At 32.4% G+C, this 72,089-nt stretch overlaps 6 protein-coding genes across 9 annotated transcripts; 3 read left to right on the plus strand and 3 right to left on the minus strand.

Annotated features, from left to right (window-relative positions):
* Positions 1 to 1,700: 1,700 nt before the first annotated feature.
* Positions 1,701 to 4,253, minus strand: LOC132283660 (protein RGF1 INDUCIBLE TRANSCRIPTION FACTOR 1-like). Its single transcript, XM_059785656.1, has 4 exons — positions 4,041 to 4,253; positions 3,705 to 3,902; positions 3,067 to 3,282; positions 1,701 to 2,312 (listed from the first exon to the last, which is right to left on the minus strand). The coding sequence occupies exons 1-4, from the start codon at positions 4,041 to 4,043 to the stop codon at positions 2,043 to 2,045; spliced, it is 687 nt and encodes a 228-aa protein (XP_059641639.1). The 5' UTR covers positions 4,044 to 4,253; the 3' UTR covers positions 1,701 to 2,042.
* Positions 4,254 to 15,373: 11,120 nt separating this feature from the next.
* LOC132285870 (glycine-rich cell wall structural protein 1.8-like) lies at positions 15,374 to 16,508 on the plus strand. The gene has a single exon (XM_059788105.1). It carries the CDS (start codon positions 15,423 to 15,425, stop codon positions 16,308 to 16,310), a length of 888 nt encoding a protein of 295 aa, XP_059644088.1. The 5' UTR covers positions 15,374 to 15,422; the 3' UTR covers positions 16,311 to 16,508.
* A 4,655-nt stretch (positions 16,509 to 21,163) lies between these two features.
* On the minus strand, positions 21,164 to 28,751 carry LOC132283236 (probable ADP-ribosylation factor GTPase-activating protein AGD8). The gene is made up of 7 exons (XM_059785160.1): positions 28,518 to 28,751; positions 28,224 to 28,342; positions 24,926 to 25,364; positions 24,492 to 24,752; positions 23,002 to 23,127; positions 21,790 to 21,891; positions 21,164 to 21,592 (listed from the first exon to the last, which is right to left on the minus strand). Exons 1-7 carry the CDS (start codon positions 28,584 to 28,586, stop codon positions 21,485 to 21,487), a joined length of 1,224 nt encoding a protein of 407 aa, XP_059641143.1. The 5' UTR covers positions 28,587 to 28,751; the 3' UTR covers positions 21,164 to 21,484.
* A 14,798-nt stretch (positions 28,752 to 43,549) lies between these two features.
* LOC132282792 (transcription factor MYC2) lies at positions 43,550 to 46,944 on the plus strand. The gene is made up of 2 exons (XM_059784580.1): positions 43,550 to 45,847; positions 46,773 to 46,944. Exon 1 carries the CDS (start codon positions 43,814 to 43,816, stop codon positions 45,782 to 45,784), a length of 1,971 nt encoding a protein of 656 aa, XP_059640563.1. The 5' UTR covers positions 43,550 to 43,813; the 3' UTR covers positions 45,785 to 45,847; positions 46,773 to 46,944.
* Positions 46,945 to 50,362: 3,418 nt separating this feature from the next.
* LOC132281475 (uncharacterized) lies at positions 50,363 to 50,704 on the plus strand. The gene has a single exon (XM_059783174.1). The coding sequence runs from the start codon at positions 50,363 to 50,365 to the stop codon at positions 50,702 to 50,704; it is 342 nt and encodes a 113-aa protein (XP_059639157.1).
* A 13,397-nt stretch (positions 50,705 to 64,101) lies between these two features.
* On the minus strand, positions 64,102 to 70,245 carry LOC132283152 (uncharacterized). 4 transcript variants are annotated; one of them, XM_059785067.1, is made up of 4 exons: positions 69,794 to 70,245; positions 66,128 to 66,271; positions 65,127 to 65,215; positions 64,102 to 64,761 (listed from the first exon to the last, which is right to left on the minus strand). In XM_059785067.1, the coding sequence occupies exon 4, from the start codon at positions 64,692 to 64,694 to the stop codon at positions 64,179 to 64,181; it is 516 nt and encodes a 171-aa protein (XP_059641050.1). In that variant the 5' UTR covers positions 64,695 to 64,761; positions 65,127 to 65,215; positions 66,128 to 66,271; positions 69,794 to 70,245; the 3' UTR covers positions 64,102 to 64,178. The 4 variants fall into 4 exon arrangements, with proteins under 4 accessions (XP_059641050.1, XP_059641049.1, XP_059641048.1 ...); XM_059785066.1 differs by having other exon boundaries at positions 65,143 to 65,215; positions 69,794 to 70,244; XM_059785065.1 differs by lacking the exon at positions 65,127 to 65,215 and having other exon boundaries at positions 69,794 to 70,242.
* Positions 70,246 to 72,089: the final 1,844 nt, after the last annotated feature.

A 72,089-nucleotide genomic window follows, 5' to 3' on the forward strand; every position in this document is an offset into this window, starting at 1 on the left:
TAAACATATTGCTATGGCTTTTTTTTTTGGTTCACTTAATAAAAAATGAACCATATTAATTTATAGCCCTTATTTCTTATAAATAAAAGGAACCAATTTTATTGGGTAATAATTTTTTATTAAAACGCATCCAAAACTTAAATACTGCATTATAACAAGGTAAAATTTTTTTTACAAATCATAGATGCTTCTATAACAGTAGTATCCATGTCATATTTGTGTTAGACATGACATTTTCATGTATCACATGATATAAAAATAAATTTAATTATTTTTAATAATTAACCGATCCATACACGTCGCCAATAATTGATTAACACAAGTTTTATATAACATATCTACAATAATCATATTTGATGATCTTAAATTAATATCCAACTTTTTATTAAAAAAAAATTGATTATACACACAATTACAAGCATACAATAAAAATATAATTGTAATGCCAAAGTAAATTTAATAAAATTATAATTGTAATGTAGTAAAAATATAATTTCATGTTTTGAATTTGTCTATAGAAATCAGGAACGAATTAAATTTCTATAATAAATTTAGTCAATAAATATATACAAATTTATATTTATATGTAATCAAGTTTACAGTACACATTAGTCTTATATCGTCCCTGTATATTTCTTTTCTCATGTGTAAATGGTGTTCCCATGATCACGTAGTAAGATGATTTATAAATTTTTGTCGGCCTTAAATTTTACATTTGTGATTAAGACAGTTTTCATTTTTCCATATAATTAAGACAGTTTTTTTTTTTTTTTTTTTTTTTTTTGGGTAAAAATTAAGACATGGTTTGCTAACATCAAAGTTCAAATTTGATTCACATGCTATTTGATGTAGTCACGCGCCTCTGTGTGAGAGAGAGAGAGAGAGAGAGAGAGAGTAACAAGAGTCTCTTATGCAATTTAACAGCGACACATTTGACTACTGTTGATGACCGGATAAATAACAAGAAATGTATCACATTTTCTAATAAAAATAAAAACCTATCTACTTACCTACTCGTTTAATATAAAATTTGTATTTGCCTAAAAAAGGGAATTATTTCTTTAAGGACTCCAGTATCCATAAACATAAAATTCATATGCTATGTAGCATGTCATAATATTTGGAGATGTATATAATTTAAGCTGAGTCCACAATATTTTGCCCAACTTGTTACATAATTTATGTACAAAGACCAAGTTTTTTAGAAGTTTATATAAATTTGAAGTCCAACAATCCACCACCCCCAACTCAAAACATTAGGAAATTACCATGAAATAAACAAACTCTCTTTTTGATAAAATTAATGTGACTTGAAGGTCGTAAGAGTCCCAAGTTACCCAACACACAATATTAACATTTTTCTTTTACCTTACCTAAGACATGAATAAATTAGTTACTATCTATAACTGTGACAACAGCCTAGGACAAACTTATCTCACAATAACACCACCCAAAACATACCATATCCGAGAAAGGCATACCTAGAATCTAGACAACACCTTGTCTTCATTAACCAATCACCACCCACTTGCATTAAGTGTGACATTACCAGGATATCAACCCATTCACATACCATCCATAGTGGGACCCAATATTTGGAGGTTTTCTACTTCCCAATAATTTCTAAAAGTAGAAATATGTGCCTAAAGCCACAGAATATACAAACATCTCTTATTTCATTATATATATAATATATAATATAGACAAAGGAGTAGAACATTGCCATCCCATACCAAAGATAACAAACATAGTACAAAAGCATATTTACATTTCCACCCACCAGTAGAAGAGGAAAACTTAACATAAACATTGCTATGCTTTGTATATTCTAAAACCCAAACACTGCCTTCAACTATTAGTCCTTCCACATTATATTAATTTCACTCTAGCCCTTTGTATATACGATAAAGATAGAGACAGATAAAGATATAAACTAGGGTTATTTCCAGCGCTATTCTTTGAAAGGGGACTAGGGGTGGGGATCACTATAATATCAGTTTGTATATGTGGGGCACAAGCGTCATTAAGCAGAAGTAGTGGGGCTAATATTCTATGATGAATCCTCCCCCCATTGGGGCTCTGTGGGGAATACCCTTTCTTCTCTTGGCCGTTCTGTTATTAACCACAGTTGGAGGTGGTGTTGACGGACTGAAGCTCTGGACTTTGTTGTGGTGGTCATTGCCCTCCTGCAGGCGGAGGCGGCGGCTGCTGCTACCGTATGATCCATCCGAGTCCGATGCTGCTAATGCTGCTATCCGTGACCGCTTTTTCTCCGGCAACCGTGGCTGGAAATTACCGGATGTTCCCACAATCTGCAATTCCATTTATTACAAAGATTAGTCACAAAATCATATATCATAATTAACTCAAACCAGTGACAAATTTCTCTTGACATGTACTTTTGAATGACCAAAACAACTTCCAAAGTCAGACCAATTGAGGATTTAGAGGCATACCCAATTTCAAAATTTTCATATTAAAGTCCAAATCTGAATGTCCAAATCAACTACCAAAGTTTCTCAATTCATTTAATGCCATTCAATTGAGCAATATGAGATGAGATATACCCAATTCAACATCTCCATATATCAAAGTAAAATTTTGAATATCCCAAACAACTACCAAAGATGGACAACAATGTGTACAATGCAATTTAATTGTGAGGATTCAGAGATATACCCAATTCAACTTCCTCATTTTTGGAACCAAAATTTCAATGTTTAAAACAACTAAGAAAAATGGGCAATTTATTCAATGCCATTTAATTGAAAATTCAGAGAAATACCCAATTCAACTTCCTCATTTTTGGAATCAAAATTGGAATGTCCAACACAAGTAAGAAAGGTGGGCAACTTATTCAATGCCATTCAATTGAAAATTCAGAGAAATACCCAATTCAACTTCCCCATTTTTGGAATCAAAATTGGAATGTGTCCAACACAAGCAAGAAAGGTGGGCAATTTGCTCCATGCCAGTCAGTTGAAAAATCAGATAAATACCCAATTCAAGTTGTTCATATTGGAATCAAATCAACAGCAATAATTCAATTTATGGACATTGTATTACCTTGCAACCAAGAGAGCAGAAACGGAAGGAGTCGAGGAGGCTCCGCTCGCAGACTTCACATGTGTTGGTGACACCTTTGCCAGGCCTTGGCTGTGGCCTCTCATTCAAAAACACAACCTTTGCACTGTTGATAACATAGGTCTGCACTGCACCGATGTCCAGGTACTTTTGAATCTCAGACACTCTAATCACATCATGGTACGATGACCTCCGTATCTGCCAAACACAAGAAGAAAAAACCCCAATTAAAATCTAATGAACAACTATACAAACTACATCAATTCATCAACAATGACAGACGGAGCAAGCCCAGTAGACAATCAATAACCATAAATGTATATATAACAGCAATGAAAAACAGAGCAAACCCATTGAAAAACCATGATTTTATACATACATAATCTAATAATTCAAAATTAATAGAAAACCCATGATGAATAAATTTAATATTGAGAAGAGAGTGTCCATAGGACCATATTGCCCCCCCCAAAAAAAAAAAAAAAAATTTACAGATTCCATTGGAGGACAGTGGGAGGAACTGATATGGGAATGGATTAATTGACAAATATAGTAAGAACACAGAAGCTAAAATTGAATGAAAATTGAGGAATCAAAAGATTTAGTAAAGATTATCAAACCTGAATGGCACGGTGGTCCTTGTGGTGCTGGAGACAGAGAGAACAGAGAGGACCGTTCATACAGTCCAAACAATACATATTACATTCGCTCTTGTGTGAATAGGAATGTGATTTGCACTGAACGAAAAATGTCTGCTGGAGAAGAGGCTGCAACCAAGGAGGCCATCTGTTATCTTCATCGACAGGACCTCCAGCTCCCTACCAAAAAAAAAATGAATCCACCCACCAAAACAGAAAAGTTAGATCAATATACCCAAACCCATGCCAGAAAAGACGAGAATCAGAAAGAAAATGAGCGAATGTGAGAGGAAAACAAAGAAAGCATCTCTTCCTTACCATGATTCGCCTGTTCTTGGGCTTGATTTCTCGGACACTCGATTCTTGGTTATCGATCGCCAGTTTGAAGAACACGAAAGTACTGCTCTGTGTTTCTTTTTATCAATGGAGTTAGAGAGAGAAAGAGAGTGTGTGTATGTATAGAGAGAGAGGAATTGTTGTAGAGAGAGAGAGAGAGAGAGAGAGAGAGATTATATGAAGTGGAGGCGGTGAAGAGCGAAAGAGGGGTTCTTGTAGGGATGGCGGCTGAGTTGGGTCGTTCTTATCTGCTCAAAGTCTGGAGCCGAACCTAGCTCCGAACCCGAACCGAAAGATACGTTGGGTGCAAGGAACTGACCTCCTACTTTCCTCTTAATTTCCTTTCATTTTCATGTTTTCATATTCTTAGGTCTTATCATTTTTTTATTATTTTTGTATTCAATATTTTTTTAAGCTTTTATTGCCATTCAGTCACTATTAAATCTTTTTATTCCATTACTATTTCAATAGTGATTCGTCTATTATTGCCATTTTAGAGTAATAGTAATTAAAAAATTAACTACAATATTTCAATAATGATTAGTCACATTATTGGGGGTACCATATCTCTCCATAAAAATATCTTAATAGGGTTATTTTTATTGTATTTTTTAAGAGTGTTATTTGATGTAATAGTAAAGTAGCATGAGTACATAGTTTTATATTAAATAATTCTTTAGTAAAAATAAAGTCAATTCATATTAATTATTTTTCCTTTTTGACATTTAATTTATGGGGGATCAACACTAAATTGTGAGATTGTATTTTGACATATCATCATAATTGATTTTATCTGACTTTAATTTAAATTTTAGTTTGTGAATATGATATTAACATTCTACCAAAAGAATTAAACAAAGTACTCCACTTCTGTAAATAATACTCCATATATCATCATTTTATTAAATGAGAATGTAAACCGTTGAGGGTGAAACTAGGGTTTTGAGCTGGCATAACTTACTCACCAAGTTCGGATAACTTAGTCACCAAGTTCAACAAAACAGACTGACAGTCCTCAAAACAGACTGACAGTCCTCTTTTTTTTTACTTGGCCAATAGTCGTACACTCATTTGATTATATGGAAACTTAAACTTTATCATTTACTAAAATTACAACTATTTTTGGTAGTTAGTATTGCCAATTCAAAAATTCTCAAGCGGGTTAATATTTTTTTTTGAGTGGGTAATATCAATAATATATATATATATATATATATATATATATATATATATATTTGGATGGATTAAATTTAATTATAGTAAAAAATAAAATTGGGATCCGCCTTGCTCAATTAGTTTTTAACGGAGGTGATACTACTACTCGGATAAATTTCCTTGGACTTCAGTGAGGGGTGATTGGTCAAAATCGTATCGTATGAATTTAAGAATATTTTTTTATTAAAGAAATCAACTTGAACATGATCCATTTAATAATCATGTTAAAAATTTCTACACTAACTTTGCCTATTTATTAAAAAAAATTACATGGGTTATTGTGTTAACCTGTTAATGACCTATCTACCAAAACCAAATATTATATTATTTAGATTATTTCTAATACTCAGTCAAACAATAAAAAGTACCCAAAAAAATATATACATTAGCTATATTTATTTTAGAATTTGTATTGAAATGACCTAATTGTCTATAATAATCGGGTTTAAATAAGGAAAGAATTACATGAGTGAAATATTAACACGATAATGAAACTTTTAGTTAAACGGGTTACAAATGTTGAACCCCTCAACCCTAACACGATTAATTAAACGAATTAATTATATCGACCCGTTTATTACCCAAATTCAATTAAGATAAATCCAAAGCCGTTTATATTATATCGTATTGACGGATAGTGTCAAATTTGTCGCCTCCAACTCAAATCTGCTGATCCACCTAAGCATATGCTTTGTAACTCTCCAATATGTTGTTTAATAATCTTAGCATTAAATCAAGATGTTTGATTAGGTAGTGTCCAGTGCAATATAAAATTATTTATACAACTTTGTGCCCTATTATAAAATCAATGATCTAGAACAATATGAAATAACACGATAGATTAGTTTGGTAATCCACTCCAATTTGTCATATATGGTGCCTCAGCCCACCCCCAATCTGCCAACACACACACACACAGTATAAAGCATGCTGTTCCATGCGAATAAAGTGGTGAGAGAAGATCCCATTTTGTGAAATTATTTTTATAAAACCATCCAACGCGGATGATATAAGAGGTGATGCAATATCACAAGGTCGACAACACAACACCTATCTCTAACAGATTCTTAACAATTTGGTCACACACACACACACACACACACAACACCATGTCACATATAAGACACTAAAGATCATCAATTAATGTTTTACATTGGCATTTTATTGAAGTTAAAGCAATACGTCAAACAAGGATTTATAGAGCGTAGGGTTGGTGAACTAGGTTATGTGGGATGGATGGACCTCAATTATGGTCCAATAAACAATTTGATCATTTGGGTAATGAACCACTACATTCTATTCCCATGTAAAACAATTGGCATATCTTATTTTGATATATCAATACAGTCTTGTGATTTTAAATACCATATTATTTTTTTTTTAATTTCATGGAGATCAGTGAAGTGGTCCAAACACTCCATGCTGCTTAAAAATGAACCAAAATGACAATCAATGGACAAATTCAACTAAGGTTTTAAATGCTAGGAAGAAAAGAAAAAAAAAATGGGGGTTGACTTCAATATTCATGCCATTAATCACGATACAGGTACATATTAAAATATTAGCAAATTAAATGTTGGCGTGATTAAAGTATGTCATGTCTAGTAAAAATTTAATTTTTTTGAAAATTTCGGATACATACCACTTATGAAGCACGGATACGGATACGGGACACAGGTACGACACGATACAGATACGACGACACGACAAATTTCAAAAAAATAGGACACGGACACGGTGGGGATACCCCTATATATATATATATATATATATATAGATATATATAATTATATATTCAAAATGTAATTACTAGAATCTTGTACAGATAAATAAAATAACAACAAATAACATAATCAATTTCAATAATTTCATCTCTATTATAAGAAAAATATAGACAAGACAAAATAGAAAATAAATGAAAAATAAAGCTGATCCAAATTCCAAACGAAGATGTGCAGAAGAGACATAGTTATAATGAACTAAATATGTATATGAATAAATATGTATACTTTTAGTCTTTCACAAAGTTTTAAATATATATATATATATATATATATATATATATATCTTGTTCATGAAGAGAGATAATTAAAGAAGAGGAGAGACTGAGAGAAGTGAGAAAATAAATTTTGTCTCACAAAAGTGTCGGACCGTGTGTCTGAGCCTCGGACACGCATGTCCAATAAAAAATAATATTTGGACACTTTATAGAAGTGTCGGACACGTGTTCGAGCCTTGGACACGGGTGTCGGTGTCCGAAAAGTATCCAACACGGGTACGAGACCCCTGGAAGGAGTGTCCGTGCTTCATAGCATACCACCGTAAGCATTAGATTTCATGGATTCTTAGAGACCTACCCGAAGATCTCTTGATTATATAGTATTAACAATTTAACACCCATTAATTTTCTTGAAATCTTTTGAATAATTATGTTTGACCAATGCCAATTAACTTCAATATTTTAAAATAAATAGAGATAGAAATACATGGGAAGATATAGATTGCGTTAAGTTCAAAGTTGCGAATCACTTGGCTTCTTCCTTAGTGAGGATATTATCTCACATATGCCAAGAATACGGGACCCCAATAATTGATGAGGCTTAACTTGATTCTCAGTATATTGGAGAAGGTTCAATAACATCAACAAGAAGGGCATTTGGATAATGACATGTATAATATTTTTAGGTTGTATTTTGTGGCATGAAATTAAAGTTTAATATTTGGATATAGAATTAATAAAATTGAAGAAAATTTTAATTTATTTTAAATTTTTTTTTTTTTAATTTCATCAATTCTAATTACAAAATTCTAACTCCACGAGGCTGAAGATAATTTTAGATATAAACACCTTTAACCAAATTTTCTACTAGCATAAATATGTATGTATGCATAAACGTATGTGTATATATTCAGATCCTTTGTTATGTACAAAACAGTGTTGTAAGATTTTTAAGCACATTATTACCTATTTCAGTCAGATTTAATATATTAAAAAATAAAATTAATATATTAACAAAAGTAAATATTTTTAAAACCAGAATTACTGGCACCATTGTACATAGAGATCGTTGCTGTCAAGAGTGGATCCAACATTTCTAAATGGAGAAGGCTAATTTTGGATTGGGCTAATTTGGAGTAAGTTATCATTAATAATTTTTTTTTTTTTTTGGATTGGGCTTAAAGTAGTGTGGTAAAAAAAAATGCTAAAGTCCACCTTCGCCTACCTCTAGATCCGTCTCTGATTACAGCAATAGATCCGAGCACGTGTGCATATATAAAAGGGGGGGTAAAAATATATATATATATATATATATATATATAGAAAGGAGGTGGATCATTAGATTTGACTATGCTTGCTTCGAGGGTCATCATGATAAATGAATTTTGAGTAACCAGTTTGAGAATGTTAGGATGATGTGATTGCAACATGATCAAGTACAAAATGGAAAAATATATCTATATATATATATATATATATGTATGTATATTTATGATAGGCTTAGTAGGGAATTTAATTACTTCTGTCTGTTGTATATTTATGACAGGCTTAGTAGGGATTTTAATTACTTCTGTCCGTACCTCTAATATGAGACAACCCCCATTATTCATATAGTAAAAAATGAAATGATAAGGGAAGCTAGGATGAATTTTCCAGAGGAAATTGCTACTTTTTGGGGAGTTCAAAACAACTTTCTTTTTGTGCTCTTGTTGTAGTCTATGTCCACAACATGCTTCCACATATGAGTCACAATTCAATATGGATTCTTTTTTATTCTTTGTTTTTCTTTAAGATTTTCTCTCGCTTTTCACATTGTCTCAATGTTATTAGTATCATAAATATTTTAGTTATCCAAAACGAAGAACTGAATCAATTTTTGTAAATTTTTTTAATTGGCTGGTTATTTCCGATCTTCTCATTCCATTTAAGTTATAAATAGTTAAAATATATGTTTTTTATTAGTCACTTTATGCTTATTATATATGTATGTATTTTGTAAATAACTTTAGCTATTGTATTACTCATAAAGTGTGACAAAAGTGAATAGTGACTTTTATTTTTTTTAAATAAAAGAGATAATAAATAAATAAATAAAAATTGAGGGTAAGAAAGGAAAGCGTGTGGTGTGGGCTTGAGTTTGACTGGTACCAGTAGTGTGTTTATATATTTGTCAGAAGAGACGCTTTAACACCACGGTCACGGCACACCACCAATGACCAAACGACCAAACAAAACTATTCATGATGTTACTGTGCGTTTCACACACGCACGCGGTTGACTCTCTCTCTCTCTCTCTATACATACTACTATATATATATACATACTCGGTATATATTTTTCTCTCTCTCCCCTATTATTGCCGGCCAGGGCCCTCCCTCTCCGTCTCCGCAGCCGCCACGAAAATGCTTTTCACCGCCGTCCAAAAAGTGCATTTACATTTTACACACACATGTTTGTGTATATATATTTCTATGTTGTTATATAGTGAGGAGAGTCAACTATATTTTGTTTTCATTCGAGTGTTACATTTTTTTTTTTTTTAACAGGTTATGTTATATTTTTTGAACTATATAACAATGCAGAATAAATTAATAAGCTAATTGTGAGGAGAGATAGAATAATAATAATAGAGAATATATGATGGATTAAGAACCACTTAATTTAAAATTAGGATTAACTAAATTATTTGTTAATAATTGGATTATTAGGATAATTTTTAACATCTTATAAATATTTTAATATATCTCTCAATCCAACTCTCAACAAGCAAAGATAATTATGAAGTTAACTTGCTCAATGTCAAAATTAACTTTGAGATGGTTACTAGATCAGAAATGAAGTTACAAATGTGGTGACAAATAAAAAATGTGTTAATTATGTAATTCTCATATTCCTTTATGTTGCTATATGTGTGACACACACACATACAAAGACACACCCTTGGTTAGCATACTTTAAATTAACTCGGTGATATAATTTTACCCTACTAAAATTATATATTACTACTTTTTCTTTCCATATAATGAACTTAATTATAAAGTAATTCCATGTTTAGAAAATGTGCCCACATGCATGTAACTTTTTCAAAAGGAAAATGTCAAAAAGGCTGATTTTTTAAGAGGCAAAATGACAAACCGACTTAAGTAGTAATTAATGATTTTTTTTTTTTTTTTAGTTGGGACTCACACATATTGTCTTTACTGAAATTCGAATTCTTAACCTCCTTTTAAAAAATAAGAGCCTTGTACCGCTAGGCCACAAGTATGATGGTCCAATTAATAATTTTTCTATCAAAATGACTTCCTATCTAATGACGTAGCTTTTAGAAATTTTGACTAATTTAGTTGAATAAATATTTGAGATTGCGTGGCACTATACGAAACATTGAGAATCATTTTCTTATCTTGACTTAGTGATCACCGTTTTATGGGAGATGTTTATTTATTAATTTCTTAGGATTCTAATGCTAGATAGCATTGTACTACCACCAAAGCAATTAAAGTTAGAGAGCTCTAGTAGGTCATTTTTTATTTTGATCACATTTTTTTTACCTAAAAAGCCTAATCTATTCCCAAAAGCCTAATCTATTCCCTAAGATTAACCCACCTCGAACACAATAAAGCTAAGTTTGTGGTTTAACAAGTAGCTATCACCCCATATAAAATATAATAATTCGAAATGGTAGAGTGTACACAAAAGGTTTAAATGAGAATCAAAAAGGATTAGAAAATGTGAAAGATAAGAATGAAAACATGCAAGAGGGTATAAAAATATTTTATTTGTTTATAATTTATAAAATTATGCATTACTACTTTTTATTTCTATAAAATAAACTTAATTATAAAGTAATTGGATGGGTAGAAAATGCGCACTTGTATGCTACTTTTTCAAAAGGAAAATGTCAAATTGATTGATTTTTTAGGGACGAAATGACAAACTCACTTAAGTGACAACCAATGATTTTTCTATCAAAATCACTTTCTATTGCATGACAACTGCCGTTAGGTTGCATGACTTTTAGATATTTTGACTAATTTAGTCAGAGAATGATTTGAGATTGCGTAGCACTACTCTTATGAAAATTGAGGAGACCTTGCTTTTGTAGGAGATGTTTGTTTATTTAATTTCTTGGGATTTTAATGATACATATCATTGTACCATCAAAGCAACTAAAGTTAGAGAGCTCTCTCATAGGTCATTTCATTGTTGATTTTGATCACATTTTTTTTTACTTCTAATCTATTCCCTTCAAGCACAATAAAGTTAAGTATGTGGTTTAAGAAGTTATTATCACCTTTATATAAATGACTCAATTTTAAATAAGCTCTCTCCACCTACAATTTTAAAAAATAAAAGGCCCATATATGTTTTGGTCCTTCCACATCTTAATTCCATCAGAGCCACCCAAACTCAAACCTTTAAGAGAAATTTAAAAAAAAAAAAACACACAAACACACACACACATTTGGGCCACATCCTGGACTCATTCAGGTAAAAATGGGGCCTGGAAGCCCAAAAATATGCAGGTAAAGTATATATATATGTGTGTGTCTCTCTCTCTCACACGCGCGCGGGCACAAATGACACGAATCTAAAGAAAACCATTTTTCCTTTTCCATTTCCATTTACCCAAATTTGCAAACCAAACAAAAGTTGAATATTTTATGGGCCCAAGTGCTGGGTGGTATTGGGGTGGGCTCATAATATAAAACCTCTTACAAAAGCCTGTTCAATCTGGATCTTAATCTAGAGTGGAAAATTTTGTAAAACCAGAGATTTATTTTTTTAAAAAAATTAATATTATCATATAAATTTCAAAAGAGAACTTTTATAAAATTTGGGAAAACCATGTAAACGCTGATTTGGATATAGCATGAAAATAAGAACCAAAACCCAAAATTTCACCATATGAGGTTAAAAAACCATAATGCTAATTATAAAATTGAGATTAACTATTCGACAATTCTGACAAAATTGGATCCAAGCCAATAATTCAATTCAAACAATTCCAACGTATGTTTATATTTTCAAGTGGATGGTTGAAGGTTCAAGTCTCTTAGGACACGTGGGTGTTCAATTATTATTAGAAAAATAAAAACCAAACCAAAACAATATAGAGACCTAACCGTAACTGGCCAAATTGGTCCAGTTCTTGTTCAAGAAATCGCAAACAGGCTATGTACATTTCAAAGTTGGGTTGAGCCCAACATTACCATACCTAATGTTAAGCGTGCCATGATCTCTCAAGTCTCCATCACTGTAACTTTTATTTTTTCAAGTTCGGTTCTGATTTGACCTATTGAATTACAGAGACCAACTTAGGTCAAACTGATTCTCGATTTAACACTAATCCAAATCCTTCTACATCCTTACAGGGTCACTTATATGTCCTAAACCACTTTTGGTTTGCATATATAATTAAATTAATAACAGTTTAATTCTTGTTACATTGATACGGTTTTATGGGATATATGTAACATAAACAACTAGTTCACAAATGTGGATGCAGCTCATCGAAAGTCAAATCAAGCTGATCCCCCATCAGTACCAGCTTCGAACAAGAAGACAAAATGACAAACACTTGGTCGATGTTGGGAACCTAATCTAGCAAAAGCAGCTGTCGATCGACGGGTCTTGAACGTCGATCCGACCTAGCCACAAACTGTTGATCGACGAACCTTGAACCTTGATTTGACCCAGCCACAAACTGTTGATCGACGGGCCTTGAACCCTGATTCAACTAAACCACATTCTCCCAAATAAAATAAATAGCGAAAAGTAATGGTAGGACTCTTCGAGACCAGGGGGAATGCAAAGGGGACTTTGAAATGGAGGATAGAAAATTAACTGAGTCTTGTTAAGGCAAGACCCAATTTGAAGATAAGAGCTAAAAACAGACTGAAGTAAATACAAAAACCTTCACATCTAACCCCATGTAGGTCATTCAAGGAAAAGCGTACACTTGGCAACAGAACTAAAGGAACAGGGATTAGAGCATCATGATCCATAAAGAGACATGGGCCCCGACTCATCTAAGGGTGGAGGTCCAACAAATACCACCTGAATGACTTAAGGACTATAAAAAGGAGGTGGAAAGGCAAAGGAGAACAAGATTTTCACAGCTATGAGATTACTCTAGACTTCTTCTCTACCACCTCTTCAATTCTCATATTGGACTGGTTTTCTCTCCCTCAATCCACTCTTCTATATTCTTAGTATTATTTTAGTGGTATATTCGCTATCAGCTAAAAACAGGTACATACAACAAAAAAAGAAACAAAAATAATTAAATAAATAACAGAAAAGAGAACGCACACTTATTCATGCAAACAATGTACAATTGAGGAGGACGTCAGAAATGATGTAGTTGGAGAAGAAGTTGGTTATGAACTTATGAACATAGCGTGGTGGAAAAAAGAAGGCACTATCCCCAGCAAAGTGAGATGGACTGGTCCCACTCTCTGAAAGAGAATCACAATGTGCTCTACCTATACCTATACCATGTGATCTTTTGTCCACCACCTACACCTAGCAATTCATACAATTGTTTCCCAATTTTGTAACCTTTTATAATTTCATTTTGTTTATTTTCTTTCGGGTTGATATGGTTTGGTTGTTCTAAGTGAAAACGTTAATATATATATATATATATATATATATATATTGAACATTAGACACATTCTGATCTCAAATCACCTCATGCATGCCAATCTCTGTAAATGGAGACTAGATTTTACAAATGTTGTTTAGTTTTGTACGTGTGTGTATATATATATAGATATGTATATTGTTGGGTAAAAAGATGGCTTTGTATTGCAATCTTGCTCCTTAAGCTTCTGGCCTGTTTTTGTAAGGCCCCTATTAGGAATTAGAATATGCCCTGCCTTGTATAGTTGTATATTTGATTTTGGTTCAAAATTACTTTAGTTAAATATTGAAAAAAAAAAAAAAAACAGAAAAGAAAAATGAAAAAAGAAAAAGATATTGAAAATGTATTAGGTGTAGATAAGAGCGATATATACTCGATCATATGCTTATGTATAGCTATCTACTAGAGCAATAACTACTACTCTATGCTTGGCTGGACAGCACAAGTTTCACCAATACTAGCCCTAATGAGTAAATCACATGCAGATATGGAGGAATGAACAACCCACATTGAAGGGTGTTAAGTGTATTCAGATCTACATTCATTTTAATTTCCCTTTTTTTTTTTTTTTAATGCATTTTAAGAGCTCCTTTAATTTGACTATCGAAAATGGACCTGCCGACTCCGAAAATGACACTGGTTGGCGGTTGTTGTCTGATTGGATTTGAGAATATTTTTGAAGAACACTTTAATTTGGTGTTATTTAACTTATTAATTTGGACACAAATTTTCGTTAGCTTTTTTCACCCCAAACTCTTATCCTTTGATTACAAAAACCATGGTTTTAGTGATGGTACAATCGAAGTTATACAAATTGTACGTAACTTCTTCTGTCGCTAATTTCAAAGAATCTGATTATAATTGATTTTAAATAACAAAAGAAATGGAATAATTGATTTTTTTTGTTTTTTTGAAACTTCCATCTGAAAAAAATAAATTGTTTGATAGTAATTACAAAGAATCTGATTATAACAATTTTATAATGTAAATTCAACAAGATGCAGTGTTCTCCATGAGTTTCCAAACTTGAGTGAAAACCCTTAATTTTCATTACCATTATCAACCAATCCCTTCAAGTGCATAATAATATGGAAGAGGTTTAATTCTCATTATTGAATATAATTACTATTTTATTTTTTAACAACATTTTTTACATCACATTCCGTCCTAAGTCGTCACTATACTTTGTTTGTTAGAGAATTTCTTGCTTATCAGTGTGAAAGAGATCAATTCTGAACATATATGTGTGTATATAATGATCAAATGTGGACGACAGCAAAAGCACATTATAAATAGTAGGTCGATGATCTACTAGTGTAAGTGAGAGCATACTGCGGTGTGTCCATGAATTGGACCAAAAAGTGGGGACTACCAATTTCTCTTTTCATGTGCTTCAACCACTCTATGTCCTCAGAGGCTTTTGTAACCCCCTTCCAATCCCTATAAATACCCACCATCTCTTCCATTTCTAAACCATTGCTGTGGGATTTCAACACATTCCATGGCTACCCACAAAATTCTTAGTATTGCTTTCTTTGTGTTATTGGGATTAGGCTTATGTTCTGCAACTAGAGCCCTTCTCACTCTTGAAGGAGGTCTTGGCTATGGTGAAGGCCATGGCATTGGTGGCGGTGGTGCTGGCGGTGGTGGAGGTGTTGCTGCTGGAGGCTATGGTGGTGGAGGAGGCTCAGGTGGTGGTGCTGGTTATGGAGGTGTAGGAGAACATGGAGGTCCTGGATATGGAAGTGGCGGTGGAGGTGGTAGTGGTGGTGGTGCCGGATATGGTGGTGAACATGGTGCAGTATACGGTGGTGGTGGCGGTGGCGGCAATGGTGGTGGAGCTGGTTATGGTGCTGGTGGAGAGCATGGTGCTGGATATGGAAGTGGGGGTGGTACAGGAGGTGGTGGTGGGTACGGCGCTGGAGGGGAACATGGTGGTGGTGGTGGAAGTGGTGGTGGAAGTGGCGGTGGAGCTGGTTATGGTGCAGGTGGAGCGCATGGTGGCGGTTATGGCGGTGGTGAAGGAGGTGGCAGTGGTGGTGGCTATGGTGCTGGTGGAGGACACGGTGCCGGATATGGTGGAGGAGGTGGCAGTGGTGGTGGCTATGGTGCTGGTGGAGAACACGGTGCCGGATATGGTGGAGGAGGTGGCAGTGGTGGAGGCGGTGGTGGAGGTTATGGTGCTGGAGGAGCAGGCGGTGGCGGGTATGGGAGTGGTGGAGGAGCCGGTGGGGGTGCAGGAGGGGAGCATGGTGGTGGATATGGTGGAGGTGGTGGCGGTGGCTCTGGCGGTGGAGTTGGTTATGGTGCTGGAGGTGAACATGGAGGTGGATATGGTGGGGGTAGCGGCGGTGGCGCGGGCGGTGGTCATGGTGGCTACATCCCTTGAGAATACATCCTTACTTCCTCATTGTCCTAAAAAGATGTCTCCCTTCTTACTATATTATTAAGAACAAAATAAGATATAATCAAGTTGAGAGTATGTTTTTAAGTACTACTTATGAAGGATGCAGGCTAAAGGGTGGCATCAACTTGTAATGTTGTTCTCGAACGATTAATTAAATTAAGATTTGGTGCATGCTCATAACCCTAATGGCTCCTAGCTGCTCTTACATGCATGCATGATGTATATACGTATATGTGTGTGTGTATATATATATAGTATAAAAAATGTCTAGAATGTAAGGTTACTCTAACAAAGAGGTCACGGTTCCTATTAGATGCAAACATAGAATTCTTTGAAAGGGGTGTGATCGATCATGTGAGCACCAATTAAAAAAAATAAAATAAAATAACAAGAAAGAGAGGTCACGGTTTCAAAATTAAAAATAACATTTTCATTCCATACGAATATAAAAAGGCTGCATGCATTTAACACTCTCAAATCCTCTTGACAACAAATGCAACGTGCACTGGATTAGAAAATGTATATGATTAACTATGTGTACTTGGTGCATGCTTTGGAGGAAATTAATGGACCTAAAATGCCATGTAGAGTATAGCCTCCTATAGAAAGTGGTGCTGCAATGCTCATAATTTGAAATTGTATATTCCAAACTAATCAGAACTTAATTAATGTGTGATACATATTGTGCTTATGATTGATAATATAATAGTCCCATTGTAGATGAGGGCTAAATTATCCAAGTGCTACATACATAAAATAAAAAAGAATTTTATTCAAATATTTGGACATTGAAACACATCCTAAATGGAGTTTGGCGCGCAGAGGTTTTCCTTTTCATATTGATCCTCGACTAATGAGAGATTATTTTGTTGATCGATAGATCGACGCCGATCATTGCTTGAGAATTTTTTTCATCCAATCTTCAGAGATTATCAACTTGGGAGTAGGTGCCCGTGACGACGATTCTCCGGGAGTGCTCTCTAGATCTCCATTATCGATGAGGTGTGATCGCCCTCTGATCATGTCCACATTTCCATCATCGTTCATCATAACAATGTTGCATGGAACTCTTTCTGCATAGTATTCTCTGTACTTCCTATGATGCCTGTCACCAAAACACATATATCCCAAATCATTTTATATGGTTCATGCATGACAACAACAAAGATATGATGACGATGATGATATTTTTTATGCATGATACATATACCTAATATATTTCATTTACGCAATATATATATATATATATATATATACCTGTCAAACACTACTAGTGTGGCATGAAGGCTTGTGACATTCTCTAAAACAACTAGCTGTAAAGGGTACCCCATTGCTGATCTCATTTGCAGCTTAACCTAATTACAGAATACACAAAAAAAAAAAAATATTAGGATCGAGAGATGATATATATATATATATAAGTAGGATATTGTTAAGCATACAGCACCATGTATTGAGAAATTAATTTGTTAGATTGAAGAGCTTAATTGGATAGTTTATAATTAATACCCCATATCGTTTGCAAATGTCTACTAATCGATGAACTTTTTGATACTTGACATCTTTCTTCAACTCCATTCTCTCTGTTATGGCCGTCAAATCTTCAATATCCATCGTCCAAATATCAGACCATGTCTTGGACGAGACTGCAAACAACACAATTAACAACATGCATGATTCCAAACCTCCAAAAAAAAATTAATGCGGCCCAGAGCTAGCACAGATGATATGGTATGGTATGACCCATTAGTTAAACAATAACATGCATCGATAGGATCCACTTATTAATTATGTGACAAAATATAAATAATTGATGACACTAATAATATAATAATCCCGATATAATCATGACTTCCTAGGGTACTATTTGGACAGTACTGTTGAAAAGAAATCAATCGCTATTCTGTTTTACTTTTTTTTAATATATATTGGCTGTGAAGGCAAAATCCCATCATAAAAAGTCATCGTCAACTCATATGGACTTGGTCACACATGCACACACATGTACACCAAGAACTTCACATAGTTGGGAAAAGATTTTATTGAGTCGACAAATGTATATATATATATGTGTGTGTGTGTGTGTGTGTGTGTATACTTACGTGGCATGTTAAGCCAGGGAGTAACACCAAGGAGAGTAATGTTGCAACGAGCGTCAAAGGCTATGTACTTGAGAACCCATTCGACAGCCTTCATAGAAAACTCCCTCAAACCATCCATAACAATGACAACATTTTTGGGAATGTCTGATGAACTTGGCGACGCTCGCGGTATCAGATCTTGTGCTAGTGACCTCTTGCCAATTGGGAAGGGTCTTGGCATCTCCATGGGACTATCTTCTTTCGTAATGAAACCAACCATTTGAACAAGAAGATGACTCTAGCTTGTGTTAAGCTAATTAAGTGCTAAACACCTAACTAATCAGAGAGATGAGAGAGAGACAAGGGATTTGTTGCAGGGACTTTTAGTCCTTCTATAGAGAGAGCAATATTTGGTGTTATAGGAAGAAACAAAATAGGGTTCGATTGTAACAAGAGGAACCTAGTGTGTAATTTTATATAAACTATGCTCTAATTGCAAACTAAGTACGATCGATAATCCCAAACCCACAATTGAATTATGCAATTAATTCATATCTCTTAAGACATTTATTATCTTGTTAATCTTTTGTCTCAAAGCAAAATTGGTGTGTGACAAGGTAGGGTATATTCTGAATTGGATGGAATAAATATCCATATCTGAGGACTTAAAATTAGTCTTTATGGCAAGTAGCCAAACGATTTTTTTTTTCTTTTTTTCTTTTTTTCTAACCCCAAAAAAAAAAAAAAAAAAAAAAAAAAAAAAAAAAACAACTAATTTTTTATGTCAAAGCTTAGTACCGAATGAAATAACCTCGCTGTAAACGAAGAAAAACATACAAATATACGTTTCCCAGACTCGGCAATGACAATACCCTAACGCACAAGTTTGACTTCTTTCTTGGTTTTTTTCTTTTATACTACATAATGATACACAAAAAGAAGCCATTAATTTGATTAATTGGATCAGCTAAGGGTTCGTTTGGTTAGCGTGAAGTAGGTAGAAAGGAAAATAAATGAAAAACAAAAAAAAAATAAAAAAAAATTAGGAGTTTGGTTACCTGGAAAGGAAAATTTTTTGAGAAAGTGGGATTTCTCGCACCAAATTATCATTTTATTTCCAAAATTCCTATTATGCCCAGTTGTTTCTCCATTTTTTTTTTCACTGGTTATTAAATTCACACTTAGAAAATATAGAAAATATTCCAACCATTATTATACATTGGGACACATAATTTGATTATATCCAATACGTCGTTACCTAAAATTTTTTGAAATAAATTAAGAGTGGAATGGTAGAATATTAAATAATATAACTTTTAATTTTTATCAATATCTCAATATATATATGGGAAGAGATAAATTTGAGTCGTCATACTATTTATATGACATAAAAATTTCACATGGATGGAAATCCATATAATATTTATTTTTTACTATCTATACAGCTTTGAACTGAATTGAATTTTATACTGTGTGATTTTTGCAAAGAAAAATTTACATAGAAGTGGCTCATTCATAAAAAATATGAAAGGGGACTGATAAATTATGCATGAACCATAAAATTATTATGCGTGAATTATAAACTATGTTACTTCTGCATGACAATTTTTATCCTAGAGTTGCATTTAATGTTTCTTCGAGAGGGCTTAAAAAAAGATATATTTAATAATTCAATAAAATATGAGTATGTGCTATCATAAATGAACTATATTATACATATAAATATAAATAATTATTATTGAAAACACAAAATAAAAAAATCTGGCAACTAAAATGCAGTCCTCCTAGTTTTTCTAATTTAAATGTGAATAATAATAATTATTATTATTATTATTATTAATCCACTATTTTATGATAAAACATGAGTATGTTATGATAAATGAATTATATTCTACATATAAATATAAATAATTATTATTGAAAACAGAAAATAAAAAGAATTTGATAACTAAAATGTAATCCTCCTTAGTTTGTCTAATTTAAATATGAATATAAATAATTATTATTATTATTATTAATCCATTATTTTACTATTTAATTGTTAAAAATTAATATAAATAATTGGGTATAAAGATGATTCATCCAACACAAAATTAATTTATTTTTCAATATTTGAAATCATGAAAGTAATTTTGGTAAGTAAATCATTTTCTTTTCCCTTTCATGCCATCCGAACTAATAAAATAATATTTTCCCACAACTTTCTTGAAAAATTTTCTTGCTAACCAAATACATGTAGGAAACTTGATTTTCCTTTTTTTCACTTCACTTTCATTCACTTTTACTTTCCATCATAAATTTTCGTCTAACCAAACAGACCCTAAAAATTTCAAACATCATCTACTCCCCATGCCATGAGGAGAGGAGATAAAAGGAATGAAGTACTAAATAAGACTCACAACATAGCTTCAATTCTGGTCACGTTCATGTGGAATAGCATATCTTAACCTTCTTACCACTGTGTTAAAAATCAACATAAGTGGAGAGAAGAAATCTGCTTAATTATTTCAACAAAATTGAATTACAAAGTAACCGTTGAATTATTGTATTTTACATAGAGACATTAATTGAGCAAATCCCATTTAGTATCTGTTCTTCATGTTTTGTTTTCAACCCAAATATCTTGCAAGAATCAGAAATTGCAAATCAGAGTAGTAGAAACAAAGCTAGGAACCAAAAACTACCTATTTTAGGCCTTGTTTGGTAAACCCTATATTTGGACTTCTTGAAAAGTATATTCATCACACCAATAGATTTATAATTGCACAAGTCAGGTAAGCTCTTCCATATGATTTCACCCCAATAAGGCCACAAGACCCAGAATGATAAAATAAAAACTTTACAATCAAAGGTTTCCTAATTTCGACTTCTTCCTCACTTCAAGTTTCATACAGAACAAACAAACCAATCTTAACAGAGAATTCCTCAGCTACACGATAAAATAATACCAGCTTGTCATAAGCCTAGAGAGTGTTCAAAATTTTTGTCTACTGAAAGAATTTTATGAATTACTGGACAAAATATGGGCTACTATTGTAACAAATTCCTGATGATTTCGAATGTAACATGACTATATCAGAGGACCCTGTCCTGAAAATCGGACATTAAAGTGGACGCAAGGGAACTTAATTTTTTCCCCGTCTCCCCTGCGATATTCTTAAGAGAAGAGATGTCCTGTTGTGCCTGAAAATAATAATACAAGTTAAAATAAAACTCAAGATCAACCCCAGTACAGCAACAACGAAAGATTAAAAGACTAAAACCGAGAAGGAAAAGGACACTAATCTTTTAGTAGACTGAAATATGACCGTCAATCATCACAAGGACAAGATTCAATTCAAATGTTCCACGAGGGGGAAATGCTAAATTGCAAAGCATACCTGGAAAGATAGTCGGTTAATGAGGTCACTTGCAGCGAGATCAAGAGTAGAATTATCTGCATCATGTCCAAAGAGATCGGCACTAGAGATGGCAGCCGAACCCTTGGAAGCAAGAAAAGGAAAAATAATATCTGGATAAGTGAACTTCGAAATCAATTATGAACAATAAACTTATCTATGTAGTGCAGGGGACTTTTGAGTACAGAAACTGTAATCGCATTTATAGATGCACATCAATTGTCAACCTGAAAAGAGGGAGAGGGGACTGGGTACTCTGCAAAGACAGGACTACCACTTGGTAACGGATTATACCACATGCTTTACAGGATGATGGTGGGATGCAGTGCAACAAGTCTACTTGTCCCTTCCCAGTGGTACCCTAATTCCAGAAGTCATAATTTCTGGTAAATGTAAAACTGTGACCTAAAGACCGAATGAAATCATTTTCTTTGGTTTCCAAGTAACCTAAAATCAGGTGGCAACTCCAAAAGCAGACCTTTTGGAATTGAAAAAAATTTGGTGTCAACAAACTTATTTTTTTAAAATATAAGCGATTTGGTTAAAATCAAGAGGTACCCAAATCAGGGGGGAAATAAGTGTGTATCTTTTGTCCAAACAAAAATAAATTTGTTGATCTAGAAAATTGGGCTAAAACTAGGAGAGACCATATCAGAAAAAATAACTAATCATCATAGCATGCATTTCTTGTCCAATCAAAAATAATTTGAAGGTGGATATTACTGTCATTTGCAAGTGTAAAAAACTTACAGTGGGGGGAAAGAACTCGAGGGATCCATAGTATAAATATAAATATATAACCTTGAAGATGTCTAAACTTTACGTGAGATAACCAATTCAATAACCTCTAATCTTGCAACCATGAAAAGTTTTTACTTCTTGGAAGTTGTCAGTCGTATGACCAAACATTGTATCAATGATATAACCCATTAGCTGAACATAAAAGAAATAAAGTATGCTCTCTTACCATCAACTAAATTTCTTTTTAGTGACAATTTTATTCTTCACATAAATTGCATGCAAAACTTGACTAATTCTGCATCTCATTAATTTACCACGAATAGACAGGAAGAGAGAGCAGCACAACAAATTATAGAATTCCATCTATGAATGCCCTTTGGGATGCAATTTGAGAAATTCAAGAAAATGAATATGATTCTAAATTTTCTAACAAGTAATGGTAAGATCACATACTGAGAACTTTTGCAAGGAAACTTGAGAATCTACATTCCCACCATTGTTCTGGTCACCAAAAAATTGGGCAGACGAAATAGATTTTGCGTTGGAGAACTTCTTCCGTGCTTCATCAGTTTCCTGAATCTGATAGCGAGTAAAGAAAAAATCTTAGAGAAAGACAAGCATTGCAGATCCAAATAGACTAGTAACACTGAATTGAAACCAAAATGGATATCTACAATATGACAAGATTACAATCAAACCGGAATCTGTGGAGATATGTGATATAGCACAACTACAATAGACCTTGTTATCATAAATTCAGAATATCCTAAGAGGGGGGAAAGAGGGAAAAGAAATTATAAAAAAAAAATACCAAGAAGAAATCAAAAGAACAAAAAATATTGTTATGAAGACAATGTTCAAAGCTTCTCAATCAATCTTAAGAAGGTTGTCGACAATTTTTCGAAAGCATGAACAATTACAGCCAATGCCCTGAGTTGACATGTATCAGTGGTCTCTTTTACTATTACGAGAAATAACATCATCACTAGGAAAGCAGAGTAGACAATAGCCCTTAATGACAGTAAGCATAGATGCTTAAATTCCCAAAAACATATTTAGGAAATAATAAATATCAAACAAGCAAACAAGGAAGACATTAATTCCTGACATATCGGAAAATCCCAAACTCAAGTTCCACATCAATTCCTGACATATTGGATGACTTCCGCAAAGCATAAAAATATAGACACAGGCGACCAATATGTTGGCACAATAACTCTTTAGAGAGAGAAGAAAAAAAAAAAAAAAAACAATATACCATGAATACAGCAATAAAATGTATATTTTATATAAAAAAATTCCTAATATACAAAAAATAAATATTATATGACTGTAATATTGGATTTATCATAAGATGATGACGATATCCTTTTTTTTTATACAAGTAATGATGATGATGATGATATCCTTGCCTCCCTAAACTGAGAAACCGCTAGAACCTCCAAGAAAATGGTCAATAAATGAAAATACTACAAGCAATTGGAAGGAAAAAACAAAAGGAAAAAAAATAATAATAATAAAGGAAAGGAAAATAAAGGTTAAGAAATATAAAAAATTCTGCAAAAATAAGTGCGCGCTTTTTTAAAAAAAAAACTTGAACCAAAGAGTTCCATGATGATGCACATTACACAGGTTATATTGAGTAAGATAGCAAGTCATAGCTAAATTCAACAAACCAATTGCAGTAATCTTTTGTTTGGTGGGTGGGGGGGTGTGTTTAATGCTAGAAACCCAAGCCCACGTGTCCTAGGAAGTTTACATCCAATCAGATGAACCAATTTAGATACCTGGTGTAAATATGCTTAGCCATTTCTAGGTTTAGAGCGTTGCAGTTTATAAGAAGATATGCATATAAAGTTGGTGATATGTATGTATCAGTACAGTTCCATTAATCTAGTTTTGATCGGACACTGAAAAGGAAAATTATAAATCATGTAGCTTACTTGCACTTTTGACAAATTGGAGCTTGTTTTCTTTGGAAAACCACTCTCCATTCCATAGTCTGCGAAGAAACCTGACGACTTTGGGGGAGATACGTGGCTAATCATATGTGTGCCTCCAGAACTCACATCAGTAGCTTGGACATTATCTATGTACTCAAAACGTGATGTAAAAGATGAACCAGCTGTCGATGTGTTATTAGTGGATGTGGAAACTTGTACAGGTGGTTCTTCAGGCTTTTGGTCATAGAGACTTTCACTTGGCTGCATCGAACAAATTTTTAGTGCAAAGGAAACGTACTTAAATTTACAACAAAGAATCAAGCAGCAAATAGTAAATTTAAGAAACAGAACTTCCAAAAATTTATAATTCATTTCATGATATGTATGTTTCCAAATAACCGATTTGTCATAGAGGTGTAAAAAGAAGAAATTACCTTAGAAGTAAGCTTTCGGGCACCAAGCCCCCGCCCCCCAGTCTTTCCTGTTTTCTTTGCACCAAGAGGCTTCTTGACAGAAGTGGTGACAACTGTATGTGCAGCTCTAGGTGAAGCGGGGGCATCAGAAGTTTCATGCTTTCCTGAAGAACTTTCTTTTGGAAATTCGTCGATCTTGAAATCAAGAAATCCATTAGCAGCTTGTGCAGACTGAGATACAACTGGTGACGACGGCAAACCAGCCTCTTCTTTAGAACTTTTAGCAACTTCTTTTGAAAGTAGTTGCCTATATAATTCAGCAGCTCTTGAGGTATACTTGGCCTCAATCTTGCCTCCATCAGTCCATCCATGCTGCTTGAAGAAAACTTGAGCTCGGTTATTTCCCCCAAAGCTCATCACCTTTAACTGCTCTGGGGTCCATGAGTCCAAATTGGTAGACCTGCAATGACAAACAGGGAAAAGAGAGAGAGAGAGAGAGGTTTGAAGCAGAAACCATTATTAGAAGGGATGTAAAAAGAAAGATGTCTCAAGCATCAGTATCAATCCAGTAACAAAGATTCAAATCAACTTTCATTGTAAACAGTAATCTAGTTTAATACTTCCCAGCAGGTAAATGAGAAGATCACAAACGGCCAACATTTGAGTCCCTCACTTTCCTAGATAGAACTAAGCAGGAAAGAATGCCCAAGAAATTAGCTTTCCTCTGACGCCTTAAACAAAGTAATACAGGAAAAAAGATATTACATGTGATAACAACTCTGAATAGAATTTGTACTTACAGGGAGTGGGAAAAAAAGTACATTGTCCTGAAACTATAATAAATAAAGATTTCTTAGAATTCGAGCAACTTACAAACTTTGTATGATTGTCTCTGAGCATAATCTAACATTTTTACATAGATAAAGCCTCAAACATTCTTTTTCACCATAGCAATTGTTCTAGAATTTAGACAGAGAAACTAATAAACTGTACATAACTTTTAGTCCACCATATAACCAATTAATCTAATTTCTAATATACTGCTCCACCAATCCTTCCTTAAGCCTTCACAGGTATGTAGAGGGAATTCCTTATTAAACTAATTTGCTGTTTGAATCAACTATATGCAATATATGGTGTGTAATTCCTACTTGCACAAAGCAATTGCAGAACCGATAACCATCATTTTATATATCTTAGTAGATTTATAGCATTGTTTTGCATAATTTTTTGTAACATTGAACCGAGTTAGGTTTTAATGCCATCGGCTGAGATTGACCAAGAACACAGTTTAAGACTTATAAATCTCTCTACAAAAGTCCAAAGGTGGCATCCTTTTGTTTTTACTTTTTATTAGTTCTATTAGAAGGAATAAATTTGAGGAACCTTTGAAGGCTTTAAGCTGTCCATTTTAGTTTTAAATACAATCCTTTTGAGATCATGGTTCTCTTAGGTTTCAGCTTCACGAGAAGCTGATATTGGTTTTTTGTGTTTGTGTAGGTACAGGATCATTAGTAGGGTTGAGGTGGTTCCTTCTAGGTGAGTCACTGGTTTCTTGTTGTATACATCCTGGACTTGGACATGTGAAATACCCTTCTTTTTTATAGATATATAAATAAACATTCAGATAGGGGGACACACTTGAATCAATTTGAGAATCCTAATCATTAAAGGAAGAAGAAGAAGGCAAAGCAGTTGTGTAATGCAGTAGGCATAGCGTAAACAAGGTAGGTCGAGAATTTGATTCTTAAGGCTCACTAATTAAGAGAAGGGGGGAAACCACCTATTGGTTTAAGCAACCGTATTTTAGAGAATTAACTGAATAGTAATCTTGAAGCACCCATGTTGATAAAAAAAAAAAAACTGTCTAATACCACTGTCGGCCATTTCTAACATGACTGAACCACATTACATCAATCAATAAACAAACATTCACTACTAAGTAGTTACTCATAAAATTATGTTATATGTGGAAATGACTTTTTGAGTATTCCTAAATAATCAAATTTTAAATTTTAATCAGTAATGCAAAGTTCGTTAAGGTTCAGAGTAGGAGGAAAAAATAAAAAAGCGGAGGAAACGGGGAGTTCCCATCGCTTGCAATAAGAAAAGGAGGAAAACAAAAAGAGGAAATAGAGGACTTCTTTGCTCTAGGCCCACCACCATTCCTTTTTCGCACAAAAGTGTAACAGGAAGTACAGAAAGTAACATTATCTTAGAGTTTTTCTCCTCTAAGCAACAATATTATATTGGCATGTAAAGGTATAATGGTGAAATTAATTCTAACTCCTTTTTCTTCCTCCTTATTTTCTTCCCTCTTTTGTTCACTTCCTCCAAAATCTTTATCCCTTTTATAAGATTAAGTACAGCTCCAGATTTCTAACCTCCTGTCCTATAGGGGAAAAGCAGCATACTGAATCCAACAACATAACAGCACACTATAAAGGATACTGACACCAACACAATCAAGTATAACCTCATCAAAAAGAATCAATTATAATTAAGCTATAAACTTCTTCAAATGAACTATATCCGCAAAAGCATTTTAGAATATATAAGACCTAAGGGAAATTTTTAAATACTTTCAATAGGAACCTCGTTGATTATAAAGTCTACGTGGCAAAAACGTCAAAGTGCACTCTATTCAAAACGAGCTTCAACTCTTCTCCAACAACATACGCCAACAGACAAACATCAACAGAAATAAACCAATTATGGGCAATGCATTGAGAGATTAGACCTGTAACATCTACAACCTTCTTAGGGGCAAACCTTTAAGAACCTAAGATACCAAAAGATAATGAGAGTTCACCCACAAGTAAAAACTGACCCTCTGAGAAAAGAAAAACCATCCAAATGCACGTCTCCGATGATTACCAAAATAGATCCTTAATTTTATTTTCTTTTCATTTTTCTATTAATAAAACGAATCATTCCGACTATGCACTTCTCTCATACGCAATATGAACTTCATTATATTGGTGATTTTGCTTCCAAAAGGAAAGCTTGAACTTTCACACTCTAGACCCGACATCGCAAAACCGAACCTTTTTATTCCATACAATGAGGCCTAAGGAAAAAAATTATAGCATTATGTGTGAATCCTAAGAAATGATATATAAGAAATTTTGGGGTGGATATGTAGCAGCACAGCCATGTATACAAAAATAGATAAAAACCGGCATGATAAATCAGATTATTGAATACAAAATTCTACATAAATCAACTTACTGAATACAAAATTCTACATAAAGCTTATCAAAAAAAACAAAAATTCAACATAAATGTTCAGCTAATATTGAATTACAATTCAAATCACCTCACAAAGCTGACATGAACACCGAGACTGCGATGAACAGCCGAGCAATCGATACAGAGGAAGATCCCGTACGTAACAGACGCCCAAGTTGGATTCTTCGCATTGCAATCGAAACACATCTGAGAGTAGAATCAAAAAACAAAAACAAAAAAATCAAATCAAAATCGAGATCTGCATAAGAAATGCCAGATCTGAATAAGATCTCCAGGACACCAACCAAATTAACCTATGAATCACACAAATAACAGATAAAATGAAGAAATTGAACAAAAAACAATTCAAACACATAAGAACCTTGTTTTCTGGCTTCGATTTCAGCTTCCTGAAAATGGCATTTTTGTCGGTGAAGGCATCGGAAGCCATGGTAGAGAGAGAAAGTAAAGAGAGAAGTTCCGAGAGGAGGAAAGGGGTTTTAGAAGTAAACACGACCTCACCTCACCTCCTGAGCACTCACAAAAATGGAAGAGCGAGAAATATATGTAAAACCGCAAATTGTGATTTTTTTTTTTTTTTTTTTTTGAATTGAGAAGCTTTAAATGAAGTTTTTGCAGTTGGTGGTGCGTTATTGTATTTGTAGTCAAAATGACGTAAACGTCCCCTCTCTCAGTGCTTTTGTGGTCGAGGTGACACGTGTACCCACAACCAGATCTATTGAGATTCAGGAGTTTTTTTGAGTTTAGTCCTTTCTAATGTATTTACATTCACACAGTCACATTCATACAATAATGTAACAAGTAACGACAACATTAAAAATTAAATATGAAGATTCCATGTAAATCCGTGGTTTGAGTGTTACAAGGATGTTGAATGGACGTTACATCCTCTAAATGCGTCACGTTGGCTTTTTATTAGTTATCTTAAGAGAGAGATATAAGCACATGTCTCAAATTTTTTTTTTTTTAAATGCTCTATTTAGTTAAAAATATATATATAACAAAGAAATTAAAAGAAAGTAAAGTAGAATTAAAGAAATATTTATTTTATTTGTATGCATTCTATGAGATGAAAATTTTACTATAAAATTATAGAATAGTACTATTTTACAATTTATAAAACACAAAAAATGTCTCGGTCTTGCTTTTTGCGATAGGAGGTGACAAATGACTTAAAAGTACCATAAGCAATGAATTTATTGAGATTGCTAAGGCATTAGACGTACATTTTCTTGAGCGTCCATTAAAAAGAAAATATATTGGAAAGCCAAAGAAATTGAAATGTATGAACTTAATAGTTATTTTCTTACATGTATTATATGATAAGAACCAAAAATTTAAAAGAAAATTGTAGAACAATGCTTTTAGAAGCTGATCACTTTAAATGTGATGCTTGTACGATTATACTTATTTTGTTTGGTTTGTAACTATGAAAACAGTTTTTTATTTTTAAGAAATTAAAAAATTCTATTTAGTTCAGTTTTTTGAAAATTCAATTATAAAAATGGTTGTTTTCATATAACAATCTTTTATATTTTTCTAAAAATTGTTCTCCATTTTTTGAATTTCTAATGATTGTTTACAGAATTACAAATCAAGCATGTCCTAACAAGAGTGTAAATTTGCTTAAAGGGACAAAAAAAAAAAAAAAAATTGGGCCTATTACTCATAGAAAGGGTGTAAGTTTTTTTTTTTTTTTGGGTCTATTACTCATGGGCAAAATTTGAGGTCGTCTAAGTGCTGAGTCTTAGGCAGGGCTGGCCCTGCATTGGGTTCCAAACACATTGCCTGCAACATGCATGGGATGGTGTTATTTGCTTTGTTGGTCTGTATGCTATTGTTTGGAGAGAAAATGGGTGAAGTGTGGTGAGCAAGAAAGCTCTATAATCTCCTAGCACAAATAGACAGTCGTTCCAGAAGAGAAAAATTCTCTACAATCTCAATTTTTAATAGAACAATACCAGTGAGTGGGATATTTAATGGGTCTGATACAAATGGGTTGATGTAATTAGATTGTTATAGACACAGAAGATCATACTTAGTAATTGCTTCATTCTGGTACTTTTGTATGAATTTTAGATCTAGTTTACATGTAAACTATTTCAAACTAAATTTACCGAGAATGAAGATGATGGGTGGTGTTGAGGAGGGTGAACTGGGGGGATGATGACGGTCTGAAGATAAAGAAAGGAGAGGAGAGAGAAGGCCATGTGGAAAAACAGAGGGACGGGCCGTGGTGATTGTACTTGGGGCTAGTTTGGTTATAGAAATAATGAATCGGAGGTCAAAGGTAATATAATCATTTAACATTTCAAAAGTACTCTTATCTCACAAAAAATTAACATCTGAGGTATAAGTAAAATATTAAACCATTAATTTAAATGTAAGTAAAATTTAAAATCAAAATCAAAATGTTAATCTAGTTAAAAAATGACTTGACCTCAAGGATCTGAGTGTAATTTACCATAATAATAATAAATAAATAAATAAAGTGCAAAAAAGCCACCAATAATACAGAAAGTGCAAATACCCTCCTTCAATAGACACTTTATGGAGCAAATAAGTACATTTTCTGAATTTGATGACTAAAATGTCTAAAATACTCTTATAAAAAAATAAAATAAAATAAAAATATTAAAGAAGCAAAATGCCCAAGCAGGACATTTTACTTAAACCACATAATTTCTTACTCTAGCTAGTTGCGACCCATCTCTCTGATTTTTCTCTCACATTATCTTTCTACAACATCTCCCCCATTTAGGGGTGGTAATTGGACCCGCTCCCGCAGTTACCCGTCCCACCCCGCAACATTTTTGATGATTTTGGGGAACTGTTTTGCTTATTTGGGCGGGAATAATTTGATGTAATAAAAACCCGTGTGCATTTGGTGCGGGGCGGGGGAGGTCGCCCTGCACCGTCCCGCCCCGTTTAAATAGGCAAATTACTTAAGTACTCATATTTCATTAGTATATATATTTCCCACTATATATTAAGTACCCTATATAACAATATTAATGTTAAAAATGAATTTAATTTAAAGGAAATTTGCAATGGTGAAAAATTGAAGATAGGGGGGGGGGAAATACAAATCTATTTCAACAATAAATAAATTATGGTCTTAAATGGGACGGGGCGGGTACCCGCGAGAGTAAAAATATTAAACAGTTACAGGGATAGGATAGAAAGTACCCTCGTTTTTGTTGTTTTGGGCGGGGACGGGGGTGAAATTTTTAAACGGTTATGGGGGCGAGGGAAGGTACAGTTGCCATCCCTACTCCAATTCTCTTCTCTTCTCTTTGACCCATACGAAAATCCTCTATTACATACGAAACCAAATCAGTTTAATTGATGCAAAGTGTGTGTATGTATACACGTATATATTATGCGCGCGTGTGTGCGTGCGTGCGCATGCAATATATATTTAATGTTAGTTTTATAGAAGTGTATAATTGTATGTGTGTGCGCGTGCGCGCAATATATATATATATATATATATAATGTTAGTTTTATAGAAGTGTGTAATTGTATAAACATACAAGTTTATGTAAGCCAATGAATATTTATTATGATATGTAAAGTACTACACAAATAATTGATGGGATTTATGAAATGACGGATTGGATTGGATTGGATATTTTTTTCTAAATTGTTCAATATTATTTATTTTTTAATCATAGTTAAATAAATAAAATTTTAATTTATTAACATTAATTTATATATTTAAATAATCATTAACTAATTAAATTAATTAATACATTCTTTGAATATATATATATATATATATATATATATATATATATATATATATATCGCGGATTGAATCGGATCGGATTAGATTTTAACGGCTTAATCCGTGAATTACGAATTTTTTTTTTTTTTAATTCGTCACCGATCCTTGGGTGTATCAATCAGATTCGATTCGTTCTGTATGGATCGGATCGAATCGAATTAGATGCCCACCTCTAAAAATATAAAAATACTTCTAAAATTCACTTTACAATAAAAACAAAAAAAATGGGTAGAAGTCGAAATTGCTTAAAAATGATTTTCATTACATTGAACTTTCGTGCTATTGAAAGTCCATAAAATTGTAAATTGGGCCTCTTGAAACTAGCCCACCTGTGAAATTCATTTAATCAATTTTTTTTTTTTTTTTTAGTGTGACAATGAGAAAGAGAGATCATAATCTAAGGCTTTAAGGAGCCACATGGGCCAACAGTCCCACACAAGATCAGAAGAGAGGTTTCTCAGAGCCCATTGGGGGAGAAGATGAGCTGCTTTGTTAGAGGAACGAGGGGGCCAAGATTGCTTGAAGTCAGGATGGGCCTTCAAGATGAGAGTGACCTTCCGCGATGACAGCAGAGGGCTCAAAATTTCAATTATTACTGTATTATTTTTTAGGGTAAAGTGTCAAAATAAATAAAAAAAAATCCAAAAAAATACCCATGCAATTTAAGATATGCATATAAATTCCTAATATTTGAAAATATCTAAAAATTGCTCATCTGTCAATTTTGATCAAAACTTCTATTTAAAATTTTAAAAAAATACCAGTGATTTTACGAAACTAGTATTTTTTTTTTTTTTAATCTTAAGAGCATTTTAAGTATTTCAGTTATTATATTGACAAAAAACCTTTATTTGCTCGATTTAAAAAATGTAAGAGTTTTTTTTAACAGCAAAGGTTATTTGGGCATCATGTACATAACAAGTAAGAGGCTATTTTTGCACTTTACTTTAATTTTAATTTCAAACTCAAAAATTCAATTATTACTCAAAGAAACTTGAAAAAACAGGTTGCATGCACCTACTGGCTACTACCTAGATACTTTCACATAGATGTGTGTGAGAGAGAGAGTGTTTTCATACCTGGGGTGGTCCATGACAAAGTTGACATAACAGGAATATATGATGCAAGCAAAAATGTTACATTTCATATGCTTAAAAATACACAATGCACCTCAACTTGTACCAAGGGGCTTTGTAATAAAATGTGCATATGAATTTCTTGTGTGAAAAAAAAAATATATATATATATATATATATCCTCTAACTTGCTATTCACCTGTCCTAATCACATCTTATCACAAATGTTATCCCCACTCATATTGAGTGGGCCCACTTTAATCCCACTGTGATTGGGAATTTAAAAAAGTTTTATTTCACGTGCTTTTAATGCGTAACAAGTTGCTAACCTCCTAAATTAGGAAAAATATAAAAGCTCCGACCACAACACTCACCAACTGTGTGAGTGGGGCCCGGGTCTGGTGTGCTCGGAGAACTTTGATTGGGTGTCAGGTATGATCGTGGTCGGAGTCGAGTGGGATTACTCCACTTTCTTATTTATTATATAATTAATTAATTAAAAAAATAAAAATAAATCTAACCATCCAGTGTAACTATTCGATAAAAGAATCATTTTTCTTAAAATAAACATAATAGAAGTTCTTCACTTTAAAAATAAAATAAAATAATAGAGCCTCAATTAAAATATAAATGTCTAAGATGCTGTTTGATAAAATTAAAAATTAAACACTGAAAATTTTAAGTACTGAATTTTAAGCGCTAAAACTTTAAGTACTGAATGTATTAATTTGAAATTTTTTTTGATAATATTTTAATTTTAAGTACTGAATTTATTAAGATTGTTTGTTATATACGAAATCTGAAGTTTGAAAATTGTACATATTACATTTTTGTTCTCAATATCTGATACTCATAATAGTTTTATATTTATAATACAAAAATATTAATAAAACAACCATATTCACTCAATGAAATAAATAAATTTGAAAATTTTAAATATATGGATTTTGTATTACATAATATTTATGTATGGTATCGAAAAAGGTATTACAAATATTAAAGAAAGTAAAATTTAAAATATATGAGTTTTTGATTGAATAATATTTAGGTAGAGTATTGAAAAGGGTGTTAGAAAGATTAAAGAAAATACTTGAAAAAGAATTCTTATTTAGGAATAAAATTTTATTATATAAATAATTGATGGAAATTTTAAATCTATGGGTTTTGGATTACATAATATTTATATAGGTATGATGTTACAGAAATTAAAGAAAGTAAAATTTAAAATATATGTGTTTTGAATTACATAATATTTATGTAGGGTATTAAAAAATGTGTTACAAAAATTAAGGAAAGTGAAAAAGAATTCTTATCTAGGAATATAATTCTATTATATATTTTCAGCGCCTGGTGGAATTAGTCGAGGTGCGCGCAAGTTAGTCCGGACACCCACGATTACTAAAAATAAATAATAATAATAATTCTATTATATAAATAATTAATAAAAATTTAAAATATATAGGTTTTGGATATCAAAAAAATGTTACAATAGATTAAAGAAAGTAAAATTTAAAATATATGGGTTTTGGATTACATAGTAGGGTATTGAAAAGATTATTAAGAAAGTACGTTAAAGACAATTCTTTTCTGAGAATAGAATTCTATTATATAAATAATTACATAATATTTATGTAGGGTAAAAAAAAATGATGTGGGTATAAAAATAGTGTTAAAAATATTAAAGAAAGTACGTAAAATTGAATAGAATTCTGTTATATAAATAATTGTTTTTCATAGTGAATTAATATAAATGGTAACAAAAAGGTTATACACATGTTTAAAATATATTAGATAAAGAAAAACCCTAAAAAAGAGAATACAATAATATGAGGGTAGAATAGTGATTAAAAAGTTATTTTTTAAACCCAACCACTTACCGTCTTCTGTTATAAGCGATAAGTAACCTTCCCCAAGTTTAAAATTTTAGCATTTTTTAAACAGTACTTACTATATCAAGCGGTGTCTTAAAATTTTATCAAATAAACTTATTTTTAAAAATCACTTATCGTGTTCTGCATTTAGCGTTGAATTAGGAAATCAAACAACCCTAAGTTTGCTTAACATTTCAAAAATAATAATAATAATAATAATATATTAACCTCTAAGTTTCATTATTTGTAAAAAATAATAATAATAAATTCAAACTTTAAGAGAATTACACATTGAATTCAGGTATTTTCACTCAGTTTAACAACAAATAGTTGTTACAAAATTAACAATCACACAATTTTTTATTTTCCAATAGGTTTTGAACAATTATATAACTATACAACAATTCAATCTCGTTAGTTGAAGGGGAAACTTATTAATATTATTTTTTTTTGAAGAGTGCGTATATCGACTCCACAATATACGTACAATTCAAGTTAGATATGCAGTTCGAAAATGACATTTTAAGGATTTATCTCCAGATCCCTGTCAATACTGCTATAGTTCAGGATCTAGGAGAAAAACTTATGCTCAGTGGTTCTCATAAAATATATATATAATTTAATCACATGGATGCTTTCTATCATAAAATTACATTTGCAAATATTGAGTGAACAAGAGGGGAATTCTTAATCAACTAACTAAAAGCTTGATTTGAGAGTAATCTCGTAATAGTTTTTTTTTTTTTTTTTTTTTTCCAAAAAATAATTCTAATGTAGGAATATGACAAGGTATTGTTGATAATTGCTTGCAAATAAGGATGGAATTTTTTTTTCATATCCTGAGAGTAGTGATTATGTAATATCTCGGCAAATGAAAATTTTACCTTTCTCTTAATTGTAAAAAATGGTAATTTAACATTGATGGGGTGTTATTTTTTATTTTTTATAGAATTCTCAGGATACAGGTTAGACCTGTCAATGGATCAGATAATGATCCGAATTTGATAATGATCCGAATTCGATCCGATTACTCGGATATGAATTGAACAAAAAATTCAATAACTCGATTACGATCCATATCCGATTTCTTAACAAATCGAATATGAATTTATACTGATCCGATTTGATAATAATTCAATCCGATTATATATATATAAACACAAACACACACAATACTCCTATCAAATTTATATACAAAAAGTAATCATAATGTTATATATACAAAAATGTGATGTTTTCATTCATCTACTAATAAATCTCCGATATACATATTAATAATGTCATAATATTTATTCATTAACAAATATTAAATGATCTTCTTTTTTTTTTTTTTCATTTCATATTTTATTTATCTTTTGTTTTCTATCATTTTTTTTTTTTCTCTCTTGACATTTATTTTGTTTTTGTTTTGTTTTTTTTTATAACAAAAAAATTACACTTTTATCGAATCGAATTATCAGATTAAATATTTGTTTATTAATAAATCAGATATACATTCATTTATAAATATAATACGTCAAATTATTAAATTGAATTCAATTGAATAAAATGCTTGTTGGATTCGGATTGGATCAGGCCAGATCCAATCCGAATCCAACCAGTTGAGTAAGGGTAGAGTTCCCCGTGTAGGAACCACAAACATGAAGGCAATGGAAATATCCAGAAACGGTTAAAAAGCAGCTCAACAAAAAAGCTTATGATTCAGGCACCCCAAGATACAAAACTCTGATTGCTCTTTCGTCATATCACTGTTCACTACTTGGAATAGTCGATTCGGTCTGGTCTTAATAAAGACTATTCACACCAATTTATTAGTTCCAGTAATATTTTTTGTGCCACTCCTAACAATTTTTCTAATAAATTCAAGCAACTATATATATTTTTTAAGACAAAAAGACAGTGAGCACATCGCCTGACTCACCGATTATCGTCGCTTGTGCCGACAATCTTTGACTACCTTAAAACTGACAACAATAATTTCTTCAAAATTAGGAGGCGGCTATCTTCAAGTTCAAACAAACCCATCCTCTCCTCAATAAAAGAGAAGTTGAGTGTTTAAATTTGATTACACAATATTATCGTGTGTATATTTATTTAAACTTTTAAAAGATAAATAGTTTATTTCAATTGTACTTATATTTATTAATTTGAGAATACGTTGTTTGATACCATAACTTCCAAATGAAGTTGGAGAATTTTTTAAGGTTACGAAAAAATTATACTATATGAACAACGTATTTTTTAGAAATAATGTGTTGCATAAATATTGCATTTTATTAGAAGTGGTAATAGTTGACACTAACTATTTCAACGCCAGACGGAGATAAGTGCATTTAAGTGTGACTCAAATTAACACATTAATTAAATATATTATATTTAAAGAAGATCAGGAGTTCGAACCTTAATGAAAGTCGAGTTCCAATTAATATATATATATATATATATATATATATATATATATATTCGTATTTTACGGATCAATTTAATTTTAATGCGATTAGACTTGTTTTAACTAATCATATTGTACTTACGTTAAAATAACTTACTAAACTAAACATATTTATTCATTCATTCATTCATTTTAATTAGGAGTGATCGATGTCTTGTATATATAACATTACCTGCTTAATAAGTTGGGTATTGGCTATTTTAACACTATAGACACAAATGGTGAAACCTGTATGTTTCAAAGCAGCAGATAGGATCCTCTTGTTATTATCACAACCGTAACGTAGGCGTGCTGCATGTTTCACGTGCAGGTGCCGTGGCAAAATATTACAGTACTTACTAGTATAATATACATATATATATATATATATATATATATATATACACACACACATACAGTAATGATATATATACGAAAATATATATAATACAGAGAGAGAGAGATAGGAAAAGGACAATTCGTGCATGTGATGGTACGTTACAATGCATGTGATGCGGCAGGCTTTATCGCCTGGGTTCTCTGACAAAAGCGCTCCTCTCCTTAATTCTTATCCCTCACTCCCACATCGGTTGACCATTTTTGTTTGACCATGAATTCATATTACTACTCATTAATTTCACGATTAATAAAAATAAATAAAAAAATCTCTTTCAATGGTCAATGAAAAAAATCAGCTCGGCCTAATTTGGCATGAAAGAATAAAAATGGAATATAATTTGAAAATGAAATAGAATGGTGATTGGTCGCAAATATAAAGAGAAGTACGTGATGGAAGGTTTTGATAGCGGCAGCAGTGGTGGGGCGAACCATGGTGGCGATGCTTGTGGCACAAGACAGTGGTAAAAGATAGTGGCGGGCCGTAACAAAAAGCAATGGCTTCTCTACTTGGAAAGTGATGATATTGTAAAATTGAATTTTTTTTTTTAATTAATTTTAAGTTATACGTGAAAATAAAATAAAGGTGATGTTTAAAAAAAATTAAAAATTAAGTATAAAAAATTTTAAGACTTGAATTTTAAGTACAAAAAATATACACACACAAATACACAGAATTCTTTCTCTTATTTCTAAAGTATTTTAGAATTCAAGGACACTCTCGGATATTAAAGCAAATATCATGAATAAAAAATTAACGATAACGTGACATTTACGTATATTATTTTTTTTCTAACAAATAATATACCCATACAATATGTTCTTAGTGCGATACAAGAAGTTGAAGAGATGCTAATTCTTGGTTCACAGGGCAATTAAAATTTTGTTTTATCTTCTTGTTATATGCGTTTATTACAAATTTTAAAACCTAATTTTGTTTATATGTGTACCTATATTTAAAGGTATGAATATTATATTACAACCTCATTTCCCATGTGCAATATTTAAGTCCAATTTGGATCAACCCCACCCACATCTTATTAATATTGAATACAAGTCATGAAAACCTGTCCTCTGTAATGACTTGAATAATATATATATATATATTAATATTAATCCTTTTCAAGGCACTTATCATATGACGTATTGTGGATTAATCAATGAGTCAAATGACCACTACTAAATTAATCAATGAGTCAAATGACCACTACTAAAACCTAATCGTCTCTTTCCCCAACTTTGGATTTAAAGATATTAACTAGAATATTAATTATAAAGTTTAAATTAGAATAAAGCAATAAACTTTATTAAAGAACTGGAATTAGGTTTTTCAACTTTCATATAATGAGCTTTTTGAATTCAAAAGAGAATCTCGATGTTTGTTTTTTATAAAATTAAAATCAAGGAGGATCAAAGTTCGAGACGAAAAAATATTAATTTAAATTAAATTGACAATCTTAATTTGAAGTTAACTTTGAAAAAACTTTGAACCATTCTGTCAAAACTTAGTTAAGTAAAATCATTATCCCATAATTTTTTGTACTTTTTAATGTCAACAATAAGAATCAATCTTTTCAACCACATTGCATTCAGTTTCACCAAGAGTTCAACACAATGTCAACAACAAATTACCAACCAAAAAATTTAAACAAATTGACCGAAAAATTAATCAAAAATTAGAAACGAATAAAGTGGTAAAAAATTCTTATACATACAGATTTTGCTAGTAAAATACCACGTTGATTTGCTTAATTTTCTTTGAATTTTTATTATTATTTTTTTTTACCTTGACAAAAAACTCGAACCCTAGTTTTGCTCATATGAAAACTTGAACCATCGATTTACTTGAGATTGATCGTAATTTGCTTATTTTTAAATGATAAAAAATGACCAAATAGCATCTAACTCAATGATATAATATCTCTATCCTTAAAAAAAAGGACGGGAGGAATTCGAGTCCAAGTGTGAACAAAAAAGTGTGTATGAATGTGTTTTTTAGCTCAGGTAAAGAAAATTTAAAAAATAATTAAAAAAAAAAGGCCAAAAATGTTGACAACTCCAAAAGAAATTACATGGAATAATCATATTTTCATAAGCAAATTCCTAAAATGAGAAGGCAATGAGAAAACAACTTCAATTGATTAAATATTGATGAAGGTCACATTGAAGACCCCATTATTCAATTTAGAAGGAGAAGTATCACCATGTGCAATATATTAAAGTAATTGGACGATCTTGTCCTCTTCTTTATTAATTATGTCACCACTAATTAAGTATTATTGTCTAATCAGTAATCACATACTTATCTTGCAATTAGAGAATCAGTTATACTTCTGGTTACTGTGTATTTGATATAATTTACGTATCAAGGGTCAGTGCTTTGATAATTGAAGCAGAAATGGGTGCTTAGGGCCTAAATAGTGTAAAATAGAAGGATTTCATCTTAAAAGATTAAGAAGATTAATCCTGCTCATGATCACAAGCTTAATTAACTTCTTAAAGCAATATTAAACATTTACCATAATTTGATAAAATGTGTGATTTGTGTACGTTGTCTTAGAAAAGATTGAAAAACTCAAATTTTGAATCAATAATTTTTAAGATTTCTTTTTTAATAATACAATATTACCGATTATGAAGCACCACGGGGACCAATGAATATTCATCATTTTCATTGTAATTAGGAAATGATTACTTGTCATTAGTTAAAAAATTATTATATGGTCTAACACTACATAATCTCGATCAATCATAATTCAACACATCGGATGGCCGGCCGAAATCTTGTACCCCAACCATATAAAACTTTCTCAACATTAGTTGGAGTACTACATAATGAATACTTCACCAACTTTAGAGTCTAAGCATTTATTTAAGTGCCCAACAAGATAAATAAAATAAAAAATAAAATAAAATAACAGGTGCCACCTAAATTTGAGGAAGAACTAAGAACTATTGGAAGTCACTTCCAAATTAAGAAAGGGATGCTTTAGTCAAGAGAAGCAGTGATCCTCCTATGCATAATATAAGTGTACATTTATTGCTACTCCATCTTCTAACCCTTTTTTTTTCACACGGATAATTAATTCTATAGTTTGATGTTTTATTTTATTATATTTTCTTGAACATTGTTGAGTTGTCGCCTAATTTTATTTAATTGTCTCGATCTGAGTTTGGTAAATATGATAATCGATTCAACATTGATTATCCATTTGTAGGTATTGCCAAACTTTTCTTACCATTTACCATATATATCTCGGAGAATTCACCAATTCTAAGTACAAATACAAAATACAAAGAGATACATACAAATTACACATGTAAAATCACCATATATTATATATGACAAATGAAAGAAACTAAAATTTGAGGCAAAATTAAGAATTCACTCAATATTAGGACAATTATATAAAACAAAAAAAAAAAAAGCACCATACAAGAAGAAAAGCATCTTTTGGTATATTATGATGTTTACAAGAAAGAAAAAAAACGAAAACTTAAAACAAGAAAAGACGTTACCACAAACCCACCACAACCAACCCCCAAGCATGAAGACAATCAAAGAATCCCAAAAAAAAAAAAAAAAAAAAAAAAAAAAAAAAAAAAAAAACCACATTTAAAATTTAAATTTTAGTGTTTTGTCTTGAACAAAACATACCCTTCACCAACAATTTAGAATTCGGGACAGACGTTACCACAAACCCACCACAACCAACCCCCAAGCATGAAGACAATCAAAGAATCCCAAAAAAAAAAAAAAAAAACCACATTTAAAATTTAAATTTTAGTGTTTTGTCTTGAACAAAACATACCCTTCACCAACTATTTAGAATTCGCGACAGAAAATAGGTTAATACAAATTTTATTCAAATTAAAATCAGGTTGCAACCCGACTCATATTGAAAATAAATTTGGACCACAATTGAACCAGACCAGAGACATGCTACTTTTAAATAACCATAACTTTTTGGAGCTTCTCTTCTTATATGGTAATATTTTTTTTAAAAATATGGTTGCTTTCACTTGTTTTGAGTAAATATTTTCAATAATTACATTAAAAAAAAAAATTGTGGAGGAAAAAACAACTTTGATGATAGTGAACGCAATATAGATCATTAGTTTTATAGGAAAAGTAATATTAAAATTCCTTTTTATATTGTTTTTGTGCCAAAATTATTATAGCATTGTACGCTATTGGATAACTAGGGTTACAGTGGTTATACTAATGTGTCTCTTTGCAAAATGAGGATGTGCAATATCCTAGTAGGGGAGTTACTCACATAACCGCAAAATTATATTTTACGTAATCTCGTTTTTATGTTTTATAATGTCATTTATTTTTTTTAAGATTCTAATTTATGTAATAGATTTCTTTTTGTATGACCATTTTATCTTTCTAATGTCTGAAACGACAGTAAACATTTTATAAATAAAATGGTAAAAAAAGTCATTAACAAGGGACTTGAGTAAAATTATGAAACTTTTAGAGAGTTTAGGCGGATATTAACAAATCCTAGGGAGGTAAATAGAATTTACCCAATTTTATAAATAAACAAATAAAATATATATATAAAAAAAAAAAAGAAAAAAAAAAAAACAGAGGTTGCTTTCACATGCTAAAGTGGCAGACAAACGTGCCCCAACAGAAAGTATTTTTTTAATTTGAGGCATTCATCAAGCAAAACGTGCCATAGACAATTGGATCAGGACAAAATAAACAAATAAAAACATAAATAAAAATAACTGCATACATATATTACTTTATTGTGAGTTGCTTTTTGAAAATATTTTATGGGATGATTGGCGGGGGTCCCAATCAAGAGTCAGAAAGATGCCACGTGACGACAACGCATACTTCTAAGCTAAAATGTTGGCACAGATTCATTTTCGGTTGACATATTTCGGTAAGAGAGAATTATTATTATTAGTATTATTATTTTTAAGGTAAAGAAGTATGATTTGTTAGATTAGTAATAGATGTAAAAAATTTAATTTTGAGAGACACTAATTTACGTAACTATTGAGGCAATTGCATGCAGAAAAAATCATGAATAATAATATTTTTCTTCTTCAAATTTAGAGAAACTGGTTTGGACATATTTCTAATTAAGAAGATGCACTATTTTTTATGAATTATTTTTGTAAAATATAGAATCAAAATTTCATTACAACTTTGATTTATATTGATTATATTCTCGTCAATTTTTCTAAACCTTTCTACCTTCTTTAACTGAATTTAACCAAATTAATAATCATTTGTCTTGTATATCATTAACTTTCGTGCTCCAAAATATAATAATTTAAAGAAGATGTATTGACAATAATGACTAACGCTAAGTAGGCTAAATAATTACTATCTCTTCTTTAAATTATCATTTGTCTTTAAATAGGAAAATAATTTGGGATGTAACAATTTGTTGATTAGGATAATAATTCAAAATAATTTAGCTTTCGAACTTTCTATTAGGACTCACCGAAATAAAAATGAAATTGAGTCCCCTGTGAGTCCACTTCAACTATTGGAAAAAAATATATATTTTAGATTATATGCCTTATCTTTTTTATTAAGTATTTATTGTTCTTATTTTATTTTAATTAGATAAAAGCAAGAGGTTTATCTATTATTTGACAAAAATAAAATAAAAATTTGAGACCGAGATTAAACGCGCCGACTTAAAAGAACCTTGTTCGCAATTAAATCGGTGGGCTTCCTAAAAATCGCCCGCTTTGTCCGCTCCCTATTAACCTCACTCTCTCCGAACTCGCTCACAGGCCCGACTAAAATTCACCTCAAATGTACCCCAAATTAATCCCAAATCCAAACGAAACCCAAATTTTCTCACCCCCAACAACACATCACAAAGCTATCAAATAATCTGAAAACCAAACTCCTCTCTCTCTCCTCCACCATTCCCAAATTCCCACCAGCCGCCTTCTCTCTCTCTCTCTCCTCCGACAACCCAGACACCGTCCACGTGTTCTCCCACCGGGAAAAACTACTTTCTACCATCAATCACTTCGGCACACACTGCCGTTTTCTCTCGCTAAATTTTTTTCTCTCTCTCTAACCTGGAGCACCGGTGGCCTGTACATGGAATGACGGACTACCGGTTACCGGCTATGAATATGTGGACGGACGACAACGCCTCCATGATGGAGGCCTTCATGAGCTCGGATCTCACCTCGTTTTGGCCTCCGCCGCCGTCCTCCGCCTCCACCTCCGCTGTCGTTGCTGACCCATCTAAAGCTCCAAACCCACCATCGCAGTCCACGGCGGTGTTCAACCAAGAGACCCTCCAGCAGCGCCTTCAGACCCTCATCGAAGGCGCCCGAGAGAGCTGGACCTACGCTATCTTCTGGCAGTCGTCGGTAGCCGATTTCTCCGGTGCGTCGATGCTGGGTTGGGGCGATGGGTACTACAAAGGCGAAGAAGACAAGGCTAAGCGCAAAACGGCGCAATCCTCGGCGGAGCAAGAGCACCGGAAAAAGGTCCTCCGGGAGCTGAATTCACTGATTTCCGGCAGCGCTGCTTCGACCGACGATGCCATCGACGAAGAAGTCACCGACACCGAGTGGTTCTTTCTGGTGTCAATGACTCAGTCATTTGTTAACGGAAGTGGGCTTCCAGGTCAGGCCTTCTTGAATTCGTCTCCGATTTGGGTCGCCGGAGCTGAGAGACTCGCGTGCTCGCCGTGCGAACGAGCGAGACAGGGACAAGTGTTTGGGTTGCAGACCATCGTGTGTATACCGTCGTCGAACGGAGTAGTCGAATTGGGTTCCACGGAATTGATTCTTCAGTCATCTGAGCTCATGAACAAGGTGAGGGTTTTGTTCAATTTCAATAGCATCGAAATGGATTCGTGGCCGATTCCGCCGGATCACGGCGAGACCGACCCATCACTTTACATCACTGACCCCTCGTCGTCTGGTGTTGAAATCAGAAACTCTGAAAACCCAACACCGTCGACTACTCTCCCATCTAACAATCATCAATTGCCGAAGCAAATCGTCTTTGAGAACCCTAACCCTAGTTCTAGTACTTTGACTGAAAACCCTATTGCAATTCAACAAACGCAAATCCAAAACCAGAGTTTCTTTTCTAGAGAATTGAATTTCTCTGAATATGGGTTTGATGGAAGTAGTGTTAGGAATGGAAATTCTCATCCGTGTAAGCCCGAAACAGGTGAGATATTGAATTTTGGAGAGAGTAAGAGGAGTTCTTGTAGAGCAAATGGGAATTTCTTTTCGGGTCAGTCACAATTTGGGGGAACAGAGGACATTAAGAAGAGGTCTCCGACCTCTCGGGGTAGTAATGAGGAGGGTATGCTCTCCTTCACTAACGGGGTGGTTTTGCCCTCCTCCGGCATGGTGAAATCGAGTGGTGGTGGTGTAGATTCGGACCATTCTGATCTTGAGGCCTCAGTGGTTCGGGAAACAGATAGTAGTAGAGTTGTGGAACCCGAAAAAAGGCCTAGAAAACGGGGTAGAAAACCGGCAAATGGAAGGGAAGAGCCCTTGAATCATGTGGAAGCTGAGAGACAGAGAAGAGAGAAGCTCAACCAGAGGTTCTATGCACTCCGGGCTGTGGTCCCAAATGTGTCGAAAATGGACAAAGCTTCACTTCTTGGAGATGCCATTGCATACATCAATGAGCTCAAATCGAAGCTTCAAACAGCAGATTCGGATAAAGAGGAATTGAGGAGCCAAGTTGAGACCTTGAAGAAGGATATGGGTCGTAAGGAGACTCAAAATCCAGCTCCACCACGACCACCTCCTGATCAAGAGCTAAAAATGTCCAACCATGGAAGCAATTCGATAGACATGGACATCGATGTGAAGATTATTGGTTGGGACGTGATGATTCGAATACAATGTAGTAAGGAAAACCACCCGGCTGCGAGGTTAATGTCGGCTTTGAAGGAGCTAGACCTTGATGTACACCATGCTAGTGTGTCTGTGGTGAATGATTTGATGATCCAACAAGCCACAGTAAAGATGGGGAGCCGATTTTACACTCAAGATCAGCTGAGGCAAGCCTTGTCGTCCAAAGTTGCCGATACACAATGAGCAATAGTGTAGATAGAGCTCGGCTAAAGCTTGTAGGACCACGGTTTCTTCATCATCAATTGGGTAAGCCTGCACATATTTGTTTCAATTTGATCTTGACAAGGTTTTTGGTATATACTGTGAGCTCTTGAGGAGATTTCAAATTGCAAAGCCGAGTGAGTTCGGCTTTTTTTCTTCTTGTTAGTATCCACATATTGTTTAGATTCCATGTATTCTGTGTAGTTTTAATGTATATAATAATCATAAAGCCCGATGAATTTTCGGGCTCTTATTCATGTTAATTAGAGTAGTAGGAGGTTGTGTCTGTAAGATGTGCATGAACTCTGCAACTTTATATGCGTTTGTATCATCTGTTCATGTATTTTCTTGGTTGATTTCAACATAAATGAAGAAGACAATTGCATTCAAGTTACTTTTATTATTATATTCTGCTTGTTTTGTTGGGTAGCTAGATTTTTTCTTGAAGTAGTCTAGTACGAAAAATCCAATTGAGAAAGACATGAACTTTGCATGTTTTTTTTTCTTCTTTTTTCGCTTTATATGTCAAGGCTATGTGTAGGCATCAAATTTAGAAATTGAATATGATAAGAGCATCAAATTTGTGAAAAAAAGGAATTATCAGTTAATTGATAGTGAACACAAAGACCCTTTGTTGTTTTGGAACTTTTTGCCCTATATAGATATTTAGGTACGCATATAGAGTGATGAAAGTTTTTGGGAGCGTATTGGGATTTATTGGGTTCCATTTTAGTATTTTATTGAACAAAATAATCATTTTAATACCCCATTTTTATTTGTAAAACCAAAGATGCAAGTGGGTTCGTTTTGAAAACCTTTTTCCATTTTCAGAAATTCAATTGCTACAACAAAGCCTTTAACATTTGAATACAATTTAATTTTGATATAATCCAGTTGCATGAAAATGCTAACGGTCAAGGAATAGACTAATAAGATATTGATGGAATTGTCTTCTTCTGATCCATTGCAGTAAAAGGAGATTATTCAGTTTTGGTCCTAACTGTCATAGCATGGAGAGGAAGACTCCAGACAAACATTGACTTGTTGTTCAAATGTTTAGCACGTGTGCTTTTTTGAACTGGGAAAGGACGAAAATTTTGAAGAAATGACGAACAATTTTGATGGATTCCAATTTTTTTAAATTTTTAATCTTTTATTAATGTCATTTTCAGGAAATTAGTTCCATAGCAGCTTCCGTAAACACTTTGGAAAGCACATTTTCTCTGTAGTTTCATTTTCTTCGTTTTTTAAAAAAAAAAAAAAAAAAATTTGAAAACAACAGTTGTCTGGCGGGCGATGAAACTGTTCCATTCAGAAAGGAAGCCATGTTTGAAAGATGCAGTGGCATAGAACTTGAAGGACGGCCCGAAGAATTAAGGGTGTGTTTGGATGGGATGATTTGGAGGGATAGAGAGAGAAAAGAAAAGATCAGATGAGACTCAAGTGTGTTGGAGTGGATTAAATGGATAGAAAAGAGAGGATAGGGAAGGATAAGCCCTATTCCTGAATTGCTATTTCCTCTCTATCCCTTATTTGCTATCACTCAAAATTGAGAAAAAAGGGAGAGAAAGCAAGTTTAGTTTAGTGGTATTTTGATAATACTAAAACTAGCATCCACAAATAAATATACAATTTTTTTGTTTGGAACCAGTTAACCACTTACGTTTATAAAAGGGTAGGAGAGTAGTTTAATTATTATTCTTTTTTTTTTTCTCTTATCCAAACAATAATGATTATTTTTTCTTTTCTTCCATATTTATTTATTTATTTATTTATTGGTCTAAGAGATAAAAACTAAAATCAAGCACCACCAAAGTCATTTGCATATAAACCCTTTTGAAAGGGAGGGAATATTTGATTGAGAGAGGAGAGAGGACTATTTGAGAGAGCGAATATTATGGTTGTTACTTTGTTGGTTGAGATTGTATTTTTGACCAATCTTGAAAAAAGAAAAGAAAAAAGGAATCATCTAATTTGTCCTTTTTTTAAACAAATAAAAAAAAATAAAAGATGAAATTAATAAATAGTAGATCATAAATTCCAGATTTTCTTGATATAAAACATATGATGTGTGGATATATATCAAGTTAATTGAACACATAATGTTGGTGACACATAATACAACAACAACAACAGAAAAGTGAAAGAGAGAAACATATGATATGATCATGTTTTGCACATGCTTTCATCAAACATTTGTAAGTGTTGAGGAAGCTGCCAAACAGACCCTTCACATGGGGTATGCCATATCCGACCAAAAGTAGTTGCCACATTGGAAACTCATGTGAGCCATACCCCCCTCCCTAAAGTGTGAGAGGATTATATTTTGGAAAAGTCAAGTGGGAAGGTGTATAGTAGTACTTCCACACGGCAAAAAAAAAAAAAAAAAAAAAAGGGTTGTACTTCCATCGATTTGCCTATTTTGTTTTGGTTACATAATTATTATTTGTGACCTAGTGTTGACGTTGTACCTAATAAATTCAGATGGGAAAACTTACTTCAATCAGGTAGATTAGAAATCAAATGACAAAATGTATCACCCCACCGGCCAACTTATTATTACATCACATTTATTTTAAAACTTTATTGCTATATTGATGACAATTTTAAAATAAATGTGACAAAAATGTGTACTACAGAGTAGTAATGATATATGAGTACAGCGGAAGGAAGTTAAGAGTATCAAAAGGGAACCGGTGTTCTAACTTTTGTTCAGCTTGGGTGCCCTTTAGTTGAAATTCATGACTCCCACACAGTTTGTAGGTGTTGGATATTTAAGATTTTGTTATCTTCATCTTCTCTTTCCATATGTATAAATATGCTACTTTCCCATAAATAAACCAATGTTAATTCGTCTATCTCCACATACTTTGACCAGCTTGGTCCAGAGAACATGTTTCAAGTGGAAGCTACATATTCTTTTTGATCATATACATCTGTGGTACACCTAAACACTTATGGATTTGCCACAATCATACATCAAATTCACACATCACGACCATACATCAATACATTCTTTTTTAATCACTTTTTTATCTATGTTTTTCCAAAATGCAAATAGCAAATAGCAAAGCAAATTGCGTACATATATATAAATGCATTGGTGTAAAAGGAAGGGCCCTACAGGCTACAGCCATGGGGTCATAGGAAAGTCCCATTGATTGCAAGAGCGATGAATGGGTCCATTTCAGCTGCTGGACGTCGGTCCCACACACAACAACTTGTCTAAGTTTTGATATTTAAGATTTAATTTTCGTCTTCTTCATTACTAGTATATATATACATATATTGAAATTTCACTGTAGATCGTATTTGTGTCGTGTCGATATAAGGATATTATATTAAATAAGTAAATTCAAACCCAATTTATTTAATAAACGTGTCAAGAATTTTCAACACTAACCCAATCCGTTTATTAAATAGGTACACATCTTAACTCGTTTAATGACCTGCTTATCAAAACGAGACATTTAATATTTAATTAAATACTAAATAATCGAAAAAAATTGTCATAATGAACCTAAATATTCAAAATAAAAAGAAAAATCATAATGCATAGACAAAGTTTATGTTTAAATAACTTAACTATCCATAATAAGTAGGTTTAAACAGATAACATATTACATAGGTCATATTTACGATTATAACATGTTCAGTTAAATGGGTTATAAACGGGTTACACGGATTGAACTCCTTAATCCTAATCCGACACGGTTAAGTAAACGGATTAATCGTTTCGATTCTTTTATGATCCAAATTCAAATCTTTTTAACTCGTGTCATAATTTGCAATCCCTAATCCACATGAACCAGACATATTTCATCAATGTCAGTCATACTCGGACAACATTCTGTTAAACCATTTACATATATGGTCTAACAAACTTATGACATGTACTACAATAATACTCCGTACATCAAATTGACACATCAATACCCCCACAACTAGGATTATGAACATTTTGCATGTTTCATATACAATTTGAAGGTCATTTTGGTCCAAGAAACTTATTACTCGTACTACAACAATACATCAAATTGACACATCAATACCCCCACAACTAGGATTATGAATATTTTGCATGTTTCATATACAATTTGTAGGTCATTTTGGTCCAAAAAACAATTGATACAAAAAGATATTCTTTGCTTTCATGAAGGTTAGTTAGTCGGTGTTAGTTAGTCGGTCTACTTTTTCGGTTAGATTAACATGATTTTTTTAACAAAAATCTATCCAAAACCAGAATGAAGGGTTAGTGGTACCCTAAACAGAAGTGGATTAGCTTATTTTCCGGATCTTGGTACTTAAAATTGGATCAGAAACAAAAAATGGATAATTTTAGCAAGACAACTTGTCCCTTAACAAAATCTCATTAATTACAACCATTTTTATACCTCGCCACCACTCACTGCAACTATCTCTATCCTAATATCCTTTCTTAATCTTCTTCGATCTTCTTCTCCTGCACCCACTCTCACATCACATGAAAATAATAATTCAACCAAATTAATATTTTCTTTTACTCCTCATTCCCTCCAATCCTCTTCATCTATCACCACCATGGCTCTCAATTGCTTGACATGCCAGGGCATGAAAAGGGTTGACTCAGACAAGGATTTTAGGGAGAGTTGTGGTCATGACAAACCCTATTTTAGGCTATCTTGGTCCATGGTTGAGAGAAGCTTTTCCGGCAACTTAGGGCCGCCTGGTCCTTGTAACAAAATGAAAAATGATCAGCCACCTTTGGTGGCTGCCAAGAGGGTGAAGAAGGGTCGACACCGGATCCATAACAGCGAACCTGTTAACTTCCCCGGGAGCTCGCCCAGGTTGGTGAGGAGCTGTGGGATGAGAAGGGATTGGAGCTTTGAGGATCTGAGGCAAAGAATGGACATGGCAAGATAAAATAGATCGACCTACCAATGAACATTACTTCAAATGGTACAATTTCTCCTTTTCAAAAGAAGGTTGAGTGTTCGAAACCTTCCTGTTAGGGATTATATTGTGGGAGTGTGTGCGTTTACTTAAATTTTGGAAGAAAATGATAAAAGTAGGGGATATTGGGATATATATTGCTGCTTTTTGCTTTTTTTTTTTTTTTCGTCTGAGTGTTTGTTTTTCTTTAAATTGTGTTGAGTAAGGAAATTACAGGTGTATTACTATTTGAATTTGATCTATGGGTGGAGGCCGAGGGTGTCAGCATCTTAAGATAATGTGGATAGTATAATGTATTGATTGAATATTATTAATGATAATCATTAAATTGTTTCTATTTTTGCGACCTAGCTAGTAGAACTCACAACTCTAATTGTCTGGATTTGCATGCACTGTCATAGTTTTTCATAGACCTAGCTAGTAGAACTCACAACTCTAATTGTCTGGATTTGCATGCACTGTCATAGTTTTTCATATTTGATAGCTCTCTCTCTCTCTCTCTCTCTACATACACACACAAGGTCAAAACCTGACACTTCAAAATGTACAAAAAAACACTATTTCACTAAACTATCAAGGCAACTGCTTAGTTCTCTATTACTTCAGCATTTTTTTTTTTTTTTTTTTGTGATAATTGGGTCGAATGTTATGTTAGTCATATTTGTGCCCTTCTTTTTTATTTTCTTAGCTTTTGTTTGCAGGTTGATGTTAGATTTCATCGATTAATAATATTCTAAAAAATTCATGATCTATTTGAGGATAAAGCGAGGTGGGAGAGATTAAGGATAACGTTAATTGCTCATAGATTTATATAAATTAGGTATTATACTTTGTTTAATTTATTTGCTCGATTAATGTACACATTCGCATAAGTTGGAATATTACAATATAAGAAAGACGAACAATTCTTAATACGGAATATTTTATTTTTAGCCCGAAGGATAATTTGGTAGAGTTAATTTGGTGAACTATTATGTTGCTATTAGGAACTCGAATTTCTAATTTTACTCTGTTGTGGTATTGAAGATGAGTTTTTATATATTTGAATAACTAACAAAATTTCCCATTGATAAATTTTATTGTAGTCTCACATTGCTGAGCGGTACAAATCGTGTTGGCTTGACAATTATTTTTTTAAAAAAATTGTGTTACTAATTTGGCGTTACACAAAACTGCAGTTGGTACGAGTTTATTAGACAGTATTTTGGATTTTATTTGATATGACTAAATTACTACTTGGTCAATGCGTTTAAAAAAAATGTAACAAAAAAGGGTTAAAAACATGAGTTGAAATACATTTTAATTTTAGGATATGTTATTGCTAAACGTTTAATGAGTTTGAAGTGAAATCGCATTTTTTCAATTCCAAGGAATTAATTCGGTCTTGTTTTGTTCTATAAATTATTATTTTTATATTTTCTAGACTTAAATATACATCTATGACAGTTATTATTATTATTTTTTTCAAATCAAAATCGTGGACATGTTTTTATTATGTTGTAACCATCAAATAGATGATGGACAACAAACCCCCCGTTTACAAAATCTAACCAGCTTAGCAGATTTTCAAGTAATTTTTTAAATGACAATTGCATAATTTTTTTGCAATGTGATTCATTAATTTGTATATTTAAATGATTGGATTGACAAGTTCCATAATAGACGTTTGAGAGCACTCGTATTTTTATTTTTTTACAAAAATAATAGCGAAACCTATGAAAAAGTTCCATAATAGACGTGTGGTTCTCGGGCACTGGCGCAGTTTTATACACCCCTTCTCCGGACCTGCACCCATATGGGAGGACCGTGGACTAAAAAAACATACCAGTTCCTCCGAGGACCCACATGGAAGGACCCCCCAAGACCATTGGACTAAAAAATAAAAATGGAAGTAATATATAACTTAACAACTAGCCTTCCCACGTACCACCACTTTTTTCTTCTTTTTGGTTATTTCAAAAATAATTTTTAGAGGAAGTTATTTGTATTTTTTTTATTTTTTATAACAAATGGCATTACTTGATACAATATAATACATATATATTAAATTATATTTTGAGCAAATTTCTTCTAAACCATTGAGAAGCTTAATACTATATAAATGAGAAATAAAATAACAATTTTTGGATATTCTAAGATTGTAAATAATTTTAAAACAGCTAATTTCATTTAATTAGACTCAAATTTATTATTATTCAAAATTGAACAATGTATAGAAGCTGATTTGGACAACAAATACACATGGATCACTTGATGAAATGGAATATATATATACATATAATTAACTTTATTGTACTATTTTATTGCCAATCCTAACAACATGGGCTTGTGAGTTGTGACCAAAATTGCGAGCAACGGTTTCTCCGAGTTAAAGAGGACCCAAATCCTGATAGGTAATTTTTTTTGCCAATAACCAATACATCCTTCAAGCTGCTAGTTTTGTACCACTGCACCAAATAAATTTATTTCTCTGAAAATAATTTATACAGTTGCTATGATCATAAAAGAATGCAAATAACAAATCAAATATGCATATATATATATACTACACACACAATATAATTTTCAATTAAGTAGACACTAAAAGTTCATGAACTTTTATTTTGATAAATTGACCCATCAAATATGGGTCTCATGTTTAATTAAATTATCTAATTGGCCCAAACTTGGTTAATTAAAATTATTTAATTAGCCCAGTTCAAGTGATTAAATAAAAAGATGATTATTCTTAATAAAATATATTTGAAATAATTATTTTTATAGATAATTATTACAATATAATCGGTCCGGCCAAGTTATAATTATGTCCTTATCAAGAGATGAGGCATGTCATCATCCTATTAAGCCTATAAATATAGGTATGGAGGAAGGAGGAAGAGGACCAGAAATTCAGAGAATAAGAAGTCCAGAATTTCAGAAAAACAAAGAACAACAAGCACTTCTAAAGTTGTGTCGTTCTTCCTCAATTTGAACAAAGAACAACAAGAACATCAAAATTATGCCGTTCTTTCTCCGTGATTCAACAAGTTTAAAGAATAACCAAAGAATACTGTTCAAAATCAAGATTCGTCAGCTCTCGATCAGAAATTATCGGCGATCTTCATCAAGTACCATATATATAAATTTCGATCAAATTTTAAGGTAAAAGTCTCTAGTTTTTTATTTTTCGGTTGAATCAGCGTGTGCCTATTAGAAACTTGAAATCCTCGTAGGACTCTCAAGATCAATTTTTGTAGATTTCAATATTAACAAAATTTCACATTGATAAAATACACAATAACCTTCTTCTTAATAGTTAACATTATTGTACAGTCACAGATTTCAGTAGCATAGGCTTGTGATCATGCGGAGCATTAAAGTGGTTGGATGTTGGTCATTGGAGTGCTTCAATGCACCCCTCTCACGAGGACCCGAACAGGGGCAAAAATTCAGGGTCAAAGACGGAAGACAGTTTTCTAAAAGTGTTCGTGCTTTATAGATTAGAGGTAATCAAATCGGTCTTATTTTATTGCATAAAATATCATTTTTATATTTTCTAGATTGAAATATACATTCAGGATAAATATTTTATTCTATATTGTTTTTTCTAATTAAAATCTTGAATGTATTTTGATGCTTAAGACTGTGATTCATTAGTCTAATATCAATGTATCAATTTGGTATTTTCAAACACAATATTAGTAGTAAACTTTTATATTGCATTTAATATTTGAATGAATGGTCTTCATTATTTATTTTTTTCTTTCTTCAAACATTTTTTTTTTTTTTTTTTCTTTTGTTGTTCAACTCATTGTGATCTCTCTATAATCATGTTATCCGTTTGATTATATATGTGTTTCGGTGCGCAAAGACATACAGAAAGCAAAAGCAAACGTGTGACTATTAGAAATTTGAATTCTTGTTTTGACTCTTTCAATTTAGAGGATGAATTTTTTTTATAGATTTCAATATTAACCAAATCCCACGTTGATAAAATATATTACAACCTTCTTCTTAATAAGTACTCTTATTGAATTGTAACATTACTGAGTTCAGTAATGCGGTTACAAGTGGAGCATTAAAGTAGTTGGATGTGGGTATGGATGACCATGGACTAACATAACAATATAAAGAATATATAATCTTAAAAAAACAATAATAATAATAACCAATAAAACCTAACACCACCACTTTTTTCTTCTTTCTGAAATAATTTTTAGAGGAAGTTATTTGTATATATATATATTTTTAACAAATGGTATTACTTGATATGATATAATACATATATATTAAATTATATTTTGAGTAAATTTCTTCTAAACCATTGAGAAGCTTAATAATATATAAATGAAAAATAAAATAACAAATTTTGGACATTCTAAGATTGTAAATAATTTAAAACAGCTAATTTCATTTAATTAGATTCAAATTTATTATTATTCAAAATTGAACAATATTGGTATAGAAGCTGATTTGGACAACGAATCCACTTGGATCACTCGATGAAATATTAAGTTATATTTTGATCAAATTTCTTCTTATTGAAAAACCATAAAGAAACTTAATATAAGAAAGAAAAAAATAAATAACTACTTTTCTATATTCCTAGATTCTAAATTATTGAAGATCAATTAAATTTCATCTAATTAGACTCCAATTTTGATTGTTATTTAAATTTGGACAATGTTATACAATCCGAGCCGGCTTGTGAATCATTTTTCCAAAAATTTGTTAATAGTTTGAACAAAAATTCGGATACATCATTATTTAGGCGCTCCACAAAACTAGGGGTGGTCTGAGTTTATTTGGATCTGTTTATTATTGTCAAAAGTTTAATTGGTTTGAGGATTAAGTTGTTCTATATCTTTACATAAAAATATCGTTTTCATTGTTTAAATCGATACACCCAAACGCAACGCATGACTAACTAAGAAAATAAGAACAGATTTAGATTAGACCATAATGATCACACAGGATGATGAAGCCCGCCCCCTTATTTAGAAAATGCTGGCCAGTTGGCTGATTTTTCAAGTAATAATCTAAATGACAATACCATAACTCTGCTCAAGACTGTAATTTATTAGTTGGAGTATCAATTTGGTGCTTTCAAACACAATATTATTGTAAACTTCATTTTATATTTGAATTAATATTATGAATGGTTTTCATTAAATTTTTTTTTTTTTTCTTACTTTAAACTTCATGCTTCTTTGTTTGTTGTTCAAACTCATTGTGATTTTTCCATGATCATGCTATCTGTTTGATTATATATTTTTGTCCGCACGTATAGACATTAAAAGGGCAAAGGCATACGTGTGGCTATTAGAAATTTGAATTCTTTTAGTTTAGAGGATGATTTTTTTTTTTTTTTTTTCAATATTAACAAAATCCCACGTTGATAAAATATACTACAACCTTCTTCTTAATAATTACTCCTATTGAACAGTCACATTGTTGAGCCCAGTAACATGGGCTTGTAACCAAGTGGGGGCATTTTTTAATTTTATGAAGAGAAGAGAAAGTGAGAAATCCTCACTTTCTTGTTTTCTCCACTGTAGTAGAGGAATTACTTCCACTACTGTAGCGGAACTTAAACAACAATTTGTTCGGCCGTTTATAACAATACCCGGTATTGTCTCTCCCATGTACCACCACGATGGCCACCAGATGGGCAACTCCGACAAAGATGATTCGCCGATCGGCATCGCCGGCGACCACCATATGGGCCCCTCTCTTCCTCCCTCTGTTTTCTTACCATTGAATCCTTAGCACAAAATCAAAGAGTTAGGCACACAACAACAACGAATACAACGATGAAAGATTCCGCAGTGACGACAACGGCAAAAAGGCTCATCCAATTGGTGATGGTTATGATCGTGTTACGACGCCTAGACTCACTAACGTGGTTGTTGCGGTAAAGGGGTTTCGGTGAAAGTTATGGGTTTGAAAATAATGGGTTGAGATTTTTGGTTTGATTGCCGATCTGAGACTGCACGGCTGCGAGATCGGATTTTTTTTTTTTTTTTTCACACTGTGATTGGAACAATTGCGAACCTGAATTGAACTGGGGGATGGCCTACTCGCAGTATGCTCTTTATGATCTCGGCTCATGATTCAGTTGCCATGTATTTAGCTATTGAGCCTTAAAGTTTCAACAGCTCCCCCTACTCTGTCCTTAACCTCGTTCCCGGAATTAACACTGGTAGAACTCCCAAACTCATCTACCTTTTACACAACCAAACATTCTTCCTCTAGCGCAATTCCCGTGGCTTTTAAGACAAGGAATCTGCCTCTCACAGCAGGGTTCAAAGAGTATGAAATCGGCTGTTTTGATGCCTTTTATGAGACCTACTTTGCAATGTTTGATTGCTGGGGATTGGGGATAGGGATTGGTAGATGATAGAACTGGGTATGCTGGTAAAAAAATTGGGTGCACAGTAATGGTAAAAAAACAAAAGCAAAATCATAATCATTAAACTTGATTTTGTTATTTTGCTTTCAAAATTTTAATGAACATGAGATATTATTAAACATAATTTTAAGAAATCAAAATCATAATTTTACTTTTGAAGAAAGCAAAAGTAACAAAGTAAAAGTGTTACTAAACGAGCCTTATATAAATGAAAAATAAAATAACAATTCTTGTTGGATATTCTAAGATTGTAAATAATTTTAAAACAGATAATTTCATTTAATTAGACTCAAATTTATTATTATTCAAAATTGAACAATACAATAGAAGCTGATTTGGACAGCAAATACACATGGATCACTTGATGAAATAGAATATATATATATATATATATATATATATATATAATAATTAACTTTATTGTACTCTTGTATTGTCAAGCCTAACAACGTGAACTTGTGACCAAAGGGAACATTAAAGTGGTTGGATGTAGTTCCTGAGCCACCGAGCAAAAGTTTTTCCAAGTTAAAATGGACCCGAACCCTGATAGAGTATTTCTTTTGCCAATAACCAATGCATCCTTCAAGCTGCTAGTTTTGTACCACTGCACCAAATAAATTTATATCTTAAACCATTCAGTACCTACTAAAAAATAATTAATACAATAGCTATGATCATACAAGAATGCAAATAGCAAATCAAATATGCATATGTATATATATATACACACAATATAATTTTTGATCAAATTTTAATGTAAAAGTATCTAATTTTTTTTTTATTTTTTGGTTGAATCAGTACGTGCCTATTAGAAACTTGAATTTCACGTAGAACTCTCAAGATGAATTTTTGTAGATTTTAATATTAACAAAATCTAACATTGATAAAATACACAATAACCTTCTTCTTAATAGTTAACTTTATTATACCGTCACATTACCGAATTCAATAACATGGAATAATCGTCACATTAAGGTGATTGGATGTTGGTCATTGGTGTGCTTCGATACACCCTCTCTCACGAGGACCCGAACCCTTATGGAGTAATAATTCTGTGTCAAAGACCGATCCAACCCAATCCAACCCAACCCACCACGAGTTGGGAAAGCAAATCACAAACTAGAGCTAGCAAGGCAATCCTTGCGGTGTACCAATTGGATGGCCTCCCCATTAGGAATGGCAAATTCCCCATCCCCGCCGGTAGTGGCGTAGCCAGAAATTTTCTTTTATTGGGGCAATCTTTAATAACAATAATATATATATTATATATATTTGAACCTAAACAATATATGTAAAAATTAAAGCATTGATTTATTATATTTTTATTCAGTATATTCACAACGATTCTTCATATTATTCATTGTTATTTCAAAATTGAGTTCATTCAATTAAATATACTAAAAAAAAAAAAATCATATTCAATGAATCAAAAAGAAAATATGAAAAAGAAAATAATACAGTTACCTAATGGTTCTAATATATCATATATGTAAAAAATAAAAAATAAAAAAATAAAAATCCTGATACCAGTGAATCTGTGATTTTATTGATTTGGGCTGCAAATAAAAACAAATTCTAAGTTTTATTTAAAGAATAATAATTATTAACACAATTACACAAACTAAATTTTGAAATAACAACATGCCCTAAAATAATTTTGATAGTAATAACTAATAATTTTTCTAATTAAAATTATAATATCAAATAATAATTCTAAATTTAGATGATAAAAATAAAAAATAAATAATCAGATTACTTGTCTACCGCACTGCAATACGACTGACTGAGTCTCTGGTAAATGGTTACTCCGCTTGTTTTGTTTGGATTGTGGAAAATGTTACAGAATGAAGATGTGATGGAAACAATCTCAGAATTGTGATAGAATATCTTGATGAAAAAAAAAAAAAAAAAAAAAATGGAAAGTAGGAAATAATATAATATTTGGGAAAAGTGGAAAAAAATATCATATTTTATGGGTAAGTGATAAATTGATATGTATATTATAGATATTTACAATTGTGTCATAATTATATTCCTTTATTTTGTCTTTTTTTTTTTGGTGTAAATCGTTATATATATATAGTATATTCAAATTTTAGAGGGGGCAATTATACAAATATAATAATCTTTCCATATAAAATTAAAAGTTGATTAGGTGCAGTTACCCCCACTTGTCCCTCTGTGGCTAAGCTACTGCCCGCCAGGGCCCCGCCTCACCCGTTTATAGTGGGGATGAGAATCCTTTTAGCTAAACGGGGATGAGGTTGGGGGCAAATTATAAATCCCTACTAGGTCGGGGATGGGGTAAACCAGCCCCGTCCCGCCCCGATTAAGTGTGAAGTTACTAATATACCCTTACATATAATAATTTATTACTAAATTAGATTTAGTATATATATGAAAGTAAGAAAAAAAATGTGTTTTTCTTTTAATAAAAAAAATTATGGGGCTGGGGCCGAGGGTGGGGTGGGGTGTGGTGGGGACGAGGATAAGGAGTCGGGGGCGGGGGCAAGAATAGTGGCAAAATTTTAAGCAGAGATGGGGGTGAGGACGGGGATTGAAAAATTCATCAAGGATGGGGATGGGGGATGGAATTCCCGCCCAGTTGCCATCCCTACTCCTCACACAACCACTTTTTTCTTTTTGGTTGTGGCCAAAATATTATTATTATTTTTAAAAAAATATTACAAAAAGTACACTCTCTTGTGAATGTGTTACTTAATCCTAAAAAAAATATTACAAAAAGTACACACTCTTGTGAATGTGTTACTTAATCCTCAACAAATGGCATTATTTGATATAATATAATACATATTTATTGAATTCTATTTTGAGCAAATTTCTTCTAAACCATTGAGAAGCTTAATACATGAATGAAAAATAAAATAACAATTTTTGGATATTCTAAGATTATAAATAATTCAAAATCAGATAATTTCATTTAATTAAGCTCAAATTCTATGATTATTCAAACTTGAAAAATGTTATACAAGCTGAGTTGGCATGAGAATCATTATCCTAAAAACTGTGAGCAAAAAAAAGGATTAAAAAACATGAATTGAAATACATTTTATTTTTAGGATATGTTATTGCTAAAGGTTTAATGGGTTTGAGGAGTGAAGTAGCGTTTTTTAAATTCCAAGTAATTAATTCGATCTTGTTTTGTTCCATAAATTATTGTTTTTATATTTCCTAGACTTTAGACAGTTATTATTATTATTATTCAAATCAAAATCGTGGACATGTTTTGATTATGCTGTAACCATCAAATAAGATGATGGACAACAAACCTTAGTTTAGAAAATCTAACCAGCTTAGCAGATTTTCAAGTAATTTTTTTAAATGACAATTGCATAATGTTTGGAAACAATGTCATTCATTAATTAGTATGTCAATGTTAAATGATTGGATTGACAAGTTCTAGACGTTTGAGGGCATCCGGTTTTTTCAAAAAAAATAATAGCGAAAACTATGTATTTTTAATTTGATTATTTATTTTCAATGTGACAAAGAAACAAAAGTTATAAATGTGTCGTGTTCGTGGAAGGGACACAGATACGACACGGGTAAGACGGTTTTCTAAAAGTATTCGTACTTCATAGATTATAAGTTATCAATTCAGTCTTATTTTGTTGTATAAAATATTATTTTTATATTTTCTAGATTGAAATATGCATTTAGGATAAATATTTTATTTTATTTTTTCTAATTAAAATCTTGAACGTATTTTGATGCTTAAGACTGTGATTCATCAGTTGCAATATCAATGTATCAATTTGGTACTTTCAAATACAATATTAGTAGTAAACTTTTACATTACATTTAAAATTATTTATTTTTTTCTTTCTTCAAATTTCATTTTTTTTGTTTGTTGTTCAACTCATTGTGTTCTCTCCATAATCACGTTATTCGTTTGATTATTTATGTGCGTCCACGCATAGACGTACAAAAAGCAAAGACAAACGTTTGGCTACTAGAAATTTGAATTCTTGTAAAGACTCTCTTTTAGTTTAGAGGATGAATTTTTTTTATAGATTTCATTATTAACAAAATCATACATTGATAAAATATATTGCAACTTTCTCCTTAATAACTAGTCTTCTTGGATGTGATTATGTGACATTGCTGAGCCCCGTAGCGTGGACTTGTGACTAAGTGGGAGCATTAAAGTGGTTGGACGGGGTTCTTGGGCCACTAAGTTTGATGCAACTCCTTCTCTGGACACACCGGAAGTTATTTGTATTTTTTTTTTTTAACAAATACTTGATATAATATAATACAAATCTATTAAATTATATTTTGAGCAAATTTCTTCTAAACCATTGAGAAGCTTAATAATATATAAATGAAAAATAAAATAACAATTTTTGGATATTCTAAGATTGTAAATAATTTTAAAACAGCTAATTTCATTTAATTAGACTCAAATTTATTATTATTCAAAATTTAACAACGTTATATAGAAGCTGATTTGGACAACAAATCCACATGGATCACTTGATGAAATAGAATATATATATATATATATATATATATATATATATTAATAATTAATTTTATTGTACTCTTACTGTCTTACATTGTGACCAACCGGCCATTAAAGTGGTTGGATATAGTTCATGAGCCACCGAGCAATAGTTTCTAAGGTTTAAAGAGGAACCAAACCCTGATGGGTACCGTCCGGGTCAGAGAGGGCCTCAATGAATCATGGGTTGGCTATGCAAATCACAAAATATGGACTTATCCATACTAAAAATAATTTATACAACGTTATACAAGTTGAGATTTTATATTATTGAAAATCAACTAATTTCGTTTAGTTTGACTCAAATTAAATTAATATTAAAACTTGAACAACGTCATACAAGTCGAGATTATTAAACAATATTTTGAATAAGTTTCCACAATATTATTAGATTGGTTGAAATACATTTTAATTTTAGGAACTATTATTGCTCTAAGGTTTAGTGGGTTTGATGAGTCGATCCTATTTTTCCAATTAAAATATATTTTCTCAATTTGAAGTAATTCGCATAAAATATTTTTTCTATATTTGCTAGACTTAAATATTTTCTCAATTTGAAGTAATCAATTCGGTCTTGGGTCGTCATGGCCTTTGTGGCTTAGCAATTGCTTGGTGGATGCATTATTATGATTTTAGCAAAATCATAGGTTAAAAAATGTTATGTTAAAGATTTAACATCCGAGGTTGAGGTTCTAATACATGTTATATACTGTCAGTAAGATCACAATGTGTTGTATTTAATAAAAGGGTTAAGTGTAAAAAAATACTCTCGCTATGTATATATAAATAAAATATATATAAATTCCTGTATTATTATTAACCTTTTGAGCGAATTACCTCCTAATCATCAATTTTGATAAATTTTTTTATTAAAATCCTAAAATACCCTCAAACAATTAAAAAATATATATGTAATAATGTAAAATTTCAAGGTTAAATATATATATATATATATATATATATATATATATATATAACACTAAGCAGCTCAAAATTAATTGTGTTAAGAGAGAGATTTAATTGGTGAAGATATGGGAGAGACCAAGAGTAGAAACTGAGTTTTTTTCCAGTCAATTCGAGGGTTTGCGAACGAAAAAGTCTCACAATCCGAGGTCGGAGCGTTGGCAATAGTGCTTGAGAAGCCATCAACAACCGCTCCAATCCTCAATTTCGTTCCTAGTTTCTTGGTTGTGTTCTGAATTAATAAAAAAAAGGTTTAGAGAGAGAGAAAAATTTTGCGTCTAAATCCGGAGGTGGGTTAATTGTACCTTTGTTAAAGATCTTGCATCTCTGTTATTAGGGGGGTTAATTGTATCTCTGTTAAAGAAAAAATTTGCTTCTAATGGCACCCACGTCAGAAACCCAATTTCCACCCAGCCGTATATGGTATGCTATAAAGTTTTGGCGCTAGTGGTGGGGTGAGGATGGCGGTGGTGACGCCACAGGTTGTGGTGGTGTCAGTAGACTATAAGGTTCCCAATATTTTTAGAGAGAGAAAGGTAGGGGTGTAGTGAGAATGGTGTGAATTCATGAATAAATGATGAAGCAAAATGTCTCTCCTCTCTATCTCTCTCTTGTTTTCATTTCCTGGTCAATCTCTCACTACCATTTTTTCTGGTGACTTCCTTATTTGCCGATGTCTTCCTATCTTTTCTTTTCCCGCAACTTCCATTCATTCATTGATTTTAGCATTCATGAATTCACACCATTGTCACCACACCCCTACCTCTCTCTCTAAAAATAGTGAATTCTCAGTTGTATTATTCGTCGGAAATGGCAGAATACCTAAAGCAGTTCAGCATGGTTTTGGATCTCTCATGGTTGTGGTCCTTTTGGAGATCTTGAATCAATAAAACCAAATACAAATGGCGCAATGATTTTAATTTTCATAATATTATCGTCTTAATTCAAGATGGTAACATTCAAACACTTATCAAACAAGTTCAAGAAAGCAGGTACTTTTGAAGGGAAGCAAGCATAAAATTTACAGTGATGCTTTAAGTTTAATGCTAAAACTCGACTTTTGGCAAATTCTATATTCAAACATACCACATGCCTGTAAAAATCAAGGGAAAACAAAGATACATTACTCTAGAGAAGGTCCAGATATGATAAGCCTATTTAGATGAAACAAATATGACCAAACTCGAATCCTTGTATCACACCGTTCCATTGAAATTTTTTATCAGCCATATATTCCTGACAACTGACCTGACTACTCTAAATCGAAGCACTGCGATTGTCCTCTTGTGCTGTTTACTTCTTGCTACCAACAAATCCAGATATAACCAATTTGTTAACTTAGAGAGGGTTCGTTCTCTGACAGCTTTTGACATCTGCAATCACATAAGTTTAAGTTAAAGGAAAATAGAACAAGAAAAACCCAGCCAGAATCCATAAAGAAATATGACTCACCATAGTACCACAATCTCTTTAGCCCTTTCTTTAAAAATCTTCCTATCGAAACAGTCAGGTGTCAGTTGGCACTTAAACTAATATCTCCAGTAAAGCTGTGGGTAGTAACCACTCTAGTTTTTCTTATTTCTTGCCTCTGCTTTCCAGTGTCTTCTGCCAGATGCATTTCTTTCTGATCCACTACTATCCAGGATAGGAGATTTATTAGAGCAAAACCCATTTCCTAACGGTCGCTCTGGATTGGCTCCAGAAGGTAAAGAGGATGCTTGACTTTCACTGCCCGAGGTCAGATCAGAAATAAGAGGTCCAATGGATACAACTTCTTTAACAGCATGGATCTTTCTTGCATCTTTTTTCCAGTTCCTTTGACAGTAAATACGGGTTATGCAATTATTGACGATCCCATTCACTTGCAGTTCTACTTGCGGGGGAGGTTTTTGGTTTATGACACTTGCCTTCTTCATATCAGCTTCAAGACGTTTACGAGCCCTGTATCTACGTTGCCGCTCCCGGTTCTTTATACGACGGGCCATAATGTCTTCATCACTTCTAGCAAGTTCTCTTTGATCAAGATCCATTACAAAACTATCTTCAGCTCTAGAACCATTCACATTCTGCTCACTTTCCATTTCATATAAAGGTTGCAGAACCTCTATGGATAAATTTTAATGAAGAATGGCATTAAAGAACAGTTTTCTGCAAAAAAATTGTTTCAATGCAACATCCTGTTAGTGTCAACTACATTAATAGTTTAATACACTTTCAACTTTTGGAGTTCTATTCTCAAGAGTCTACTTGGGAAAAAAAAAAAAAATTTGGACCATCAGTATCAGTGGCTATGGCCTAGCACCACATCACTCCAATTGGTCAATCAATACCATTCAAGAGCTCTGGAGAGAGACGGGCACACTATTTCAAATGCAACAAGTATTACTTTTGTAGATGCGCTAACAATTAAGAGAAAAGAAAGAAAAAAATGTGCTATCTATTAAAACTAAATGTTGATCCCTCTATCATTACTCAATGTGTCCTGCCTCGGGAGGGGAAGATTGGAGACAGACCTAGCCTTTGGTATACCTTTCCCATGTAAGGCTTGAACCAACATCCGCCGAGCTTTTCACCACTGCACCAAGCAATGGCCCCCGTATCCCTGTATCAAGATTTAAAATGATTGTTAAAATGCTAATGAAGTATGGTTTTTGTTGAATTTCACTTATAACAGTGGTGCTGTACAAAGCAGTGGCATCATAAAAAGCCTAGCTTGAGGGGTGAACAAGGTGATCTAAAGAGGGAATCATAGGCTTAAAATGGGAGTGAGAGACAGGGAGAATGTCATTGGATGTTGGTCTATTCCAGATACTAGATATAAGCCTAAGGGAACTTTACGGGAAAGTCCAAAAACTTGTACCCGAACTACAGGCTCAAAATCAATGGAAAGCTTAAGGCTTTAAGGGCTTTAATGATTAAGGGTTACAAGGCTTCCAGACCAGGTTGATGGACTCACATGGTATGACGAGCTTAGACAGCAGTATCTGCATTCCAGGTAACTTCCCTTGATTCCTTTGTTACCCTTTTGGAAAACAGGGGTCCCCATGCATGACAGGGAAACTGTCTAATACAGGAAAACTCTCATCCATTCACCAAGTATGGACCCTCAAATAATTCATTAACCACTGAGGCAAGGGAACTGCCCTCACTGCAGATAAGATGAGAACAAAAATTCACCTTCTGGGTTCCTAAAAGAAGACCAGGCAAGAAACATATACTACATGCATTACCATCCAGCACTCAGAGCTCTACCAGCCCTTCTCCCCCTCAGAGTGGAAATCATCAAGGGCCTTGAAACTTCTGCCAGGAAGTTCTTGAAACCGTGTGCATCTTATGTCATTTCAAGTCTCAACTCCCAATATTAAGTGGTGTCTCTCCATGTTCTATTCTACTAGCTACATATTTCTTTGTTGTGCCATGTGGTTCTCATGGATAGGCTACATACATACACCTTACACCATAATATTCCCACATATTTAAATGCTATCACATGGGAATGATATAGAAACCTTACCTTGTCAGCGTGACAGCCTGGAGAAAATATCTGTCTTCCTCGGCATTTATTTAGAAGGACGGAGTGTTGCATCCACAAGATTGTGTACATCCAACCATAATATGGAGTTGAAATTCTAGGCTTTTTTAAGACTTTAAAGACATTCTGTATCAACAAAATCATTAATAATGTGACAATTATAGCATCACGATAACAGAATGTCATATGTGCATGTGAGTTTGTGCTCGTGTATATAAATAGCAAGAAAGATACTGATGATATTCAATATTAGCTAATTATTTGCAAAAAAAGCTTAGTGGTCTAACAGTATAGATGGTTACAAATCACAAAATAATGGTTCCACTGCAACTTCATACACACCATTATTGGCATTGCCAACAATTGTAAATATCAATAAATAGAATAGAACAAATATGATTGGCTGAGACATAGCAAGTTGACACAATCTTACGGGAAGTTGAGTGACAAAACTATCATTCAGTCCATGGGAAATCAAAAGATGAGCACAAAGTACAGAAACTTGCTTACATTTTGCACAAAATGCACATAAAATTCACATCTGCTTGTGTTTATTGGGAAAAAAATGGATTTCAGAAAATCAGGCAAATGAATCACTTATAAAAGGAAGTTGACTATTTAGTAAAGCAGAAAAATTAGAATTTTATAGGTCTAGCAATCATTCGAAAGGTACACAATAAAGCCAAAGAAATTGATATTCTAAACGGAACTCCAAATTTTTTTCCTCTTTTTTTTTTTTTTTTTTTTTTTTTGACAAGTAAAAAAGAACTCCAAATTTGAACACTGGAACATTACAAATGTACTCCCATTACCTATCAAATTATCTTTTATCATTTTATATAAACCACATTGTGTTTTTATGACGTTAATAAAGCATAAGTATACAATTTTATATATGTTGTTTGCAATCCAAGAAAACTCCTTGAAGAGTTAGCTAGCTTAACCGCAAAAACTAAATAAAGCTACCCACATATATGAAATATGTGGCATTACAAAAGGTAGTTATGACAATATTACCAAGTAAATTTTTCATGCATTTAGAGTTAAGTCACATATAAATTATATAATGGTGGGAGCAAAAGCAAACACGAGCGCAGGAAATGGCATGTGTATTGAAATATATAGATACACAAACATACATATATATGCATACATATGATATTTTCAATACTTATATATGTGCTACAATATATGATATAGGTAATGACGTCTTCAAAATATATAATTGTTGTTTCATTTTTATTTTCGAAATGAACATCAGTGCCAAAATTATACATGTATTTAAAATTTAATTAAAAATAAGTGCAATTTTCAAATATGAAAGGACTAGTGTAAATATACCATAAAAGTACGCGTCTTATGCATACACAATAATAATAAAAAGTACTTACACAAGTTATTTCCAAATACACACACACACACACACACACATATTCTTAGTAGTTTGGTTTTGCTATCTGATCTTTTGTAACATATTGCTAATAAATAAAACAATATAAACAAAGATAAAAGTGGCTGGAAAAGTTTTTTTCCCCAAGAGGACAGGGTAGCAAACTGTTTACCCTATATCATGAGAAGCGCACAAAAGACACATCGATGAACGTGGTACAATGGTATTAATTTTTTCCTCTATATGTTTGGTATAGTGATCAATTCACCTTGTCTCCACGCTTTTATAATATTTTGTTTTTGAAAGTCACATGTGGTGGATGGGTGTGACACAACACATTAGGGTAAGATCCTCTGTGTCCCTTAAGGACAATCTACGAGCTGACAGCAGAGTCACGCTCAAAACAACAATATCTGACTTCATAGTGCGTCTGCCGTCCTAGGATGGCGGAATAGGCGACTTAGGTTTAGAGTAGTAGAAATATAGATATTGACACAATTAAGCTATGCAACTAAAATAAAATTCATATCACATTGATATAGAAATGATGGTACAATGAAAACATGATCATTTCCAATATCTTGGATAGATTACTTATAAGGAGGAGATCAATGCAGGAGTTTTTATGTTGGGTGATCATAAAATGTATCAACAAAAAGAAAAAATTTACAAGACAGTTTTTATTTTTTTATTTTTATAAGTAATATAGAGCAGTTCCCGGAATTAAAACATGAGAGAAAACATGATAAAGATATTTATGATCCAAAATGTTGGTAGCAAAGAAACAAAATTTGGAGAAAAAATTCATAAGAAGGTTATCCAAAATAAAGTACAGAGATGGAATAAGAATAAATGCATTCATTACGTCTCAAGGTAGCAGCAATAAAGGTCGACATGCAAAAAAGTTGTGTAGGATGGTTTACTCATGACCAGAGATGTCCAATGACTAAACTGCTAAAGTTAAATATGAGTTGAGTTAAAGATATGGCAAGGAAAAGAGGAAGGCTAAAAGAATGTGGATAAATGTGGAGAGAAAGGGCAGGAAGGCTTATAAATTAGCTTATAAATTAACTGATAGTATGGCTCGAGTTTAAGGCGCAAAATTGATGAAACATCACATAACTGACTCTAGGTAATTGGCACTTGCACTATATTGAGTTGTAAAAGCAATGAATATGCATAAGCACCACTATGGATTTTCATAAACAAAAAATAAATTTCATCAATGATTCGAGAATCATTGAGCATGTTTAGGCTACTTGTTAAATATCCAAAAATTATTCAAAGTATTTATAAGACGAATGAATTAAGAAACATTGAACTTAATTATACAAATGTACTCCCTCTGTCCCAAAAAGAATGTCTCTTTTGGGGAATTGCGACTCACAGTTTCCGAAAAGAGACATTTATTTTGGGACAGAGAAAGTATATAACTAAAAAAAATTCAAATACAATGATTCCATATCAACAGCAAAAAGCTGTCATCTTACTCCAAGAAGTGATCTTCCACCTTGCACCAATTGAAAGCCTCAATGTTCCATACCTTTTCCCCCAATACCAATTTATTTGAAGACCAGTTCAGAATTTAAATTATTATTTCCAATTCTATACCGAACCAGTATGGTAATTAATCACGCTATATATATATACACACAGACACAATGCATCCATTTTATTAATTCAATAATCATATAGTTAATCACATTAAATGGTAGCTGGAGCAAATCCCCTTTTAGGCATCATTAGCACAGGACGAAAGACCACAATATTACTTTCTCTTTATAAAAGCATCTATGGTTCATATTATATATATATATATACAGGAGCAGACATCAGACTCAAGTGACTGCTAAAATCCAAAGCATTAACCCTTGATTTTGCAAACCCTATTGAAGAAATCCGAAAAAAAAAAACCTAGCTGCTGAAATTAATGATTCCAGCATATACATTTATATACATACATACATATTATATTGTGAATATCAGAATATATGTGTTTGTGTTGTGTGTGTGGGATTAACACAGATAATAAAAACTGAGACATCCAGATGGAACCAAATGATTAAGCAAGCCATTATTAGCCCCCAAAATATTATAAAATTCTAAGCAAAACATACCCCCAAAAAAAAATAAATAAATAAAACATAGTAAGGTACTATATAATACTTATATAATAGCTAAAAAAGCATTTTGCCCGAAAGGAAAAAGAATCGAAACAGCATAAATCTGAACAAAGAGGGAAATGGGGAAGACTGTACCTTTTGAAAAGAGCGTTTGAATGCAGATGGGTATTTTTCTACTTTTGTTCAGACACAGGTGTTTGATCGATGATTTTAGAGAAGAAGAAGGAAAAGAAACCCTAAAATTTGTTGAGTGGTGGCAGATGTGTCTTTGCTTATAGAGAGAGGAAAACTGTGTTTTTTTTAGGGAGAGAAAGAGAGAAAAGGGTTATCCTTCAGCAAATGGGTTCGATGGAAACGAAAGGGGCAATACATATTATTAGGAGTACAAAAGCATAAAACAGAGGGCTTTTTGTCGGGCGATTGTTTTCTGTTCTTGGCCACCAACAACGTTTGGAATGTAACGGCAAAGCCTAGTGTAGCACTGGACTTGATTCCTTTTATAGACACGTGTTTCGCTTGTGCTTTTTCTATTTTCTCATTTTCTATATTTGTAATTTTTTTTTTTTTTCTTTCTATATTTGTATTAATGCTGGTTTGTTTTGTGTCTTTTGACCTAAAATAGTTTTGAAAATCTTTACAGGCTTATAGATTAATGAAAGTTGCGTCGATTTGTTGTAGGGAATTACCTTATCGAATGTTTCTGATTAGTTATGTATGCACAATACATGTAAATGGAGGGTCCTATTTCTTTATTTATGCGATTTGTTATAATAAATTGTTAAGACTTATTTATTTTAATTGATCCATTGATGCATAAATAAAGAAGTGGGTCTCCACTTGCATGGATTGTGCATAAATATGCAATCAACAACATTCAAAATATTTGTAATGTTGTATCTGCAAACATTATATAATTTTCTAATATTTAAAACTTTTTTATTGCTCATGAAATCACACTTCATTAGAAATTCACTCTCACTTATTCAATAACAAATAGCACAGTTGGATGGCTTGATGTTTTAAATTGTTTTTTTCAAAATTTTAATGGCAAATAATAATAAGTTGTTCTTTTTTTTTTTTTTTTTACAAACCTGGCAAATTAGGGGAGGGAAAACTAGAACATACGCAAAACTGCTCAAAAGAAGAAAGTTATTCTTCAATTCACTTGAATAATTGATGGAAGAGGACGGATCCAAAAACTCAAGTGAGAGGGGCAATACAACTGCTCAAAAGAAGAAAGTTATTCTTCAATTCACTTGAATAATTGATGGAAGAGGACGGATCCAAAAACTCAAGTGAGAGGGGCAATACTAAATTTTTTAAATAATATCAGAGGGGACAAAAGTAATATTTCGTAAGTATATATATCAGAATGACAAAATAATAGGGTAAAATAGTGGGTGAAAAAAATTTCAGAGGCCAGGGGTGGAGGCAGAAATTAAATTCAGGGGCACAATGTAAAAAAAAATTAAAAAAATCAAATAATCACTACAATAAATATAAATTCTATAAATTAAGACACAAAGAAGAAAAATTACTCAAAATAATATGCAAAATAATATGTCAATCAACGAGTAATTTAAGAAAGATAAATAGTTAAGAAAGATTTAATAAGGAAAGAAAATGAGAGAATTTTGAAAAGGAAAAAAATTGGAGTTTGATTCAAAAAGGAAATTTTGAGTTTGTTAAAAGAAAATTAAACGAATTTAAAAAGTAAAAAAGAGAAGAACTACAAAATTTACGAGATAATTTTAGAAAATAAAAATTTTAGGAAAATATTATATGAATTTATATATATATATATATATATATGTAAAAATTTATAAATTAAATATATGTTTTATAATAAGTGGAGTCAGGCTGGGGACATGCGCCCCCCAGGCATACGCTGGCTCTACTTACCGTCAAATTGTAAACAATCGGTATCATGGAGCCTAACAAGTAAAAGGACTTAAAATTTGTGCGGAACAATTCCAAGCCCAACCGTGGTTCTAAAGTAAGAATGGGCACACAGGATAACATTTTCTCCTAATTGGGCCTGTTTTGGACTTGCTGGAATGGGAAATTTAGGTCCATAACAGATCGTAATGGAGTAATTCCTAGTCGCGTTAGGGATGATAATAGTCACTCCTTTACTCTCAACTTCTCAAAATAACTACCTTTCAAAAAAAAATTAATAATAAATAAAAATTAACGCCAACCCTACACAACTTACAAATTTAGTACAGCTCTTAATTCTCAAATTTCCATATAACTAATATAATATTGATTAGGAACAAATTTGTACGAATTGTAAGCATATGCCATTCTTAATTATCTTTCAATAATTGGCACCAAAGTAAAAAATATATATATATATATATATGTTTTAAGTGGGTCTAAAGCGGTAGTAGTGTGCCAGAAGGTTTCCTAAAGAAATGAGTGATAGTTT

The sequence above is a fragment of the Cornus florida genome, unplaced genomic scaffold, assembly GCF_030987335.1.
Source record: "Cornus florida cultivar Cherokee Brave unplaced genomic scaffold, ASM3098733v1 CherokeeBrave_3.0.0_Hap2_Chr11, whole genome shotgun sequence".
Lineage (NCBI taxonomy): Eukaryota > Viridiplantae > Streptophyta > Magnoliopsida > Cornales > Cornaceae > Cornus > Cornus florida.

Excerpts from the sequence above, each read along its gene's own strand:
- LOC132283660 (XM_059785656.1), bottom strand. Across the intron at positions 3,283-3,704 it reads AGGACCACCGTGCCATTCAG|ATACGGAGGTCATCGTACCA; the intron begins GTTTGATAATCT and ends TGTGTTTGGCAG. Across the intron at positions 2,313-3,066 it reads TCTGCTCTCTTGGTTGCAAG|ATTGTGGGAACATCCGGTAA; the intron begins GTAATACAATGT and ends ATGGAATTGCAG.
- LOC132282792 (XM_059784580.1), top strand. The coding sequence starts at position 43,814 with ATGACGGACTACCGGTTACCGGCTATGAATATGTGGACGGACGACAAC.
- LOC132281475 (XM_059783174.1), top strand. The coding sequence starts at position 50,363 with ATGGCTCTCAATTGCTTGACATGCCAGGGCATGAAAAGGGTTGACTCA.
- LOC132283152 (XM_059785068.1), bottom strand. The coding sequence starts at position 64,694 with ATGGAAAGTGAGCAGAATGTGAATGGTTCTAGAGCTGAAGATAGTTTT.
- LOC132283236 (XM_059785160.1), bottom strand. The coding sequence starts at position 28,586 with ATGGCTTCCGATGCCTTCACCGACAAAAATGCCATTTTCAGGAAGCTG. Across the intron at positions 25,365-28,223 it reads GTTCATGTCAGCTTTGTGAG|GTCTACCAATTTGGACTCAT; the intron begins GTGATTTGAATT and ends TTGTCATTGCAG. Across the intron at positions 24,753-24,925 it reads CCCGAAAGCTTACTTCTAAG|CCAAGTGAAAGTCTCTATGA; the intron begins GTAATTTCTTCT and ends TGTTCGATGCAG.
- LOC132285870 (XM_059788105.1), top strand. The coding sequence starts at position 15,423 with ATGGCTACCCACAAAATTCTTAGTATTGCTTTCTTTGTGTTATTGGGA.